Source organism: Clarias gariepinus, chromosome 20 (genome assembly GCF_024256425.1).
Source record: "Clarias gariepinus isolate MV-2021 ecotype Netherlands chromosome 20, CGAR_prim_01v2, whole genome shotgun sequence".
NCBI lineage: Eukaryota > Metazoa > Chordata > Actinopteri > Siluriformes > Clariidae > Clarias > Clarias gariepinus.
In genome coordinates this window covers 2,287,543-2,359,182 of record NC_071119.1, presented here as the reverse complement: position 1 = coordinate 2,359,182, position 71,640 = coordinate 2,287,543, and the positions used below count along the sequence as shown (strand labels likewise).

General features: G+C 40.0%; 4 protein-coding genes across 7 annotated transcripts; 2 read left to right on the top strand and 2 right to left on the bottom strand.

Annotated features, from left to right (window-relative positions):
• Nucleotides 1-11,045: 11,045 nt before the first annotated feature.
• On the bottom strand, nt 11,046-13,260 carry fgf20a (fibroblast growth factor 20a). The gene is made up of 3 exons (XM_053480205.1): nt 13,002-13,260; nt 12,322-12,425; nt 11,046-12,187 (listed from the first exon to the last, which is right to left on the bottom strand). The coding sequence occupies exons 1-3, from the start codon at nt 13,258-13,260 to the stop codon at nt 11,942-11,944; spliced, it is 609 nt and encodes a 202-aa protein (XP_053336180.1). The 3' UTR covers nt 11,046-11,941.
• Nucleotides 13,261-19,424: 6,164 nt separating this feature from the next.
• Nucleotides 19,425-49,310, top strand: micu3a (mitochondrial calcium uptake family, member 3a). Of its 3 annotated transcripts, XM_053479420.1 has the most exons (16): nt 19,425-19,649; nt 22,855-23,002; nt 24,915-24,946; nt 25,248-25,326; nt 28,586-28,633; nt 29,665-29,747; nt 29,920-29,991; nt 32,524-32,565; nt 34,016-34,114; nt 37,881-37,895; nt 39,875-39,969; nt 40,901-41,072; nt 45,207-45,315; nt 46,814-46,971; nt 47,104-47,168; nt 47,512-49,310. In XM_053479420.1, the coding sequence occupies exons 1-16, from the start codon at nt 19,425-19,427 to the stop codon at nt 47,516-47,518; spliced, it is 1,449 nt and encodes a 482-aa protein (XP_053335395.1). In that variant the 3' UTR covers nt 47,519-49,310. The 3 variants fall into 3 exon arrangements, with proteins under 3 accessions (XP_053335395.1, XP_053335397.1, XP_053335398.1); XM_053479422.1 differs by lacking the exon at nt 37,881-37,895; XM_053479423.1 differs by lacking the exons at nt 37,881-37,895; nt 47,512-49,310 and having other exon boundaries at nt 47,104-47,172.
• Nucleotides 49,311-50,872: 1,562 nt separating this feature from the next.
• On the top strand, nt 50,873-56,430 carry vps37a (VPS37A subunit of ESCRT-I). 2 transcript variants are annotated; one of them, XM_053479397.1, is made up of 13 exons: nt 50,873-51,056; nt 51,186-51,296; nt 51,786-51,860; nt 51,967-52,084; nt 52,185-52,285; nt 53,729-53,924; nt 54,063-54,133; nt 54,253-54,380; nt 54,463-54,521; nt 54,635-54,703; nt 54,799-54,942; nt 55,054-55,145; nt 55,970-56,430. In XM_053479397.1, the coding sequence occupies exons 2-12, from the start codon at nt 51,187-51,189 to the stop codon at nt 55,132-55,134; spliced, it is 1,152 nt and encodes a 383-aa protein (XP_053335372.1). In that variant the 5' UTR covers nt 50,873-51,056; nt 51,186; the 3' UTR covers nt 55,135-55,145; nt 55,970-56,430. The 2 variants fall into 2 exon arrangements, with proteins under 2 accessions (XP_053335372.1, XP_053335371.1); XM_053479396.1 differs by having other exon boundaries at nt 55,954-56,430.
• Nucleotides 56,431-57,333: 903 nt separating this feature from the next.
• On the bottom strand, nt 57,334-67,104 carry mtmr7b (myotubularin related protein 7b). The gene is made up of 14 exons (XM_053480358.1): nt 67,079-67,104; nt 65,735-65,854; nt 65,372-65,534; nt 65,022-65,179; nt 63,228-63,356; nt 62,979-63,113; nt 62,771-62,903; nt 62,506-62,615; nt 62,224-62,349; nt 61,930-61,979; nt 60,517-60,717; nt 60,279-60,413; nt 60,036-60,162; nt 57,334-58,741 (listed from the first exon to the last, which is right to left on the bottom strand). The coding sequence occupies exons 1-14, from the start codon at nt 67,100-67,102 to the stop codon at nt 58,418-58,420; spliced, it is 1,935 nt and encodes a 644-aa protein (XP_053336333.1). The 5' UTR covers nt 67,103-67,104; the 3' UTR covers nt 57,334-58,417.
• Nucleotides 67,105-71,640: the final 4,536 nt, after the last annotated feature.

Genomic DNA, 71,640 nt, shown 5'->3' with positions numbered 1-71,640 from the left:
CTCTCAATCTTTCTCTTTATACCTGTGTCATTATCGCTCTCGCCCCCGTCCTGTCTGTATGATTCATTCTCTTGCCCCAACACCACTTGAGAATTCCTTATAATCCATTTACTTTCCCTTTCTTGAGCAACCTGGATCTATAGTGGGGCAACTGCCATCCGTCCTTCTGTGGAACTCATACTCGTATTTCTCCAAAATTAAGATTATCTTACTGAAACACCTTCTATAGATAACTGCCCCCTAAATTGCCCTGCAACTGACTGGCATCCCACCCAGGGTGTATTCCCGTCTCACTTTCACAGTTCCTGGGAAAGACTCCAGATCCACCACCACCCTGACCAGGAGCAAAGTGCTTACTGAAAGTGAGTAAGCATGAGTCATCTGTACTTCATCTCCACTTCCACACCATTACATCTCCATTATTCTTACTCTCAACTCTTCCTGACATTACATCATAATATTACCATCTTCTACACCACCCTGTTATATTCCGAACCGAATCCTACACTGTGACATCATCATCAACCCTCCACCATCTCCGTCTTCACTTTCACCCCACTACAACTCACCAGCTCATCAGCTCTATCACCTCATCCAACACATCCACATCATTACATCGGTATCAGTTCTGTTAGTCTGCAGGATCTTGATATTCGGGACTGCCTTCATCACCTTCACCCGCACGCCATTACACCTTCATCATCTTCACTTCCACCACCTCCACCTTCACTTTCTCACCATTACACCTCTACCACTTCCACCTTTACTTCCACACCATTACACTCCATCACATCCACTGTCTTTAGATCCATGCCACTACACCTCGATCACGTCCAGCACCTTCACTTCCACACCATTACACCTCTATCATTCACTTCCATGCCGTTACAACTCCACCACTTTAACCGTCCTCACCACTTCCAGAACTTAGACCTATCTTACACTCTGCTTTCATTTAATACAGTTCTGTGTTTTGTTTATATTAATCCTGAGAGGCATCTCTCTCTCTCTCTCCCTCTCTCTCTCTCTCTCTCTCTCTCTCTCTCTGCATCCTGTCACTCCTTAGCTGCTCTTCTTGTCTCGTTGACCGAGCCTGCCTTTGATATCTGAGATTGCAGTCTCCTTCGCAAACAAAGCCTGTCTGTTTGTGTGTGTGTGTGTGTGTGTGTGTGTGTGTGTGTGTGTTATAGATTAGACTTCAGTCGAGGACAGAAGTTTGTCCTTAGCATGAAAATAACCTCCTGCTTAGGGAGCAAATAATCAATTAATGAAGGGCGTCGCCTCGGCGCTGTAAGTCGTTAAGGTCGTTGTTGATTTTATGTTAATTTTAACTTCAGTGTTTAAAAATAATGAGATTTAACTTTTTTAATTATGCCGTATTTTTAATACATTTGATAACACAACATGTGCTACAAGCTGTATAAAGGTTTTGAAAAAAAAATTTTTAATATAAATAATTGCTATTACAGTTTCTTTGATAAGAGCCACGCCCACTTGGGCAGTAATTTAATTGTCTGCGTAACACGGCTGAGTGTGAAAACTGAAACTAATGATGAAGTCTTTATAAAGAGATACTCAGCTGTTCGATACAAAAGAAATGTAACAACTTTTAGGTAAATAAATCAGATTATGTATTAGCATAAAAAAGGTCAAGAAAAGAATGAGCAAAATAAACATTTTTAAAAATAAATAAATAGGTAAATAAAAGTACATTAACAGCAGGAAGAACATGAGTTTGATTAAAGTAGAGAGATTTTAAAAAGTAACCAACAAACAAACTATAAATGAATGAATAAGAGAATCGACATGGAATAATATGAAAATGTTTATTAAATAAATAGAATAAATTGTACGAAATTATTATCATTATTTTTACGTAAAAGATATTTATAGATAGGGTTTTTTTTAATTAAAAGAAAGAAAGAAATGTTCAATCTTCTATTTAAAAAGTTAGAAATGACCTTTATCATAGTATTTAATGAATCCTAATTAGTTATAAAATACCTATAAAGTGTGTGTGTGTGTGTGTGTGTGTGTGTGTGTGTGTGTGTGTGTGGAAAGCACCTTTCTTTGATAGGATTTTAGGCCTGTCTTTGATCCTAAGTTGCATCTATATTAATACATGCACACACACACACACACACACACACACACACACACACACATGCAGAGCCTGAGGCCGAGTGTTTAGCGTGGTGATGTTCGCCGCACTGTTTATGTTCCGCACTGACAGACGTGTTTGTTTTTACACATCATACCTCGGGTTCGACACAACTTGTACCTGTCAGAGCAAACGTAACGTACGAGACATGTTCTCTCTCTCTCTCACACACACACACACACACAGACATGCACACACACACACACAGACATGCACACACACAAACACATTTTTGCCCCACCTGGCTGGCAATGTGTTTGGAATGCAGTGACATCATCATAAAGGGACACTGTGAGGGAAAGAGACAGGCAGTTTAGTCGAGGGAACATTATTTGGGATGAACAAAAGTGTGTGTGTGTGTGTGTGTGTGTGTGTGTGTGTGTGTGTGTGTGTGTATGTGTAAAATGCCAGACCAGACACATACACATATACAAACAAATTGGTCATACAACAACAGAAAACCCTCACACACACACACACACACACACACACTTGGTTTTCCCAGGTAGGGAATTTCCTCTCGGTTCCTGTAATGTCCCTCCGTGTGTGTGTGTGTGTGTGTGTGTGTGTGTGTGTGTGTGTGTGTGTGTGTGTGAGGTAGACAGGTAGAGTGTTTTTTTTTCATGCACCGCTTTGCTAACATACTTGGGGTGACAACAGTGATGTAACCGATCACGATGTAACCATGTCAGTTGATAACTAAGATGATGATTGTGATGTAACCATAGAAACCGATAAACAGTGCAGGGGCCATAATGTAACCATGGCAACCGATAACCCGAGCGATGGCACAGCGTACAAGTTGTATGGAGTTGCGTACATGGAGGCGGGACTGGGCAGTTAGCTAAAAGCGCTGTGCGTTGTCTTCCGCGTACGTGAACTCACAGACAATTACCATTGGCTAGTGTCTCTGTGATTGACAGGAGAGACTAGGAGAGCATGCCCCGCCCACCTTGACAGTGCAGCTAACATTGCATCTCGATTAGGGAGGACAGGTCACCTGGGATTAAGCTCAGCATTAGGACAGACCACTGAATCTCGTCCAGCCAAAAGTATGTGCACCCCATATTGGTGCACGTTTTACCTAGCGGTTGTGTCTTGACCTCGAACAGAGTAGAAAGACAGAGATTTTCTCCAGGATTCATTTTTCATCTGTTCCTGTGTGGGCCTGTTAGGACTCGTCCTCTTGTCCTCTCGTCCTCTCTCTCTCTCTTACTCTGGTATTGACTCTGTGATCTCTTTATACTTGCTCTATATTGGTATCTCTTAATACTACATGTTTGTTGTGTGTGTGTGTGATTTGTGTGATGATTGCAAGGTCAGACTGAGAGAGAGAGAGAGAAATAGAGAGAGAGAGAGAGAGAGAGAGAGCGAGCACAGTTACGCAATCAGCTCCTTCTCTCCACTCGGTGTTCATCAGCTACACACACACTGGTCACTCGAGCTGCACACTTACTGACTGTAGGCCATCTGTTACACTGTGTAAAGTAATGGCACCCCCTCTCCCCCCATCATGTGAAAAGGAACGACAGAGATGATGAGTGTGAAAAGTAGAAGAAAGGAAAAAAGAGGCCTACAAGTGACTATAGAGGAGGAGAGAAAAAGCTGATAAAAAAATGAATGAGACGAATAAAAGATGAGAAGAAAAAGAAATCTGACAAACTGAACAGAGGACAACAGATAGAGGAGAGAATGAAAGAAGACAACAGGAGGACGAGGAGAGAGAGAGAGACAAACTGATCAAACAAGAGAATAAATAAACAGAGGTGAGAAGAGAAGAGATGGAATGAGTAAGGATGAGAAAGAGAGGGAAAAAACGCAGAGGACGAGAGACCAGAGCGCGGAATGGAAGTGAAGAGAAGAGGGAAAGGGGGAGGACATTTAGAATAAACAGAGAGAGAGACAAACCAAAGAAGTGATAAGAGATGAAACAAAAGATGAGAAGAGTCAATCAAAAGGACAGAGGTGGGCGGGGCACAAAGAAAGTATGAAACGATAAAGAAGTGAGAGACGAGACAAAGGAGAAGTGAAAGAGCGATAAATGAAAAGAAGGGGAATGGATTATACAACCAGGATCAAAGAAGAGATTGAGACTGAGATGATAAAAGGAGGACGAGAAAGAAGGAGAAGGTTGAAAACAAAAAGAATCAACAAGAAAACAGAAAAAAAAGAAGAAGAAGATGAAAAGGCGAGGGATTAAAAGAGACAAACGGAGAGAGAAAAACAGATAAACGGGAGAAAAACAGATCAACAGGAAAAGAAGAGAAGGGATGGAAAGTGGGTCACTGAAGGAACAAAGGAAAAATAGACGAAGGAAACAGGATGAGAAGAGACGAGACAAGGTTAATTACGGATGGACTGTATCTCATTAATGATCTTTCATATGTGTGAGGGAGAGAAGTGGACAGGAGAGAGAGAGACGTGTATAGGGAAGTGAAGTGTACGAGGAGAGACGTGTGTGAGGGAAAGATATGTGGGGAGAGACATGCATGAGCAGGAGACGTGTAAGGGAGAGGCGTTTAAGGGAGAAGTGTGTGTGTGTGTGTGTGCGTGTGTGTGTGTGTGTGAGAGAGAGAGAGAGAGAGAGAGAAAGAGAATAGTGAGAAAGAGACATTTATGAGAGAGACATGTAAGGGAGAGACATGTGCAGGGGAGACACTCGTGAGGGAGAGACGTCGCATATCGAGCCTATACATAACATTTATCAATGAGCCACACAATGAGTGGGCGGTCCTTCAGGATTAAACTGCCAATCAAACAAACCATAAGGCGGGGCTTCATCAGTCTGTGCTGAAAGGTAACAATAACGTTGTTGGGATTAATGTACTGGACACTAGTGTTTCAAAACAGGGGGAGGACGACAAGAACAGAGGACAGGACACAAACCGGAATATTAAAAAAAATAGGACGGGGAGAGACAAGACAGAACACAAGATACCAACGAAATGTGAGGGAAGAGAAGATGGAACGACTGACAGATGAGAAAAGGGAAAGAAAAAGTAGAAACATTTTAGAAAAGAAAAGGAAAAGTGAGTGAAGGAGGCGTGGCCTATATATGTATCTGTCAGTCTGAGTTAAGGAGGCGTGGCCTATATATATGTATGTATCTGTCAGTTTGAGTGAAGGAGGCGTGGCCTATATATATGTATGTATTTGTCAGTTTGAGTGAAGGAGGCGTGGCCTATATATGTATGTATCTAACAGTTTGAGTGAAGGAGGCGTGGCCTATATATATGTATGTATTTGTCAGTTTGAGTGAAGGAGGCGTGGCCTATATATGTATGTATCTAACAGTTTGAGTGAAGGAGGCGTGGCCTGTATATGTATGTATCTGTCAGTCTGAGTGAAGGAGGTGTGGCCTAAATATGTATGTATTTGTCAGTTTGAGTGAAGGAGGCGTGGCCTATATATGTATGTATCTAACAGTTTGAGTGAAGGAGGCGTGGTCTGTATATGTATGTATCTGTCAGTCTGAGTGAAGGAGGTGTGGCCTAAATATGTATGTATCTGTCAGTCTGAGTGAAGGAGGCGTGGCCTGATTATGTATGTATTTGTCAATTTGAGTGAAGGAGGCGTGGCCTATATATGTATGTATCTGTCAGTGTGAGGGAAGGAGGTGTGGCCTAAATATGTATGTATCTGTGAGTCCGAGTGAAGGAGGCGTGGCCTAAATATGTATGTATCTGTCAGTCTGAGTAAAGGAGGCGTGGCCTGATTATGTATGTATTTGTCAATTTGAGTGAAGGAGGCGTGGCCTATATATATAAGTATTTGTCAGTTTGAGTGAAGGAGGCGTTGCCTATATATGTATGTATCTGTCAGTGTGAGGGAAGGAGGTGTGGCCTAAATATGTATGTATCTGTAAGTCCGAGTGAAGGAGGCGTGGCCTAAATATGTATGTATTTGTCAGTTTGAGTGAAGGAGGCATGGCCTATATGTATGTATCTGTCAGTCTGAGTAAAGGAGGCGTGGCCTGTATATGTATGTATCTGTCAGTCTGAGTGAAGGAGGTGTGGCCTAAATATGTATGTATCTGTCAGTCTGAGTGAAAGAGGCGTGGCCTATATATGTATGTATTTGTCAATTTGAGTAAAGGAGGCGTGGCCTATATATATATAAGTATTTGTCAGTTTGAGTGAAGGAGGCGTTGCCTATATATGTATGTATCTGTCAGTGTGAGGGAAGGAGGCGTGGCCTGAATATGTATGTATCTGTCAGTCTGAATGAAGGAGGCGTGGCCTATATATGTGTACTTGTCAGTCTGAGTGAAGGAGGCGTGGCCTATATATGTGTACTTGTCAGTCTGAGTGAAGGAGGCGTGGCCTATATATGTGTACTTGTCAGTCTGAGTGAAGGAGGCGTGGCCTATATATGTGTATCTGTCAGTCTGAGTGAGGGAGGCGTGGCCTATATATGTGCATCTGTCAGTCTGAGTGAAGGAGGCGTGGCCTATATATGTGTATCTGTCAGTCTGAGTGAAGGAGGCGTGGCCTATATATGTGTATCTGTCAGTCTAAGTGAAGGAGGCGTGGCCTATATATGTGTATCTGTCAGTCTGAGTAAAGGAGGCGTGGCCTATATATGTGTATCTGTCAGTCTGAGTGAAGGAGGCGTGGCCTATATATGCATATCTGTGTTATGTCTTCAAATTGTATCAGACCAAATCTTTGATATTGAAACACTGAGATTGTATCATCTTGAAAGAAGAATGTGTGTGTTTGTCTGTGTGTGTGTGTGTGAGTGCGTGTGTCTATGAGTGTGTGTGGCTTTGACACACTGCGGGAACACCTGTGCAGTTTCTACTCGCACCACAAAGACATGCAGGTGAAAGATCAGTCACTTCAACACCTGTCTGAAACAACAAGATCACCAGCACTGTGATGTAACACACACACACACACACACACATACACACACGCGCACACACACGCACACACACAACGCTGAGGGGGCTTTGGGGGAAAACCCCAATAAGCACCTTTATACGTGTGTTCATGCATGTGTGTGTGTGTGTGTGTGTGTGTGTGTGTGTGTCACTTAGGACAACCCCTGGCTCACCATCACAGACATTTGGAGATCACACAGACATGTGCACACGCGCGCGCACACACACACACACAGTATGAAAGATCCAATCACACCACACACAGATACACAAGACACACACACACACACACACACACCCACACCGAGTTTTAACACATGGTGTGTTATGCAATGTTCCCAGATGAAAGTGTGTGACATGTTGCCGCCCGCATGCTACGTCAGGTACGGCTTTACAATCATCATGCAGCTTCCAAAGGAAGTGTGTTTACTCGCCTTCCTCCATGCAGGTACTCCAACGCCTTTCATTCACCAACACACACGCTGAAAGCCCACATCCAGCTAATACATAAATTGAATGTGTGTGTGTGTGTGTGTGTGTGTGTGTTCACCTTAAGCACCCTTATGCCATTTAAAAGTATCAGTTCCTCCTCAGTTCTTCGCCCAAACACACTCCGGGCCAGATGTGCTGACATGCACTCAGCTCTACTTAAGCATCAACAAAGGCGATGATTCACAAAGACCGGGATGAGAAAAAAGGAAGTGAGTGACAGGACGAGAGAATCAAGATGGCCGCCAGCCAGCGTATAATTGCAGCGTGTGTCACACGGTCAGACGACATGCGACCCACTCTGATGACATCATCACTTCTACCGTCTGACTGTTCGGAACATGCTGTACATCCCGTTGATGTGGAGATGCACTCTCAGGGTTCCTTCAGCTTAGGTTCTTCTCTTTGCTTTCAGTTCCCGCAGCACTTCCACAGCAGGTTCTACTCTTTCTGGAACATCATACGGTTCATAGAGTTTTGCTCAAAAGTACAACTGAAAAACCTAAATGAAAAACCTTCCTTGTTTCTGCAATCACTGGAAACGTAGAACTTGCATGTAAAGTTTTCCTCAGAGCTCAACGTTCTTGGGATTGTAAATAAGAATGGATTTTTAAAAAATCTTTCTACTTGAGACCTTTGCTGCATATTAGAAAGAACGGTAAAAGGTTCCTCGTAAAAGAAAAAAACTGCTAGATGTTTGGATGGTTAAAACTGATAGATGGTTGTATGTAATTGTTTCAGAAAATTTTGTACTTCAAAGTCTTTTTCAGTTTGTCCATTCAGGGACATGTGAACATCTTATATAGTTGATCTTCTGTATGTTAAGGACCTCTGGAATAACTCTTTTGGAGAGAATAATTTGTCCAAGAACCATTAAACAACTCTACCTACCTAAGAGTGTAAAATATCTAAAATATTGCTCATTGGGTTCAGCTAATAATCTAAATTATAGTTATAGCCTTTCTAGCGTGGTTCTACTTGATGCCTTTAGAAAACGATCCCCTAGAACCTTGGTGTGTTCCCTCAGAAGAACTGACTGAAGAACCTTTACACTCCTTCATGGTACGCTTTGTTGTTCAGGTTCCTTGTTTGTTCCTCTGTGGGACTCATTAAATATTCTTTCATTTCATTTTCACAAAAGTGTAAATTAAGCTAAGAACCTGTGAAGAACCTGTTTTTAATCCATGTGTGTGTGTTTATAACTGGTTTGTTTTCTTCATGCATGCGTTAGTGGTTATGTGGATTGTTTATAACTTTTTAAGACTGTTTTAGTTGTAACCTTGTTTCCTGGTTATACTTGAAACCGTAACAGGGTCCCTCAGAAGGACAAACTAAAAAAGTAATTTGAATTATTTAACATGAAGTAATTTGAATTTGGATTTTTCTTCTGGAAGGAAAAAAGTAGTAAATTTTTTAACCATTTAAAAAGCTAGGAACAAGAAAATATACTGTAAACACTTAGAAGCCTTCAGAGGTTAAGATAAAGAAGAAGTTCCTAAATACCCAAGAGATTCTATACATTAGGAAGACAATAATGAGCAGATAACACATTCTCTCCTAGAGAGGAAAACATTGACAAGTGTTGGTTGTGGGATTTGTTGGCTTAAAAACATTCCCTAGCTTAAAAACATGGTTCTACTTTGGAATTCACAGAGAACCTTTAAGCCTTCCATCCAATGGACAGCCAAAGAAACCTTTTTTGAGGTTGGATCAACAAAGCTTTAGATATCAAGTTAGAACATAATGATCTTTATTCCCCTCAGCGTTTTTTTAACCTTAAACTCGGACAGATTTTATGAGCCGTCCTTTGAACAACCCGTGATATATACCTATGACAGTTATAGCTCTATAACGTCCTCCTGACACGTCAGAGAACCTCTGCCAGGCCCTGAAGCCAAAGCCTTAAAGCACTCCAGACTGCTCAATACTGGCGTACAATGGTTGACCCTGACCTCTGACCCAGCCTCTTTGCAGAGTGGGATTTGTAAAAGAGCATGTAATTGTATGTGTATAACTACATTGACAAAAGGACACACAATAAAACTCTTATTATTGGTGTGTCATCCACTCTAGAGCCTAAGGTCAGGTTCTCGATTACATCACAGCAGATAAAAAACAGTCAGTGTCCAACCGCCATCTCTCTCTCTCTCTCTTTCTCTCTCTCTATCTCTCATAGTTAATAAAAACAAATAAAACCAAGACATGGAACATTGTCCTTTTTCTCAGAAGGACGAACTACAGTATTTTAGTATTTAAATATTCAGTTTTTTTTTATTAATTTAAAGTTTTTATGGATATTTATTGAAATAAGTTACAGAAGAAGGAACTGCTATATGGTACACTTTATTATTTTCATTTGTCGTGGAAAACTTCATCAACTTTCCCTTTCATTTGAAGCTTTTTTCCTTATGAATCTATGTCAAAGAACTCTAGAGTAACCATTTTAGAACCATTTTAGAATCCATAGAATTATCCAATAAATGCTCAAGGAACCGTTCAAGAACTCCACTTTATTGCATGTTATTTCCTTATTAGAACCTTGACTATGGTTATAACCTTTTAAAGGAGATTCTTCCTGGAACCTTTTAAAAGGTACACCACCTGTTGTTTGTTTATACACTGAACCTTGGTGGATTCACTGAGAAGAACAACCTGAGGAACCTTCAAACTGCTAGATGGTTTACTTTGTCATAGGCTCTGGTAAGTTCTAACAGGTTCTTATAAACGCGGCCTGTTATATCATGTTACCGCAAAATTTACAGCGCTGACACTGGAGACTCCTTCCATATGTTACAGAAACATGTCTTCACATGAATCCAGCTTTAAATTCAGTATAAAATATTTTTACTTTTGAAATACGTACTCCAGATGGTTGTAGGTTTATGTAGGATTTTGTTGTTGTTTTTTGTTAGGATTTTTATTGTTCCGCCCCTTGTAACACCCTCATGTCCCATCTTACTGAAAAAAAAAAAATTAACCATCTTGTTTTTTTGTGTGTGTGTGTGTGTCTGTGTGTGATTTATTTAATTATTTATTTTTTTTTAAAGGCTCAATCCTAATCAGTTAAGTACACCTCGGTATAAACCCATCCTCTTTATTTAACATCTAATCAGATATTCAATAACCTTTCACCCCTGACCAATGACCTTGCAACCTTACAGAAAGAAGAAACAGAGTCGCCTGAAATCGTTTTAAGCGTCTTTAATTCCTGAATAAGCTCCAGAAACCTTCTGGAAAGATCTTGCATGTTGTGTGTTTGTGAGACATGAGAAAACAAACCAAGCAAGAGCAGAGTTTAGAGTCAAGTCTGCTCGAAAACTCCTAGGTATGAAAATACTTTCAGGATAATTCAGTCTTGAAAATAATTTCCTTTTTTAACATATTCTATAAACCTGTAAAAATATACTTTGAAAATAAATAAATATATAAAATAAATATATGTATTAAAAAAAAGACATAAATTATAGACTAAAAAATGAAATTTAATGGTAATTGTTTAGGAGCCAGTGTTTAATCAGTCCAGACAGTGATGGAAATTCCTTTAGAAGCTATTCAGTAGTAAATCATCATTGTCTCCTGATACCCAAACCATGGGACATCGTTTTCCTGATCTGAAATAGCAACGTCCATGTCTATGTCCATTTCCAAAAACCAGTGTGGTCCTTGTTTTGAAGAATGTTCTAGAAGCGGTAACATCTTCCCAGAAGAAGCTCCATGCTCATTATCCCAAACCGTCAATTTGCCCTGATTAGACCCAATTAGACTATGTTCCTGATCTCAATCTTTGGTCATGAGCCAACCAACTGTCCTTCTAGATTGGTTTTGTCCCGAATCTATTTAAGAAATTAGAGCTCTCAGGGATCTATTGATTTAACCCTAGAACAGGGTGGATTTTGGAGAAGTGCGTCCAGTTGACTTGAGGTGGCCCCAAATTTATACTCCAGAACGTAGAGTTCTCTGGAGACCTTTCCTAGACATCTTCTTGACCTCTCAATCAGCAGTGCTCATGAATGTTGGATGTACAGGTCCAACACCACTTTTGCCCCAAATGGACATGTTTCTGCTCCTCCACACAGCTATACAGTTTCCCACCTGACTATGACCTTCAGTCCTGTAGAAACAAGAGCTGTCATGGATGTCCAGAGAACAACAGGTCCATCAATTAGACCGTTATGATGATAATGACAAATCCTGGATCCCCTGGAATCTGTCCTCTCCAACCAGAGCAACCACATATATCCTCCAGCCAAAAGATAAGACATTTATGGATGTTTGGAGATTTTTAGTCCTAGCAGATTATCTGCTCGACAAAATTCCAGGAGCGTATCTCCTATGCCGGAGTAACCTTTTCTACCCCAAAATGAAGGGCTTTCTCTTTTCGCCATCTCTGAGATCCAACCCTCGTCTCAGCTTTGTCCCAGGGTGTCCTTGTAAAGATCAGGCACGCGGTCAGGGTCGACAGGTCGTGGGAGGAAGTGCGTGAAGCGCTGGTACCTCCTGGATCGAGCGCCATCTCGAGACGTGCCATCTTTGTTCAGAGCGACGAAGTAGTGCGGGCCTCGCTCGCCGTGTCGGTAGAGGTTCGACGAATAGGTGTTGTACCAGTTCTCCTCGAAGTGTTCACGGAAAACACACTCCGCCGTCAGCTTTTCCTGCAAAACATAGGAAGAGAAGTAAAAGGTTAGCCACGAGGTTACCGATCCGAAGACGGTACAGATACAAAGCCACCAGCTGGTTGATTCAGGTTTTTACATCAAAGCTTATGTTTAAAAATAAATTAACTCACCGAGCCATACAGATGCCCTTTGCTGTCCATGCCCAGGTAGAAGCCGCTGTCAACACCGCGGATGCTGACTAACCCCACGGCCAGGCTGATGAACTCCAGAATACCTGGACAAGAAAAAAAATAGAGATGCAGGGTTAATTTTAAAATGCTTTGTCACGTACAATTCAAACACATAAGCTAATGGAATAAGGGGCAATTTTTCAGTTATAAATTTGTTATATAGCATATATAGATATATATATATCTTTAAATTAGAGGTCTTTCTCTAAGTTCCTTTTCATGTCAAGTACATTTCACACAGCTTTAAAGAATAACAGGTGCGAAGACAAAGTACACTTGGTGCGCTCTTCTTTTGGTACCATCACTAAGAGGGTTCTTCCTGACAAGGAGCATTATTAAAATCACTTGAGAAATAAAATGTAATTTTACAGTCAAAAATACTGTCAATATTTTTTAAAAATAGAGTATGAAATTCAGTGAAATGAGAGATTCAGAGAATGAAAGTAAACAAAATATATAAAGTAAGTAAATAAATTTGTTTAAAAAATTAGAGAAGTAAAAAGAGAATTTTAAGCTGAAATTTTTGCTATTTGTACGAGGTTACTAATTTGAACAAAACAACTAGGAACTCTTAAGTAGTCGCTAATGACGTAAGCTTAATTAAGTTTGAAATGCCGTACCGAACGTGCTGTGGTCCTTGCGCGTGCCCTGCACGGTTCCGTCCGGTAGGATCTCCAGGTGGAAGCCGGTTCTGCAGTAGAGCTGCCGCCGCCTCAGGACGCCCCGGAGGTGCGCGAGCTCCAGCGGCGGGGAGAGCGCGCTGCGCGAGAGCCGCTCCGCCGCCGGGGCCAGCTGCGCGTGCAGGAGCAGGGAGCCGGGCGTCGCGAGCGCGGCGTGTGAGGGGGGAGCGGGAGCACCGAGCACGAGCGCGCTCATCATCACCGTTGCCGTCAGAGAGAGAGAGCGAGAGAGCGAGAGAGAGAGAGGAGTGTGTGCGGTGTAAGAGAGTCTCTGTGTCCGAGAGTAAGTGTGTGTGTGTGAGTGAGTGTGTGAGTCTGTCTCCTCCTGCTGCTGCTGCTGCTCTAATAGCACTCCTTATTCCTGACGCACGCGCCTTTAAACACCTCCCGTATGCAAATGAGCCGCGCGACTCTCTGATCTCCCGTTAGACCCGTTAACGGCTCGAGCGTTTCATCTCCCGCGCGCGCGTCTGATCATCTGACGGCTTCAGCTCGCGCTCATCACCCGTCATCCATCATCCATCATGCGTCCCATAACACACTCACTCACTCACACACACACACACACACACACACACAGAGAATCTTATTTAAAACAAAAAATAGTTATAATAAAAAAAAGTGTTGCATGAGGAAAGAGAAAACACAAACGTGCAAAACAAAGAAGGTAAGAAATATTCGACATGCACAACCACACACACACACACACACACACACACGAGATTTATATCTCACTTTAAAAAGTCATGATTAAAAAGGACTGGATGGATGAGTGAAAGGTAGAATGCAACCGTACAAAAGGAAGAAATAAAGATTTGACATGCGCGCGCGCGCACACACACACACACACACACGAGATTTATATCTTACTTAATACATTTCTTACCTAAAAAATAATAATTATAAAGTGTTGCGTTTACGAAACGAAAAAGAAAGAAAGATTTAACATGCACAAACACGAGGTCTATATCTTATAATAATAATAATAATAATAATAATAAATGTCGCACTACGAAAAAAAACAACCGTGCGAGAAAGAATTGACATGCACACACACACACACACACACACACACGATATGTATCTTTTTTATATAATGGTAAAAAAAAAAAAAAACAGTGTTGCATGAGCAAAAGAAAAAAAACAGCCGTGCAAAAGAAAGAAAAGAAGGAAAGATGTTCTTCAAGTTCCAGATGAAGCCTGACGAAAAAGCGCGCGACCTGACGAACAGGGTACAGGTGGAAGCAGACGGGAGAAGGAAGGAAGGAAGGGGAAATGGGCGGGGCCTTGAGAAAGAGAGAGAGGGAGAGAGACAGAGATTTTTTTTTTTTTTTAATCCAGTTAATGCGTTTGCTTATTTTGTTGTTGCACGTGCAGGTTGATCTCCACTCCTCCCTCTGAACTCTGTTCCTCAAAGGTTCTTTTGATCTTTCATGATTCTAATCTTTTAAAGATTATTCTTGTTTGTTAAAGGGAACTCCTCCGGGTTCCACCTTCAGAGGAATATCCTCCTGAGGAATAAGTAACCTTGGCTGTAGGTTACTGGGGTTTTGATCGGAACTTTCCAGGAACCAGGAACCCTATCTTCTCCAGGGGCTGACCCTGAACTCTGACCCCAGCTTCCTAACTTGGATTTGAGAAGAGTTACAATTTTCGTTTGGGATTAATAAAGTACTAATTACTATTATAATCATTATAATTTTTTACTTTTGGTCTTATTATTATTAAAACTTTAGGTTCTCAAAGGTTTTTCATTTTAGGGTTCTTTTAGAAATAATTCATCCTTCCACTCTGCTTCAATCTCTTAAAAGTTTTTCCTCAAAGGTTCTTCTATAGATAGTTAATAGTTTTAGCATTTCAAAGAGTTCTGTTTAAACCCCAAAAGAGAACTCCTTTGTATAGAGTTCCACATAGAACCCCTACAGTTTCTATTGATAACTAGAATCACTAGAATTAAAATAATATTTTAAAGACCACTGAACGGTCCAATGAACTTTAATGGTGCACACTTTTAAAGTAGTCCTACTACAAACATTATAATTATTTAAAAGAGAACTTTAGGGTTCCACCCAACCAACATCATAAAAAGATCTCAATTCATCAAACATCTGACAAAAAAAAAAAAAAAAAAACTCCATTAGGGTTCATTAATTGGGTTAAATCCAAGGTTCCTTTTAAGATTATTCAAAGGTTCTTTGAAGAGTTAATGGTTATTGCACTTCAAAGGTGTGATACTTTGAAGTTTATGTCAAACTCCTTTGTTATTTTGTTATAGGGTTCTCCACAGAACTCCACAAATTTCTCCAAGTGATGAAATGTAAATCAAACAAAAACAATTATTTTTCTCTTTTTGTCAAAAATATATATTTGAATTGTGTTTTATGATCCTTTGCAATAAGCTTTCTGAAGGCACTACTAAGAGAACCCACCTTTCCTTTCACAACTCTTCAAACAGCTCATGAAAGGTTCTTTGTGTTGAAAGGTTCCATTTCTGTTGGAGGGTTTCACCCTAAAAAAAACAGACTCATAGTCTAATATACGGTTCTCCATTTATATGTGAAGATATGTGTGTCTTTGAAGAACCATTCAAAGAACCCACAGGGAAACCCTTAAAGAACTAGAAATTACATGTTTTATAAATCGAAGAGCTTTTGTGTAGAGTTCATGTTGATTACCCAAATTCAAAGGTTCTATTCATTGCTGAGGATCAGAACCTTTAAAAGAAAATTAAAGAACCCTTTAGGAAGCTTAAGAAAACTTAAGAAAAAGAGAACTTTGGTGTATGTGTAACAAAGAAAAGGTGTGCAGTTTTGAAAAAATTAAACAAGGCAGATGTTCTGCACATCTGTAAATCATCCCCCCCATCATCTCACCCCCACACACCCACCTTCGCCCGTAGTGTGTGTGTGTGTGTGTGTGTGTGTGTGTCACCTGTTACGGCTCCTTTGCTCTACTTTGTCCTTTGAATGAAGAGAATCAAAGAGTCGAGAGAATCACTTCAAAGTGACTCAGTGTTGTTCTGAGTCATGAGGAGCGAAGTGGAGAGAGAGAGGAGAAAGAAAAAACTCCCTCTGACTCTCTGATCCAGGCTCAAAAAGAAGAAGAAATCCCCAACCTGAGCAGATAACAACATGTTCAGGGTTTAGATCTGAAATTCAGTTCTTACCAGCTTACACAACACTCAAGAACATGAGATCCCGACTCATAATAAACACTACATACAGTAATAAATGAATTATTAATCACTCTAACTCATCTTACTGAGATATAAGCTGTTTACATTAAATCATGTTTCATATTTGTTTTGGGATTAACAAAGATTAAAATTGTTTGCTTCATCATTTGCATTAAAGATTTCATTCTTATTATTAATTTTGCCGCAAACCAAAATCAATGCGGAACAATCAGAGAAACGAAAGAAAGAAAAAAAAAAAAAACATAAAGTGTGTGTGTGTGTGTGTGTGTGTGTGTGTGTGTGTGTGTGTGTGTGTGTGTGTGTGTGTGTGTGTGTGTGTGAATCGTCCTGCGGGGTCAAAGCGCGGTAATCTGAGGGCACGCGCCGGAGGGTTTACCCTATAATGGGAAATCAGGGGGTAAAAACATGTGGCAGAACAGATGCACCTTATGAATTATAATAACATGTTATGTACAGCCATAATGTCAGACACTAGTCATACGTGTGTGTTGGGGGGGGTATATATACTTATTGCACCTGATCGTACCTGTCATGCACCAGGCATTGGGATCACACACACACACACACACACACACACACACACAGTGCACACATGATTGCTCTGGACTTTAACAATGTCTTAAAATGCATATAATAAACTTCTTGGGGTTTTTTTGAAGAATATTTTTTATATATTCTAAATATATTTAAAAAAAACAGTGCTTGTTTGTTTTGTTCACATGTTGTGCTGTTTAAGCAAAATCATGAATGACATGTTAGTTCTTTTTCCCTAACACCATATTTTTAAGTCTTTAATTTCCTTTTACACTAAGAAAACAATATTAATGTAATCAACATCTGTAAATTAAGGGCTGATTTTGCACTTAAGTAAAATATAAAGATTAAACAAATATAAATCATGGTAAATGTTTGTATGTTGAGGTCAAACTATTAAAATTCAGTAAATTAGTTTCAGTAAAACAGACACAATATAAATATGTAAGGGCTACAAGAGGTGCAAATATTTTTGTTTATTGTACATGACAATATTTTTCATCTTTAATGTTGATACAGTGGATTGACACATTAGTTCTGCTTATTATATCATTCACACGTACATCATTGTTATTCATGACTTCATTTATACTGATGTTAACGACTGACATGTTTTTCAGACTTGAACCCAGCTTTTATGTTAGAGGATTAGAAAAGTCCAAGGCTTTTGAACATCAATAGCAATTACACACTGTGATGCTGTAGTTTTGTAAAAAGTTGATGACTATTAGTTACTTAAAATGCATTAAAACACAAAAGCTAATATCATCTGACTAGCCAAGTGCTTATTAGAACTAGCAGGTTCATCTACCATCATGAAATGATTCTTATTTTTAATTTTTATTTCATTTATTGAACCATATAATATAGATTTTACAGAAATAATAAGATATAATATTGGCAAAGGCATTTTTAATATCTCAAATGGTTCAGCTGTGGCAAATCCTTAAACTTATGGTCAAAAGTGATTAATAACTTCCTTAGTTTTACAAAATCAGCTGAGCACAGTACAAGCTTCTGTTATTTCACATTATAACACATTTCCCCTTTAAATGCATGTGCCCACTGTGCCCACTGTCTCTCTGATCTGCCCAGGCGGCGATACCACAGGTGCTTGGGCCCGATCACTGTTGTTTTGCAACCATATCTTCCTGAGTCTACTGTTGTGTACAGTTCAATTTCTATTGACTGTTTCTCTTCATTTATAGCTGATAACTATAAATTTAATCCATGTCTTCAACCAGGTAGAAGAATATATAAAGACAATGAAGTTGGGAGAAAATATTATGTCCTTATGTCTCAAGAGGATGTTAAAAGGGCTATAATTTTTTTATTTTTATTTTGGAGAAACATTAAGAAATAATATCTTATAATATCAGAATCTTTGAAATGTATTTCTAAAAATGAGCAAAATCTAGTGCTTATAAAAGTATTAGCCAAATAACGTTTACTAGCTATGTTTATTAAAAAATGATTATCAAAAAAAATTAAAAGAAAAAAATATATATTACAGTACATATTTATTTCAATTCAATTCAATTTTATTTTATTTATATAGCGCTTTTAACAATGGTCATTGTCTCAAAGCAGCTTCACAAAAATTAAAGAAATTCATTAAAAAAAATAATTAAAAAATAAAAAAATAAAAATATTAAAAATGATCAAAATAATAATAATTAAAAAAAAATAATAATAAATAAATTGTGTATGTGTGAGAAAAATGTGTCTAGATAATAATGAGATGAATGAATGAAATGTCTCTGATGAGCAAGCCAAGGGTGACAGCGACAGTAGCAAGGAAAAACTCCCTGAGTCCATTTATCTACTATGGCGTTCATATGTTTGTCACTTTAATGTGATATTTACATAGTTTTTAATAAATTTTTAATATAAAAAAATGGAGAACTTCTACAAAGGTGGCATGGTGGCTTGTAGTGGTTAGCACTGTCGCCTCGCACAGTTTTGATTGCATATCTGTGCGCATGAAGTTTGCACGTTCTCCTCATTCTTGGTGGGTTTCCAAAGACATGCAGTGTAGACTAACTGGCATTCCCACTGTGAATGAATGTGTGTCATAGAATGAGAATAAACATATTAAAGTCCCCTACATACGAACATTTGAGTTACGAACTTTTGAATATACGAGCATGCGTTTCTGAGTCTGGCGTTCACTGTCAGGTGTTCTGATCCTAAAGAACACGGTGTACTGTAATATTCTGTGCATGGACGCCTGTGTGAGCATCCTGGTACCTGCACAACGTTTTAACGGAACTCGTTTGTATGTAGGAGCCCCGGTTGGAGACCCCAGAGGTTCACAGATGGATGGATGTTTGGAATGAAGCACGAATCACGTGACACGCACGCGGTTTATCCAGCTGTTTCCGAACGCACGCGGGTCGTGTCCCAATCGGACGAGTGCGGTGTGAAAGTGTGTGAGTGTCTGTTGGAGGATGAGGGAGTGTGCAGGGTGTAGGGAGCGAGGTGGATTTCAGCTCAGACCACGCGGCGGTGTTTCATTTCACGCCGCGCTCTAATAATCAGTGAGTGAGTGAGGGAGGGAGGGAGGGAGAGATTCGGGACGGAGCGCGTGAGTGTCCGTGACACGGTTCGTAAGCACAGCGCTGCCGGTGAACATGGCGGCGTTGCGCAGGCTGGTGCTGTCGGTGCTGGGGAGCGGCAGCAGGTCGGCGGCGCGGGACGGCGTCAGGGCGCGCGTGCGGAGCGGCGGCGGCGGTGGCGGCGGCGCGGCGGCGGCGGGAGTCGGGCTCGTGGCCGGGGCGGCGGCGGGACTGTACCTCAGATACCGGGGAGCGCGCGCGGGGCTGAGCAGCAACGCGCCGGTACTGGCGGAGGATCCGGTAAGGAGGAAGAATAACCATCATCATCATCATCATCATCATAACGAGTGTATAATAAACATGATGAAGAATAATGATGATAATTGATCGCGTTAATTAATTAATTAATGGCAGTTTTCATGTGATCATGTGATTAAACCCAGTGTTCAGTTTGTGGGAGAAAAAAAAAAAACATCCTGTGAGTGTATCGACGCGGGACTGTCCTGCAGGACATATGATACACACACACACACACACACACGGTAACAGGATACAGCCCTGGCGAGCAACATCCAACACCATTACACACACACACACACACACACACACACACCACCCTGAATATTTATTTATTTTTTCTGCAACAACATCTTGTTTTTTTTTATTTTTTTTATTTCGATCCTTTTGATGTTTTATCATCTCTGTTCTCGCTCCGTCACTTCATTGTGTTTCGTTACAGAGAAATAAATCACAAGCTGGAATCATCAAACCTCAAGCTGTTAATGAATAATTAAGTAAGCGCTGACACTGGAGACTCCTTCCTCGCGAGGCAAAAGTCAATAGGCCTTTATTGTCTACATAAAGTAAGAATCCAGCAGACGTTGTGTAGGTCCTGGGATACTAACGCAGTGGTCTATACACAACTTGTTTTCACTTTTGTCTCCGGTTTGGTCGTCCCGGGATGCGCGGCGTGCGCGCGTGCACATGACGATGTATCCGAGTTCCACGATTGAGTGTGTGCGAACGCTTGTTCGAAAGATTTCTTCGAAAGTTCGTAACTCGAGTGTTCATATGTAGGGGACGTACATTACAGTGAGGACCAAGCTGCTACATACCACATAAAAATGAACAAAACCAGCTAAAACAAACCTAACTAGCTAAAACAACAAATTAACCCCATCAATGAACAAAACCAGATGAGAACTTTGCAAAAAGACGACATAAACTTGGACACTGTCACACTGTAGCGTCAACAAATACTCCATCCACATGTTTATGTTAATCATGTTTTTATTATTATTATTATTATTTGTGCTTTGAGATAATCGTTCACCACCTGACCACCAATCAGAATCCAGGATTCGGAGGAGTTCTGCACAACATGGTCTCTCGCCTGAGTTTTATTTGCAGGGTCAAACAGTAATGTTTAAACGAGCGTGCAGTGAAAAGACGAGCCAAGGACACAGCATGATAAAAACCCGCCGTGTTAGCTCTGTCGTCTAGGCACGTCGCCAAGCAGGGGAAATAAACACACGCCGGTCCGGGTTCTGATTGGTCCGCTCGTTAAGGTGCTAATGGGATACGGTTCCCATAACAACAGAGACTTGTATAGTGGACGCTAGTAATAAATGTATTTAAAAAAACATGTTGAAATGTTCAAACAGTGATGTTTCTCATGGAGTAAGAAGTCTCCAGTGTCAGAGGTAACATCTGGCAAGCTTTATACTGAAATATCTAAAGTAATCATAAACAGAGTATTTCCACCTCATCATCAGTTACAGTTATATTCCTTATCATATATATTTGACTTGTTATTGCCACCCCACTAGAGACCTTTTGGCCGCCCCTCCCCTTAGACACGCCCCTAGGTGTAAGCGCAGAGTGTTTCTCATTTCTTTTTTTTTTTAATTGCAAGCACAGCTTTTTCTTTTTGAAAACACACAAAGACGCGTAAGGAATGATTCTGGACAAACAGGTTCAGGATGCCATTTATGTTTGTAATATTTAAATGTTAAGTGTGTGTGTGTGTGTGTGTGGTTCATATACATTCCCTGCATGCTGAAAGTAAAACTAAAACACCTGAAGCAAAGTTCTACGCTCGGGGGCGTGGCCACACGTCAGTGATAAAGAGGTAGACTGAACACTGTCACATTCTCCATACAGGTTCCATGGAGAACCCTACAGTATGACTGATCACAGGCTGTTAATGCCTAATTATCACAGAACCCTTAAAGATCCGACTGCTTATAGGAATATAATAAGAACTGAGAGCTAAATATTAAACTCCTGATAGGCTTTCGGTATCGTATCATATCATATCATATCGTATCGTATTATATCGTATCGTATTATATCGTATCATGTTGTATCGTATTATATCGTATTATATCGTATTATATCGTATCATATCGTATCATATTATATCGTATCCTATCATATCATATCGTATCGTATCATATCGTATCATATTGTATCGTATCATATCGTATCATATTGTATCGTATCATATCGTATCATATCGTATCATATTATATCGTATCCTATCATATCCTATCATATCGTATCGTATCATATCGTATCGTATTGTATCGTATTATATCGTAGCATATCGTATCATATCGTATCATATCGTATCGTATTGTATGGTTTCATCTAATGTAGTAGTACTCTGTAGTGTCGTATCGTATCAAATTCATATCGTGTTGTGTAATATCACGTCATATCATATTGTTTCATCTAGTATCATATCGTATCGTATCATGACATACTTCATGGTACCACATTGTATCCTATCGGTATTGTATTGTATTGTATCATCTGTTATCATATAGTATACATATACTAAGTATGATATAGTACAGTATAGTATAGTATCAGTATAGTATTATACTAAGTATAGTATCGTATTATATCGTTCCATTTCATGCTTTATGATATTGTATCGTTTCATATTCTATAATGTCATATTGTATCGTGTCATGTGGTATTTCATGGTAACATATTTTATCGTATTGGTATTATTTTGTATCATATGTTGTCATATACAGTAGTATTATAATATATTGTATTATATCATGCTTTATAGTATCGTATCGTATTCTATAGTATCATATGGTATCATATTGCTTAGTATCATATTATTACATATCGTTACGTATTCTATCACGTTATCGTATATTATTGTGGTATATTGTATCGTCTCATTCCGTACTTCATGGTGTCATACTGTAGCATCGTATACTATAGTCCCATATTCTATTGTATCATATCATAGTTTATGGTAACGTGTTGTGTCGTATCATGTTATTACATATCATTACATATCGTTATGAACTGTAATGTATTGTATCATATCATCGTCTCAGTAGTATCGTACAGTATGTTATCATATGGTATCATGTCTTATCATACAGTATGGTACAGTATTATGTGGTATAGTACTGCATCGTATGATTCCGCCCCTGTGTCTGTGTGTGATCCACCTCTTGCCCCTCCCACTCTTTAGAACCGGCGGTTGGACTTGGAGGATGGAGACGTGTACATGTCGTCCCATGAGCACCGCTTCCGGCTTTTCAGCTCTCTGGAGTACGAGGGACAGCTTTACATGACGCCTCAGAACTTCATCGAGTCGGTGACCATGAGTGAGCCAAGGAGTGAGTACACACACACACACACACACACACACACACACACACACACAAAATCTTACAAGTCCTCATCATTTTTCTGGTGTGTGTGTGTGTGTGTGTGTGTGTGTGTGTTTGTGTGCGTGTGTGTTTAATGATTAATAGATTATCACACAATAAATCACACCTTTCACACACTGTGTAACTTATATAAAAGTGTTTACATTAATTGCTAAATTGTTTAAGGAACATATTTATATCATGGTAGGATATTACATTTGAAATATTATTGAGTTAAAAAAGAAAAAGAATTGATAGTTTATAATATTTATTTTATTTAATATTTTGCATTAAATCATCATTTCAAACATAAAAACATCCCCAAAATTAGATTTATATTCAAAATTAAATTCATAAAACATAATTATTTGTGCATTAAGATTAAATAGTAATGTTTTAAAGTAATAATAATAATAATAATAATAATAATTGTTTTTAATTAAAGTTAGTAAAAACAATATTAAACAAGTTTTTAAATTAAGATTAATTATTTTTCTTTACAAAAATAAATACATTGTAAAATGTTCAAGATTCAAGTTTATAAATTAAATTATTTAAATTATTTTGATTTGTTTATTTTAAATATTTTTTCTTTTTATCAATATATATTTTTTTATACTTAAACATGTTACAATATTATTTTATGTAAACAAAATATAGTGTTATATTTACTGAAGTAAGTGTTATTCAGAAAATGGCATCTTTCATTTGATCCCGACCCATTATCAGGTGATCAAAACTATTGGAACACGGACCTAGAGACTGAGCGCTGTGTTTTTGTTATCATGGAGACTGAACAGTGTTTCACCTCCTGAGGAGGAGACAGAAGGGAGAACTTTAGAAACTCAAGTCAAGTCAAGTAGGCTTTTATTATCGTTTCAGCCATAAACAGTCCAGTACACAGTGAAACGACGCAACGTCCCAAGGTGCAACATGCAACATCAAACAGAACTAACTCGCTAACTAAAACATAATTAGCTGACTAGCTAAGCCAAAATCAACATCATAAATTAACAAAACTATGTAAATACTGGAAATGTGTCACCTAAGAAGAGTCTAGTGATGTCAGAGGGTCACGACCAAACATTACATTACATTATCTGTTCCAACACTTTTGATCATTTAAATACTGGGTGATCCGCCCCACACTATAGGTTGCGTAATGCCAGGAAATGTGAGCTGAACGTCTGATCTGCCGTCTCATCCTTATCTCTGTGGCCTTAAATCCGAATGTCTTCACCGTAGAGCCAAAACACAACCCTAGAATGGGTTCGCTGTTCCGATACTTTTGGCCCGGCCCGTGTGTTATTCACCTCCTGTTCCTCGTCGGTGTGTTATATTTAGTCAGAGTTGCTATAGTGCAGGATGGTGTGTTTTCGTCCTGCGTGTTCCACACCTGAGGCAGGTATTCCAGCACTTTAGTGAGAGTGCCGGATCGGGTGTGTCACCGAGTGCCTGCTCAGTTACATCGCACACACACACACACACTCACACACTCACCAGACAGAGCAGTGTGAGTCTGTTAGAGTTCTAGAGCTCAGTACTGCACACAGAACCTCACACTCAGGTACCCGAGCCTCACGCTGTCTCACTGACTGCAGCGGAAACGTAGACGTGTCTATATGTGGCTCCTGGTGTCACGTTTTATATTAATGTGTCAAACAGCTGCACACACACTCACACACACTAACACACACACCCACACACACACACACACACACACACACTTACACTAAAACATACACTAACACACATTATTTATTTATTTTTTGCTTTGTTTTTATAAAATACAGTGTGTGTGTGTGTGTGTGTGTGTGTGGGTGAAACAGACAGAATAAATAAATATAAGGTAAATTATTCATTCTCTCTCTCTCTGTAGTTAAGAAGTCCTGGCGGTGCCTCAGTAAACAGGTGCAGTATTAAAACACTTCCTGTTTTCCATTCACGCGTCACATGTCCACTAGCGCTAGTTATTATTCTAAACTACATTAAAACCTTAGCAGTAAGATGATAACACACACACACACACACACACACCAAGCATGTACACAGTGTACTTTAGCACGAGTGCAAACCTTTAGCTAGTTAATATGCTAACAATGATGCAATAATCAGTTAGCGCACTTAGCATGTCAAGTAAGCTATAATCCTCTAGCGCAGCTACTGCTCATTATTATTAAAGTGTTGTTAATAATAATTCTTCTGGTGACAGGAAGTGGAGAAGATCCTCTCGGAGACGCCACCGGTGTGGAAGGGAAGCTCCACCCTTTTCCGAAATCTGAAAGAGAGAGGTGCGTCACCGTTTTCATATTTTCTGAGCGAAACAGGAGACTTGTGGGCGGGTCTAGTCTCATCCAGGATTACTCGGCTAACTCAGATAATGTCAGTTGTTTCTGTTAATCACGTTATAATTCTAAATTGATTTATTGTTAAATCAAGCCATGACGTTTACTACTAACGTTAGCAAAAACATTAGCTGAACATGTAGACACCTAGATGGCTAATGTTATCTTTGGAAAGGCAAATTCTTTTGCGAGCTGGCCAGGTCAACTAGCTAGTCAGCTTGATAACTCAGCTAACGTTAGGGGAAGTTTTTTATGAGCCCTCTCAAAAGTTTTAGCACCCTTTACACTGTGCTAATGCTTTGTAAGGTCTCTCATGTCGCACCTTTTGCATGCACGCTTGACTAATTTGCCTAGAAGCAACCCTGTTGTTAACATCTCCGCCAGTGCTAGTCACCAAGACTCTGAACGTAGCATAGGGTGTGTTTGCATATCCTGAATTACGGAAATTTGATTATCAAATTTCAGCTACAGAAATCTGAGTTTCAGAAGGTCAGTAGTGTCTCTTTAGGCATGACTACTAGTCGTTTTAATCCATGGTACGAGTTATGGTTTAGCCTAAAATACTAAAATAGTAGCTAATGGTTAGGATTGGACATGCTAGTCATGCGAAGATGTATCATTACCTTCGTCAGAGTGTTTCCCTAGAATATTCTAAAGATTAAAAAAAAACTCACAGGAAACGGAACAAAGCCCTTATGCATGCTAAGCTAACTTCACTCCAGAATTAGCTCAGCTCTTTCTTACTAAAGCTGAATCTCTCTCTCTCTCTCTCTAACTCTTTTATTCTTTTTCTCCTGCTACCGTTCATTTTTCCAGAAGCTTGGCAGCGTTCCTGAATCCCTGAATGAAACACACAAAAGGAACGCGACTAAAATAAATAAACATGGGGAAGATCACTGACACAAGGGCTGCAATTAAAGTATTCGCGGATAGCAGCCTGGCTAATTCCCTGCGGTGATAATTACACACTCGCTTCACACAGGCTAACCTCAGCGGGACGGCTAATAATAAACCGCACCGCTCCTTTCTCATTTCCTTTTATTATTATCGTTTTAACTGCGCCGCCGTTTTAAGTTGTGCCATCTACTTGACTCCTTCGATGCCGTGTTACAGGGACAATGCCCAGAACCTGGTTCAAATCTGATGAAGTAATTGCTTTGAGTTTTGAGTGTGTGTGTATGTGTGTACGTGTGTGTGTGTTTGTTGGTGTGAACATCTCCAGGGGCTGGTTTCCAAAGAAGTAAGGAGCCCAGGTGATCACTGGGAATACAGCTGAAACTGAGGGAGGGTAACTGTTTCAGGAAAGGGGTGGAGAGATGGGAAAATTTGACCCCATGCTAAAGGACGTGCAATTTATCAGGCGGTTCCTAATGGGGTTCCCTGACATCCTTGAGATCCTTGGTGCAGAGATGCTGGAACCCTTATCGCAATGTTGTGAATTATCCCAAACTTCACACATGCCCCATTTCACTTCCTGTTAAAGATTGGTTAGGATTGCTCTGATTGACAGTAACCATAGTAACGCCGTCCCTCTCAACTAGCAAACATATCCATATTTCTTTGCTTTTGCTTTCTTCAGCCAGTCTTCAACTTTGTATTATCTCGAGGTTTATCTGGGGTTATGATAATTACGATTATGCTTTAAATTCACATATGCATCAAAAAAAGCTGTCTGGTTAACTTCATATGTCAGCAACTTTAGCTAAATACATAGCTTAAACTTAATAGCTAACATTATCTTCAGAAAAGGGTTTTTTTTCTTACAAGCCGCTAGCCAGCTCAACTAGCTAGTTCAGCTACTATGTTTTACTAATTTTTCCTGACATTAGCTTGTTTGACATGGATTTCCAACTGCATATTTATTTGAGGTATTTCAGTAATGTGAAAATAGAACTTGTTACCAGGATCTCAAAAGTTTTAGCACCCTTTATTTTTTTATTTACTACTGCTCTGTAGCATCTCTCCTGTAGCATCTTTTGCATTCACGCTGTGCTAATTTACCTAAGCAACCAACCCTATTCGACTAGTCGGTGTGGTAGCATGTCCAGATTTCCTGGGCTTACATCTGATTAACAATGTGGCTGGAAAATTAACAGCTATTGATTGCAGTTATGTGTAGGTGCCAGATTTGGCAGGAGGGTGGGGTTTGATTTTATCGCAGTGCTTATTTGTTTTGGAAAAAAGTACGAAAGGTTACTGTGGGGTTAGGATTAAGTACTGAGACAGCAGGACACATGCAATACTTACTTGTTCTGTGTAGCGATTATCCTGTACTGTACATCAGCCTTTTTTAGGGGACTTGGGGCACATCCTGGGAACGGGGTACCAGTCCATCACAGGGCACAAGCACGCCAACAAAATTAGCCTAATCTGCTTGAACCATTGTTTTTTTCCTTTCCTCATTCTTGTAAAACTTCAAAAAACCAAGGTCAACAACCATTTGGAATATAATTATCTACAACCAGCAGATCTAGCACAAATATCATTCCATATTTCGATTTATTCCTTTCCCTCCTATTCGACAATTTTTTGGGATCTGGTTTGAAAAATGAAATTTGATCAGAAGGTATCCTTGCTTGGTTCATGTACTTTTCCGACATGTAGACCATCTGATAACATCAAACAATAAAGGACAAATAATCTCAGCATCAGTTCTACAGCTTGAGGACAGCTAGAAGCCTGATGTTTTACCAGTACTCATGTTTGTCTGTTTGTGTGCGAGAAGACCAAGTAGGTATCACCCCCCTTGCTCTGGTAAGCGGCCTCGTGTTGGGTTCCTCTCCTGAGGCACAAAAGAGGGCTGGCCTGAAACAGTGTTCAGTCAGCTAGAACTATCTGTAGCTCTGCTACCAATACATGTTGAGAATGCTTTCAGTGGCTGTGTAGGTGGTAAGGTATCACTGTGTTCTACCCTCAGCACCAAAACATCCTTGAGAGCTTCCATCACATATCCTCTGTCTCACAAATCAGAGAATAAACGCTTGAGTGACTCTGGCAGTTCCTCCTGGAGTCTCTGGCCTGAAAAGGACCTGATGCTTTCCGACAGAATCTTTAGATTTTATTTGTTAAACTGGCAAAGTGTAAAACTGGCAAACTTTCATGATGGAGAGAGAGGAATGAGAAAAGAAACAAAAACAAAAAAAGATGAAGGATGGGGGATGAGACTTATTTTTGTGTATTTGTGTTTTTTGATTTTATTATGCAGGCATCATCGCTTACACAGAGTATCTCTTCCTGCTTTGCATCCTGACCAGTAAGTATCAAAATTTACACCAAATTTGCTCATTCTTTGTTCATTCATCGATTCCTTTAAAGTTTGTTTACCTTTCTTGGTTTATTCATTTATGTATTATTTCGGTTTGCACCTTGTAGTGTTCCTATATCAGTGTATGGGCAGGGTTTATGAGGGGTTTGTTAGCTTCATTAAAGACTAAATCCTAACCCATGTTATGGTTTAAGATCTGGCAGACCAACGCTTTCAAACTGAGCAAGACCCCTCGACAAGCCAATTTTGTTGATGTGAACAGCTCCAAATCCTCCACAGCATGCTGCCGCTATGTGTGCCTAACCATCTGATCCATCAGGTTCCAGATTTCAACAGCTTTTTGTTGTCTAAGTGCTCCAAATTTTGTGTTCTGAAATAACTCAGGCATTACAAAGTCGTTGAGTAGTAGCGTCGCATCATTAAAGCGTGTGTCTTCACCTTTTCCCGCTGCGCTGAAGCACTTCACTCGGCAAGTCCTCAAGAACACAGCGACCCTGCCTCGACATACCGTTCCCACGGCAACGTAACACCAAGGATAGACATGTGGTCCTCAACGAGGTCAAAAACACACCTGGAGAAGGTGACGAAAGGTGCTGTTTGTTACGAAAGGAGAGCTGGATCTCTCAAAGAGTCTGACTTTGAACTGAAGAGACTTCAAAGTTTTAATTAGTGTCAAGCTTGAGACAGGGGCTTCAGTGTTCATTTCTTCATCACGCTCGTTTCTTGGTTATTACGTGGACGTTGACATTCACGGTCTAAGGGTTCACATTTGTGGTAAATAAAGCAAGCAGATGTGAGAAGAAGTTTGGAAGACTATATATTACATCACACCTAAAGATAATCTTGATAACCTATACCTGAACCCCCCTTCCCCCCACTTACTGTCCTGGGACAATGCAGTCATGCGAGAAGTCTTCCTGACTAATGCGTTATCCGAATGACATCATATATAGTAACATACTTGATCGCATTATGAAAGCTGAATCTGTGTATATATGACTCACGTGTATTTTCTGCAGAGCCTCATGCTGGCTTTAAAATAGCCTTTAACATGTTTGACGCCGACGGCAACCAGATGGTGGACAAACAAGAGTTTCTGGTGGTGAGATAATCTGACTTATCTCTGTTTATCACAACCTTTTACTGGAACTAACACTGCTATTATTATTATTAGCTCCAAACACTTACTTGATGGATTTCCAAGATCCTTGTACCTATAGTTTAGCACATCTTCTTAGACAGCATCTATGCTCACACGATATTCTGTCCTACAGCTGCAGGAAATTTTCCGGAAGAAGAACGAGAAGAAGGGTCGCAAGGGAGATGCAGAGAAGTCAGCTCAGCTGGTAAGAGTCCGGACATGAGGTTTGGATAACGGTTTTGCATTAAGGATGAAAACTAACCCAACGCAAATCACTAACATGGTGAATAAATGCAGTGTGACAGAAAAAAAAACAAGGTCAACTGTGTGATTGGGGCAGAGCTGAATCTTCAGGAGATGAGGAAACTCTTGGGTTGAGTGATTTGGGAAGTTTTGGCTTTGGTATCTTTTTCCTTCCTCCTCTAGGATTGGAAAATGCATGGGGTTTAGTTATGAACACGATGGGACGTTGAAGTTAAATGAAATGACATTAGCATGGAGATTTGGAGATTAGGTGGTGGGATCAAGAAAAGAGATAATGAGATTGGTGTTGGAGCCAGTGATTGATGATTTGGACTCAAGAATATGGATTCTGTCAAGAAAAGAGTGCAGGAGATGTTTTGAATCAAGATTTCAGTAAAATGGTGTTGGGTCAACTGATTGGTCTTGGCAGCTTTAGGTTCTCTGGCTTGCTCTTGAGCTCAGGTTGGATGGACTGGCATCGTACTCATGTTCTGTTCCCACCAGGAATAGGTTTTGAATAAACCCTTATTCTGACCAGCTTAAACTGGTTAATTTGGCTCAGTTAATAAATATTAAATACATACAAAACAGCATTAGGAGAAGGACTATGGTTTTGGAGATGGGTGATGGAACTGGAAAAGACTGTTAGGTGAAGAGATACAGAAACTGTTATTGATGGGTTGACTGCTGTCCATAATTGAGATCTGGTTCAGACAGACAGACAGACAGACACTTTATTCCTTCACAAGATCCAGCAGTCCACAAATAGTTACATCTAGAAAAAAAGAAAAATAAGGTAAAAACAAGCCTATAAACAAACAAACAAAAAAAAAGGTAAAAGCTGTGCATATTATTGTGCAAAGTCAGTGGATTTGTGCATAATGTGCAAAAAGTTTGTGTTTAATGAGACCGTTATGCTATGACCTGACTAACCCACACACACACACACACACATATTTCCACGTGTGAGGTTAAACAGTCTCATGGCATGACCTCCTCAGTCTGTCAGTGGAGCAGGGCATTGACAGCAGCCTGTTTCTGAAGCTTCTCCTCTGTCTGGTGATTGTGTTGTGCAGTGGATGTGATGGATTGTCCATGACTGACAGGAGCGTGTTCAGTGCCTGGCACTCTGCCACAGATATTGGTCTTTCTAGCTCTGTACCCACCACTGAGCCTGCCTTCCTCACCAGCTTTTCCAGATGTGTGGCGTCCTTCTTCTTAATGCACACTGTTGCATAGAAGAGTGCACTCGCCACCACAGCCTGGCAGATGTTAAAAGATGCCAATCTTCTGAGGAAGTACAAGAAGATCTGTCCTTTCTTGTACAGAGCATCTGTGTTAGCAGTCCAGTCCAGTTTGTCGTACGGCTGCATCCCCACGTATTTGTATGTTCTCACAAGCTCCACACAGTCACTATTGATAGTGACAGGTTCTGGTTGAGGCCTGTGTCTCCTGAAGTCCACCACCATCTCCCAGGTCTTAGTGGTGTGAAGGTGCAGGTTGTTCAGGTAACACCATGCAGCAAAGTCCTGGATCAGTTTTCTGTACTTCCTTCTCCTTTCCATTCCTGATAGAGCCCACGATCGCAGCAAACTTTTGTACATGGCAGAAGTTGTACTGGAAGTCTGCCATGTACAGGGTGAACGGGACTGGAGAAAGGACAGTCCCTTGCGGCGCTCCTGTTCTGCTGATAATCAGAATAATAATTTGGAGATTGGCCAGTTGGTACATTGGGTAGCGCTGTCTTCTCACAACTTCTTACTAGGGTTGCCAGTTTTCACCCGAGCTTGGTTTATTGTCCATGTGGGTTTATTCCAGGTTCTCCGGGTTCATCCATATCCCAGGAACATGCCAGTATATAATAAAGAGGAAAAAACGCCGCTCCTGGGTAAGAAAATATGTGTGTCAGATGTTTGTTTTTTGCTTCCTATATGGGAGATGCTCGTTGATCTGATGATCAAAGTGAGGCAAAGATTGTTTGTTGTTTATCAGGGACAGGAAACACAATGTCTACCTGAGGGTGATGATGGTTTGTGGCTACATAAGTGTGATCTAATCAGCAGCTTACATCATGTTCATCAGGTAGAGGATCTCTTTAATATTTGATGGACAGATGACATCATGGATGCACAAAGGGAAATAAATTTATGGATTCAGCATCTCTGATACACACACACAGAGACACTTTTCTGCTTAAATGCTCTTTAAGCTGTTATAAAATCCCAAATGACTGGTTTTTTTGTATGTATTATGTGTGTATAAGGTATCGCCATGGCAACCATGATGACTGAATTTAGTTTTAAATACCCGAGTCCCAGTTCTGTAGACGTCTCCTCAGTGTGAACCTTATAGTGAAGAAGAAAGCAAATGTAAATGTTCTGTGATTTTTAACCACGTCTCCTGTTCTAACGTGTGTGTGTGTGTGTGTGTGTGTGTGTTCATCCTCTTTCTACCTCCCTCCCCTTCCTCCTCCGCCTCTTCGAACGCCACATAGAGCATGCAGCTCTATGGATATCATGTCGCCCCAGGCACAAGCGTATGTATCTCCACCACCACCACCACCACCTTGTGCCCTCTGACCTTTGACCTTATGTGTTAGATGTGAAAGGAAGGTGGGAAAACGGGACAAGCGCGCTGCAACAATCGACAGTTCTCGAGCAAAGCAGGGAGGTTTGACCTTCAAGGGTCAAACGATTTGTTTTTCGTTTTTTTTAAGTAACTGTTTGGACCCTGATTTAGGGGAAATTTAATTCCGATTGATCTTTTTTTTCCCGTAAAAAGTCCACTGCAAACTTCATCAGAGGCGCTTCGACTGACTGGAGCAGAAACACACTGAGAGCAAAATGTGTTTTCTATTGAGCCGCTGCTGAAGTGTTTTAAAGCGTTTAGACCACCTATGTGACCCGTAATCATACACACACCCTCTCTCTCTCACACACACACACACACACACACACACACACACAGACGACTGTAGAGTCTTAGAGAGCTAAGATGTGATGGATAAAAAAGATGAAAGAAAGAAAGAAAAACAAACAGCAATGTTACAGAATGGCATTTTTATAGTAAGACCTATTATTATTTAAAAAAAAAAGGAAAATATAATATACTGATCATGACCATAAAACAAATTAATTTCAAATAGCACCAAAAAAGTAAATAATCTAATATAATAAAAAAAATATTAAAATGTTTGAAAGTAGTAAAAAGAAAACAAAACATCGAAAAGTTTCAGAATAAGAAACAAAACAAAACAGCAACAATGAATATTCAAAAATATCCAAAAAGTTTCAAATTAACATATAAAGATTTTAAATCTATGAAAAACAAAAGTTTCAAAATATATCAAACGAAATAAATGCAAAATAGCGAAGAATAACTAATAAGGTTTAAAATAGAATACAAATTTCAAACTGGCAAAAACTAATAAATAAGCATAAAAAGGTTCAAAATTAAAGAAGTTTCAAAATAGCTAAAAATTCTAAATAGCAAAGAAAAAGTTTTAAATGACAAAAAAACTACAAAGTAAAATGTTTCAAAGTAGCAAACAATAAATTCTATATAGTCCAATAAAATTATTTTTTTTATTCTTATATAACTGATATATTTTTAAATTATTTATTGCTTATTAAATAAGAAAAAATAAAAATAAACCTATGTTTAAAAAAAAATCCTCAGACCTCTTAGACCTGTTTATTCTGGTTTATTTACATATTCCACATTGCGACTCTCCATTTCCATGTTGTTTTTAACCAGAAGACACTAAAACCTCATAAACACTAACATTTAAGATCCGTCAAAACCAGAAGAGTATATTATTTATAAAGACTTTGTCCCCCATGCAGTAACACCACTAACTGAACCTGTGGAATGACTCTCATGTAACCTGGCGCACCGTAGCCCTAGCGACCCCGCTTCTTTTCACATCCTGCACCCATTTCTCTTGCTAGCGGTCGCTAACCCACTAACGGCCGACCCTCCCTCAGGTGTCGAAAAAAGAGAGCCGAGAGGAGCGTGTGGCGCGGAGCTACTGGGACGTGTTGAGACGAAGCGCCAGCCAAGCGCTCTTTTCTGACCTGGCAGAGGTACAGCTTCAGCCCTCACGCCCTCATCCCTCGCTTTTTTCATTCATCATCCACACCACGAGCACATCCCTCTCCACCGGGGTCCGGGGTCCTGCTCTGACACACCTGATTGAACTCCTCGAACCCTTCACTGAGACTAATCAAGTGTATTAGAGCGGCCTGCTCCTGAATAACTACGGCATGCGGAGTATTTTAGCATTATTGCGTTAATTGTGAACATGGAAGGATCTAGAAGCTCTTTCACCGTTTATTTTTATTTGATAACAGCGAGTGATGGATGCACTCGCAAACTACACACACATTTGTGACGCTGTTTAGTGCCATCGCGGCTAAAGACAAACCACAACAAAGTTCTGCGAGAGAGATTTGATTAAATTGCACTAAATGCACAAAACTTTATTAATTATATTTTAATATGAGCTCTACTTTAAGACGTGTCTAAAATCCACCAGTAGGGGGCACCAAACCAAACCAAGAATGTCTATGGAAGTGGCGAGGGTAACGCCTGTACGAATCACAATCGCAGGTGATACACTACAGTCTACTGATTTTTTTCCCAACCAGTTGGCTACTTTTCACGTTTTCTAACAAAATTGCAACTTTGTCGCATTTTCCAACAAAATGGCTAATCTGTCACACTTTTGAACTAGTTTTTGAACAAAATGGCTACTTTGTCACGTTTTTAAACTATTTGGCTACTTTGTCACGTTTTTGGCTACTTTGTCACGTTTTTAGAACAAAATGGATAAAATCAAAATGAATCACAATTATTCTCACGTTTTTGAACAAAATGGCTACTTTGTCACGTTTTTAAACTATTTGGCTACTTTGTCACGTTTTTGGCTACTTTGTCACGTTTTTAGAACAAAATGGATAAAATCAAAATGAATCACAATTATTCTCACGTTTTTGAACAAAATGGCTACTTTGTCACGTTTTTAAACTATTTGGCTACTTTGTCACGTTTTTAAACTATTTGGCTAATTTGTCACGTTTTTAAAGTATTTGGCTACTTTGTCACGTTTTTGGCTACTTTGTCACGTTTTTAGAACAAAATGGATAAAATCAAAATGAATCACAATTATTCTCACGTTTTTGAACAAAATGGCTACTTTGTCACGTTTTTAAACTATTTGGCTACTTTGTCACGTTTTTAAACTATTTGGCTAATTTGTCACGTTTTTAAAGTATTTGGCTACTTTGTCACGTTTTTGGCTACTTTGTCACGTTTTTAGAACAAAATGGATAAAATCAAAATGAATCACAATTATTCTCACGTTTTTGAACAAAATGGCTACTTTGTCATGTTTTTAAACTATTTGTCTACTTTGTCATGTTTTCTTATAAAATTGCAACTTTGTCGCATTTTCCAACAAAATGGCTAATCTGTCACACTTTCGAACCAGTTTTTTTTAAACTATTTGGCTACTTTGTCATGTTTTTGAACCAAACTGTTGCTTGTCACTTGTCACTTGCCAAATTCCAAATTCCTAGTCATGTTTCGTCCTTTAATAAAATGGCTAAAACCTCGACAGATCACATCCGACACTCTACAGTGTTCCTTTGTAGCAAGAGGTTTGCCGTTTAGTAAGGTTAGGTGTATTAAAAGTAGATTAAAAGTAGTTTTATCTTTTAAATGACTATAGGAATTTAGCAACATAACCACATCACAAGTCGAGGAACTTCATAACTAACACAAAACAGGCGCACACACACTCAGCTACAACAGACCCAGCACAGAGCAGTAGTATGCTGGATCATGGACCGTACCGCGTCCTGTTATACAGACGTACAGCTAATAAGTTGTTTTCTGTTCCGTGCGTCAGTACGGAGGTTCCGTGCCTTTCCACGGGTTGTAACATAATGTTCTAATATCAGACCGCAGCAGACGCCTGGGAAGCGATGATGCGTTTATTCGTCTGTGTTGAGCCGCTTTAATGACGAGGAAACTGCAGCCTAATGACACCGCTGAGTCGTACATCTGCCCTTTATTTACTCAGTCGCTTACTCATAATGAGTGTGTGTGTTTGTGCGTGTGTGTGTGTGAAAGAGACAGTAATTCGAGATCCCCCTCTTCCAGATGACACACTTCCACAGGATTGTTTGTATTATTGCCTGCACGCTCTCAGATGAACACTTAGATTGCGTGTATGTATTTATGTATGTGTGTGTGTGTGTGTGTGTGTGTGTTTGTAAGTGTCTGATGAGTATGTGTCTGAGACACTGCATGCAAGTGTGTGTGTGTGTGTGTGTGTGTGTGTGTGTGTGTGTGGAAGTGTGTATTAGTCATCCTGCTAATCACTGTTTTTCACCTGCAAGATCAAAGGCTAAAAGGCCCTCAAGTGATAACTCCGCCCACAGGAGGTGTGGCCGTCTACGGTATAACCCAGCCATGACTTTGTAGTAGCGGTTACCAGAAACTGTGATGTAAGGCTCCTTATGTCAGTCTTCTAGGAAATAGAGAAATGAAAAGAAAGTAATTATTGACAATAATTATTTAATTTTTGATAATAATAATAATAATAATAATAAGTAAATGTAAACGTTTTCACTTGTACTCTGAACCCTATCGTAAGTCAAATAAGCTACGGCGCTAAATTCTCGCTACACAAAAAATCCGCATGGATATTTTTATTTTTCAACGAAAGGGTGGCTTGTTTATGTTTTTATTTATACTTCATCATGTTTTCAACCCAAATGGCTAATTTTGAAACAAATTCCAACTTTGTAACATTTTTTAATAAAATGGCTACTTTGTCAAATATTTAACCAAAATGTCTATTTTGTCACGTTTTCAACCCAAATGGCTACTTCGTCCCGTTCTACAGCATGAACACTGGTAAACCCCACTTCCCAAAATAAAAAGGTAAAACGGCTGGAATGTTGAGGTACTATAGGTCATACCAAAGAAGGCTGGCAGCAACGTTTTTGTCAGCCTGAGAAATTATTTCTCTTATTTATATTATCATTTTTCTCCATGAGAGAGTGCTGGTATTACAATCGTATGAATCGCACTAGGATGAGGATGGAGTAGGATGGCGTCAGATCCTACACAGGACAGTTACTAATCTGGCAGGGGCGATTTTGCCAGACAAAACACGATCTCACTATCACCTGTAGCCCGTTTACGCACAAGGTGATGTTTTAATGATCACAGGTCTATCATTAGAGGAACAAACATCATCAAACACAAGGATCATCTTTATTGAGATCATCTCGTACCATATGGCGGGTAACAGTCTTAAGATGAATCACACAGGTGAAGGCCTGGTTTAGACGTCCATCACTCGTAGTTCAGTGAAACACTAAATAAGCAGATGTCTGATAACAAGCACCTCATGGCAGATTTTGGGTTATTTTGTATTTAGTAATTCACAGAACCATTTCTTCAAGGTTCTGCCCCATCAACCAGAAGGTGGTAAGTTCAACTCCCAGGACCTTCATCCTTTTACGGTAGAAAGTGAGGGGTCGGCATCACATTTACATCTTTTAGGAGAGGGATGTATAATAAATGGATATTAATAATAGATTATATTAGATAGGAAGTCTTTGTTGTTCTGTACTGTAATGTTTTGGGGATTTCACCTGAGCTGAGACTTGGGCCATACCATTTTGACAGTACCTGTCTGATGTGTAGCACGTTTCCATGATTTACACTCCATCTCACCTCAAACACCATATGTTCCTGTCTGATTCCTCTGCCTGAGTCCACCATCCTTTCTCTTTTTGTAACTTCTTCTCTACTAAACGTTTCTCCTCGGGATAGGATTATAATCTGGAGGTATTGCAGAGGCATGGACCCGAAGCTCTGCTCTCGTTTGGCTTGAATGCACTGAAAAAGCTCTTGAACAAGGGGCGTGGTCAACAACGTTTAGCATGATGGGCTTCTCCTATGTCTCAGGGGTGTGGCATGTACGGAATAATATGGAAATCAAGCCCGAAATCTTAAATTTAGAAACCTTATAGGTTCTTCAGGCCTTCTGGGCAACCCTTCAAAGCTGTATGTAGAACTTTACAGCAGAAGATTCCTTAAAGAACGCTAGAAACCTTTATTAATCCAATGAGCCCTAAAAGAACGTATTGTATCAAGCGTGAAGGCCAAATTTGGTTGAAAGTTACCAAAAAAAAGACCAAAAATTTGGAGTAACTTAAGGGTTCTTTAAAGGTTCTTCGCTTTAGGAAGAAAAGGGTTCTGCTTGGAACCCTTTCAGAGACGAACACATTTCTCTGTAGGGTTCAGCTCTTCTGGAGGGACAACTGAAGACCTGTTAAGGGTTCCAAATCTTTTAAGAGTGCACCAGAAAAAATTCTAATCAGTCAATTTTTTTCAGCTGCATATATATATATTTTTTATACCTACTGTACAGTGTAACACCTTTTTCTACGCTATTTTAATAATTGCTTCAAAACAAGGGCCCGTATTTACAAAGCTTCTTAAGGCTTAAAGTTGCTCCTAGTGATGAAGTTCTATGAAAGTTCCTAGAATTATGGCATTTTAGGGATTAAATCTTAGTAAAGATAAAAATAATAAAATCAGTATGGTAAATAAATGTAAGAACTTAACTGCTGTGTGGAAATTGGTTGCTTCAAACGTAGACACATTTTTAACATTTGGCTGTTTTACTTAACTTTAAGATATTTAGTCAATAACAGAAACTTTGCATAAAGTAGCCTGTAGTCATGCTTATACAATTTCACTGTCTGTTCTATTATCACATATTATATTGTCACAAAGAGCGAATTTCAAGACCTTCACAGAGGTCAGAGGTTATTTTTTATCAACCAATCACAGTCCTCGAATTGCTACATCATCCCTAGCAACGAGGGTCGACCACACCTTCTCACCAAGATAAAGATTTTTGTATTTTCCTTACTCAGAGTGGCTCTGAGAAGTTTCCTAAATCACTTTTAGTCTAGGACGCCCAGCTAGGACATTTTAAGCTAAGATAGGAGCTCTCTCAGAGAATTCTAAGAAGCTTTGTGAACACAGGGCCAGATGAATAGACTTAAAAATATATCTTTAAGGAAAATTTCTGTTTGTCTATGTTTTCTGTGTCCCTTGTGTCACTTTTTCTTGGTACCAAACCAGAAGCTATTTGGTGTTGGTGCCATGATCCGGGTTTTTTTGTCGTGGAAAAGTTTGTAAAGGTTTATACCAAGATTAGACACCAAGTTTGGGGAACAGCCAATGATGTTGATTGGCGTGTGAGTCTAGTCTAGTCAGGACATGGCGGATGACTCATTTTCCAGTTTCAAAACTTGTGAACATTGAGTAAAAGAGAGAGAAAGAGGAGAATTTTTTTTTTTTCCGCAACAGGAAAAAGGTGGACGCTATTCGCCTATTCACACATCGGCATTTATGTGTGAATGCAGCCTGTCTCTGAAATGCATGGCCTGTGGTGTCTTCATGCATCTTCTCGTCTTGTCTCAGTCTGCCATTGTGTCTGTCTCCGTCTCTGTCTCCGTCTCCAACTACCAGAGTGCATATTGTACATGAATGCTAATGTTCATGCTTCTGTGGCTCTTGTATTTGTCGTCCCCTGATCTTTATGCCTGATGTCTTCTTCTGAATGGCATAAAGATGTCCGCATCTGTGCAAGCGCTGCTCCCACTCTGGTGAAGCTTAATGTACTGAACGAACCAGATCCCCGACCAGCACCCTGGACTGCTCTGCATCCTTGATATATCCAGTCATATGATTTTCTCACTCACTGCTTTATCTTCTTTTCTGCCCCGCCCCCTTTGGCTCGCTCTGACCAGCGCACGGACGACAGCATGACCATCGACACCACGTTGCTTGTACACTTCTTCGGGAAGAAAGGGAAGGCGGAGTTAACATTCGATGACTTCTACAGGTATTTGACCCTGATGATGCACTGATGATGCACTGATGATGATGATGATGATGATGCCTTAAACCGCTATTGTCTTCTTGCAATTTGTAATGTTCCTAAATTTTGAAAATTACTTTTTGCATTCACACAAAATGGTCTGAAATTAATCAATTTAAATAAAATGCTGTTACATTAAATATTTTACTTTGCAAATATTCAAAAAATAAAACATTCACGAATTCATAAATAAAACCTAAATTCCAAACTTCACCAAGTCACCTCGCACATTCGCATAATTAACGAAATTGCTTTCGCGCTCTCCAATCGACCTCTCGCATGTGTACAAAATGATCTCGCATTCACTAATTTACCTCGTATTTGCATGAATGTGCTTTCACATTCATAATTTTATTTATATGCTGATTTACTGTACAGCGCTCTCACATTTATAAAACTTGCTTATGAGATTTCTACAAGATGTGTTTAGGTTTACAAAGCCTCACCGCTCACATTTACATAAAATGCTCTCAGATTCACTTATTTGCGCAACAGGACATACAGTAAATGTCTTTTCACATTCATCAAAGATGCTCTCGTACGGCTTAATTTGCTGTTTACCTGTGGAAGAGAAAAATGGGTTCAGGATAATGATTTAATATCCAATGTTTTGCCTTTCTCGTTCGTCTACAGTGCTTGAGGTTGATTACTAACAATCGTTGAAAAAATACAAACACGTTATCTCCAAAACTTACCAATGAGAGCAGGGCTTATTTATATACTGAACGTTCACTTATGGGTGACTATAACATCATCGGGATTGAAAAACTAATGACTATAGATCACAGATTGAAATCCAATACCCAGAAACCTGAGTCCATCTACACTTTATTATTTTCCTCTTTCAGTTGAGGTTTGCATTTGTTTCTGTCCCTTTTCTTTTGCACCCTCTCAGGTTTATGGATAACCTCCAGACCGAGGTGCTGGAGATCGAGTTTCTGACCTACTCCAAAGGCATGACCACCATCAGCGAGGAGGATTTCGCTCGCATCCTCCTGCGATACACCAACGTGGAGGACATCCGCAGCTACCTGGAGAACGTGCGCCAGTCCATCCCTGATGAAAAGGTGCCTCTGCTTTTTTATTTCTCATTGTATGTAAGCAAACCCTCCTAAGTTTTCCTGATCATCCCGCGCCTCAACATTCTTACACACGTCACACCTGAACGCTTCGCCGCTCCATCAGCAGTGAGTGTGTGTGTGTGTGTGTGTGTGTGTGTGTGTGTGTGTGTGACACCAGCTTGTAAGCCGCAGTGTAATCTTACATCTCTTCCTGTCACCTCTGCCCCTTAAACTCCACTCCTCCCCTTTGTTCTTGTGAGTGATTGACAGGCTGCTGCCCCAATAGTATCATGTTAAGCGCGGTTAGGCGCCCTCGCTAGTGAAAAGAGCGGCTTCTTCTCAGGGAGGTGGATGTTTTGGTGCAAACCGAACATGTTCACATGAGGCCTTTTGTTTCTCATGAAAGCGCCGTAGTGCGAAATGCGATAACACTGATAAACAGAAGGAAGTAATCACACAGGCTAGATCTACTTTTTTTCCTCAATTTCAATAAAATGCTCTCACACGCAATATTTTACTTCGCAAATGAGAATGAGAACCCATTTCCTCAGCTAAGGATTGTAATAATGAATAACATAAAAAATGTTAATAACAGCATTATGTAATCAGTTTCATACCCAAATACCCTGCGTTTCTCAAACAATATTTTTCTCATGGGAATCTTTGGTTTCCCTTCAAGAGTTAAAAAGGTTGGTTGGTGGTTTGAAATCTTCTTCCTGTCATAACATCTTACCAACTGGTTAGTTTTCAACAATTGGACCATCTGTTCTTATATTAATTAATAATGCGTTGGCATTTGGTTGTGTACCTGTATATCGTAAGCATGTATTTTCTCAGTCATTAATTCAGTCACAAATTAAGGATTGAAAGGTTGAGGCAGTGAGCAGGTTTCTCTGGCTCTGCTTTAAAATGGCTTCCTTTGTATCTTTCTGATAGAACATTTTCAGTAACTAAGGGTAATTACGTCTCTTCATGTGCACCTCAGTTATACTGTATGGGGTGCCGCAAGGTCTCGTTCTAGGTCCTATTTTATTTTCTCTTTATTTGCTTCCATTTGAGTCCCTAAAAAAAACAAGGAGTTGAAGAAGTTTCTTATCATTGTTATGCAGACGATTTACAGTTATACGCATCTTTTAATCGTCAAAACATGGCAGGCACCGACTGTGGATGAACATGTCTAACTCGCTCTTGTTTTTATCAGCTCAGAAGCATTGGCTAATTCAGAACTATGGCATCTCTGGCTGGGTTAAGATGATTATTCATGCTTTTATTTAATCAAATGCAGATTACTGTAACTTGCTCTTCACTTGGCTTGTCTTCAAATGGTCGAAAATGCGTAACCTATCGACAAAGAGGGAGCATGCAACACCTGTTTCAATTTCTTTACACTGGCTCCCTATTAGGTTTAGAATTGAATTTAACATTTTAGCAATTACATACAGCACTTTGCACGCTCATGCTCCCTTGTACATCAAAGATCTACTGCGGCCGTATGTTTTGAGTAGATCTCTGAGATCCGCGGATCAGAGTTTACTGAGTTTTCTTTGTTCCAGACTGAAAAACAGAGGGGTTTGTGCTTTTGAAGTTGCTGCTCCCACACTTTGGAATGCTTCTTCAAAAAAAAAGCATCTTAAGACCCATCTTTTTGGACTTTAATTGTAATAAGTTTTATGTGATTTTATGGGACTTCTTTAAATGTCACTGTCATTTATTTATTTATCTATTTATGTAGTCTTCTCCTAAGTTTTAGAAGTATTCTATGATTGTTTTTCATTTTCATGTTCAATCTTTTTTTAGTATAAAACACTTTGTGAATTTGTATTTACAAACGTGCTATATAAATAAAGACTTAATTTTACTATACTTTAACAGTAACATGTTATACTCACTAGTTCCTTAGCCTTAATTTTCTGCCAGATAACATTTTTAGCTCATTGTTAGCATTTTTAGCTCAACTGTCGCTTAATGCTTTAAATTATGATCCAGAATTGGACTAAACTACTAATATAAACTGATTAGGCATAAGCACAGAAAAACAGTTAGCAATATTAGCCACATCTACATGCTTCCAGATACCGTTTCACATGTCGCTATTATGAACTAAGAGGCTATATGCTACTGCTAACATGCTACTGTAACTCTCTACAGTACTGTTTTCTAGTCTAATATTAAACTCTAGACAAGGACATTTATCCACATAATCCCAAATGCTAGCATCATACCAGCCTTAGATCTGAGTTAGTTGGCTCTTTCAGAAACATCCTTTTACAAAAAGAAATGTAATATTGTAGGACATTAGTTATCCTTATAAGACTGCAACAAAGACACCCACACATTAACCTGTGGCTAAAAATCTTTTATGATATAGTTGTTTCCTTACAATTACCTTTAGAAATAAATCTAGTTTGCTCATGCTGTTAAAACTTTTCTAATGGCTGTGACAATAACCTACAACTACTACGAATGCTAACATTTATCTCAGATGTGTTGGCTTTTTAAGAAGAAAAGACTCTGTGGCTATGATAAGGCTAATGATTTCGCTATCTAGCTAGGATGTGGCTGTTAAGACTTACAAAGGCAAAGTGAGGAGAAAATGCGACTAAACTGTTGGGAGTATAAACATTTGTCGTTAACAGATTTAACGACAAAAATGTTACGTTAACAATATTACAACGCTGGATAAATTTGGGTAAATTTAAATTTTGGGGTTTTGCATCTACGTGCATCTAAGTAGATGAAAAAACTTTTTTTTTTTTTTTACATTATAATAACAAGATAATAAACCTAACAGACATAAGTTTATTATTTATTTTGATGTATATGTAACATTATTTCTGTTTATTGTTATCACTTCCTAGCCAGGCCCTGTACACCTGAGTTTCAGACCAGCTAACTAGTTCCTCAGTAAAGTTTAGTTACTTTTATCAGTGTTAGCATTGATTTGTATCTTAATTTGTAAAGATTCCAAAACAAACTTAAGATTGTAGTTATTTTTTATTATCTTATATATATATATATATAAACTCAACTTTTAAACCTTAATTTATTGTATTTCTGCCTCAGATGGCTGTTTGAAAGTGTTGTGATGGCAAAAACTAGTCAAAAACGTCGGGAACATTAACCTTTACCTTCGATAAAATTGGAGCACATGAAGAGTAACATGGTAATTTAGTTACATTTAGCACCAGCTGCTAACTTCTGTGGCTTTTGAAGATTTGATAAACATTTACACCGCATCACCTTTGATTGATGAACCCCTAGCGATTAGACCGGCGTGTTACGCGGGAGCATTGTAGCACTTCTTTTAAATCAATTTGGCATCAGTGTGTATTGACTTTGAAGCAAAACAAAAGGTCTTATGGATAACAGTGTTCCTCAGCACAATGCCGCTGATGCTATTGTGCGTTTGGTGTGTCCTATCTTGGAGACGTATCCTTATCAGATGATGGATGGTTTCAGCTCGTTTTTCACAAGCAGCCAAGCCTGTCCTGTCAAAGTGCATCGTCCCTTATTTCATCACGTTATTCACTTTTACAGCTGTTTTATCTCTGTGAATAATTTTAACTATGACATCGTGCTGAAGGATTGCTTTAAACCTTACAAACCTTTGTGCTTCGAGATATTGCATGAAGTTGAAACATCACAAAAAAAACTGAGATTAGGTCGTATCTGATTGGCTAGTCTTTGACGACCCGTTGACATCCAGTGACCACCATATTTGACTCACATAAATGTTTAGCATGAAGTTGTTGTATTGTATGCAAAGTTAGATTTTTAATATGTAGAAAGTTTGACATTTGTCTTAGCTGATACATTAGCCCAATTACGTATGTGATAAAAGCCAATGTGTCAGTTTACCAGCTAACTCATCATGTTTGCTAGTCTAAAGGAAAAGCGCTAACATGTTTCCTTAACATTAGCGGACTAGCCAATGCTAGCCTAACCAATTTTGTTGTGTGCAACATTAATAAATCAACATAAGGCTAGCTATTGTATTCTGTAATTTAAATAGAAATGTAAATACAGAATGTATAATTCAGAAACATCCTAGCATATGCTTACGTAATAAAAAAAAAATAAAACAAATGCATTTTAACCCGGTTTTTAATTTGATAATGTTCTTTTTGTTTCTCTTCACAGGGCATTACGTTTGAAGAGTTCAGGTCTTTCTTTCAGTTCCTGAACAACCTTGAAGACTTCGCTATTGCTATGCAGATGTACAACTTCGCCAGTCGTTCTATCGGACAAGGTTTGGTTTTACAGATGTCTACTTTCAGTTGATTAAAGAACACTGTTGCTAGGCAACTGGACAGATGCTAGCAAGTCTAAACTGTTTAATGTTTTATGAACTATAAACAAGACAGATTTGTATGTATGTAAACATTCTCCTCAGAGACTCGATATAACTTACTAAACACTGTAATTCTATTTTGTAGCCACCGTTTTACAGATTTAAGTTGTTTAAATCACACGGACACTGTTGCTGGGTAACAGTTGACTATTACTTGACTTAGGATTTATACACTCAGCAAAAAAAGAAACGTCCTCTGACTTTCAACTGTTTTTACTTTCAGTAAACTTAATGTGTAAATATTTGTATGAACACTAAAAGAGTCAACACCATAAGACATAAACTAAAAATGTTTCCCAATGTGTCCCTGAATGAAGGGAGGCTCAAAATCAAAAGTACCAGTCAGTATCTGGTGGCCACCAGCTGCTTGAAGTACTGCAGTGCATCTCCTCCTCATGGACTGCCTATTGCGGACAGTCTGAGCACTGATGGAGGGATTGTGTGTTCCTGGTGTGACTCGGCCAGTTGTCGTGGCCATCCTGTACCTGTCACGCAGGTGTGATATTCGGATGTACCCATCCTGTGCGGGTGTTGTTACACGTGGTCTTCCACCGCGAGGATGATCAGCTGTCCTTCCTGTCTCCCTGTAGCGCCGTCTTAGGCGTCTCACGGTGCGGACATGGTGATTTATCGCCCTAGCCACATCAGCGGTCCTCATGCCTCCCTGCAGCATGCCTTTTTTTGCTGAGTATTTATATATAGTAGTTTAGCTTATAAGTGAATAGTAATGTGCCTTTATTGTGAACAATGAAAAGGAGTAGCACTAAGAAATTACTTTAATTATAATCTTGCCTGTAAGACCTTTTACAGTATAAAGCCACATAACTATGCCAAGAAGAGTTGAGTTGAATTGATTGATTGCTTAAAAAAGACTCTTTATGTCTAAAAAGAATAATGATTAAACTAGCTAGATAGCAAAGAGCTCTTATGTCAGACTTTTATAAAACAAATTTAAAAAGGCATGTAAGAATACCATCATTGACCTGAGATTTGGTGTTTACTTACTGAAAAAAGATTGTTTATAGCAACATTAGGTATAGCGCAGTGGGTTGGTAGTTAGCGCCATCGCCTTGCACCTCCAGGGCCCGGGTTTGATTACCACCTCCGGGTTCTCCGGTTTCCTCCCACAGTCCAAAGACTAATTGATGTTCCCAAATTGACCGTAGTGTGTAAATGCTTGCGTGAGTGTTAAGGTCCGAGCACGGTTGTAAAAATGTGAATAAATACAATGATCACCATTGGCCTCCAGGGTCCTGGTTGGACTGCAGAGGTTCCTAGATGGATGGATGGAGTTACCTAGAATATGGCTATTGAAGCTGTAAACCTGTGATTAATTATTTAATATTTTTGCATATATATGTGTGTGTGTGTGTGTGTGTGTGTGTGTGTGTGTTAGATGAGTTTGGGAGGGCAGTGTACGTAGCCACAGGGCTTCAACTGACTCGTCACTTAGTGAACACCATCTTTAAGATCTTCGACGTGGACCACGACGACCAGCTGAGCTACAAAGAGTTCATCGGGATCATGAAGGACAGGCTGCACCGGGGAGCCAGGGTGAGAGAGACAGAAAGAGAGACTGATTCATTATTCCAGCTGTACTGCCATCTAGTGGTGGCTGTCGGTAGCGATACCAGATCCACACCATGTCACTGAGCTAGCGTTAAATTGTTCTGTCTGTGTTTGCAGGATTATAAGGATGTGGAAAAGTTCACTTCCTTCAAGTCATGTCTGAAGAAGGAGCTGGCTGGAAGATAAGTACACACATCCACAGGACCTAGTTCTCCTGAATGAGAGTGAATGTAATGAGACAGATAGCTCCCATGCACCTAATATAAAAGTGGATTAAATATTCATTAAATGCGCTTTAAAAGACTCTGTAAAGAGTCTCTAAAGCAACATCTTAACTTGTATTTAACCTTTACTGTGGTTAAAGCGAACAGATAGACTGTACGACGTTTAGACAGTAGGGTTTCTATGTAAACTGTGACTAACGTAGCTAATGCGTACATGCTAATAAAGAATGTCTCTCTCTGAAAGTGTCTTTCTCTCATAATAACGTCTCTCTTTATCTCTCTTGCTGTCTCTCTCGTGCACCAGGTAAACAGTGTGAGATCAATCCAGAATTTGTTTAAAGGAAGGAGCCTTCATCGATACCATCATCACCATCATGACCAGATGTCTTCCATAGAGCGTCTGTTGAGACGGTTCTGCACTGCATGTTCTGCATGACTTTCCTCCATTCTCTCAGCTCTTCCAACACCGGAATTTTACCTAATATGAGAATGATGTAATAAATTAAATAATTAAATGATTATAATAATAATTATTATTATATATGCACTTCTGAAACTGTACAACACTATACACACTGTGAAGCGATGGCTGTTTAAATGCACACAGTTCATGAGTCTGCTGCCTTTTGATGATTTCTGATTTATTTTTATCACTATATGGCGATCACGACACTGCTTCATCATAGTTTTCTTTCCTGAAAGAAAGATCCGAGGTTTATACACACGTTAATTATGCTAATTCTTCCTACTTATTTATTCGGATTTATTTTAGATTGTTCGTTAACTCGGACAAGTGAAACCAAAGCTAGCAAACTAGCTTAAACATAGTTGTACGTAGCTAACGTACTTGATCCTGATAGGTCAGGTGGCGTAGTATTGTTTCGATATGAAGAACCTCACGTTTAGAGAGACAGGTAAATAATAATCAATAAAATGTGCAGTTATTTGACTATCACAGAAGGGGTCTTTTTAAAACTTTTCTCCATAACATGAGAAATTGTTGAACGGTAATGATTGTCATCACGGTAATGACATGCCGATTCAATTTTTCGGATTTTGTTACAATTCTAAACAAACTTGGCAAATAATTGTTTGCTGCCTGCCAATGTGCGAATTCTTTAAAGTGCACCACCTGCAGGATTATAGAGAAACTGCAACATTTTAGTCACCACAAATGCAAACACAGATGAATAAAAAAAAAAAATGCATATTTTGGAGTCAGCGTGGAGATACACAACTTGTACTAAATGTTTTGTTTTACGAATTGTGATATTGATTTTTCCCCCCTAATTTGAGTTTTTTTGGGTCCTTAAAAGGTAAAAGGGAGGTTGGTGACGGTATGACTGTTTACAGCTGCTATAACATACTCTGTACGTATTCCCATGATATTAAACATATATATAACTGGCTATAACTGGATAACTGGTATGAAATGTTCTTTAATACATAAAAAAAATTATAGTAAAAAGAGGAATAAAAAACATTGGGGGTTGTGCTGTTATGTTCTAAGAAAATAGTTTTGCTCTTTAACGCATCACTGTTACGCTAATACACAGTATAAATATAGAGTATGGTGAACCTGAAGTGCCTGATTAGAGTGATTAAAGATTGTATTGTTTTATATAAAGGCTAACATCAGAGCGTCTTTATTAAATTTGATTAAAGTCTGCAATTTTGCCCGAGTTTATGAGACTGTTAGAAACACGACCGAGAACTGCACGCGACACTGTGATCTGTGTGTGGACGATCTGAATAATCATACAGCCTGTTTAACTGAAGTATAAAATTAATGTCATGAAATGCCTGAATTATAATATGAGAATATTTATTTATAATTATTTATAATATATACTGTTGTGTCGCATTCTTTATATTTTAATACTAATAACCAGTTGTTGTACTTGGAACTTGAAATTCTGCCCTTTTTTTTTTTTTATTATTATTCCTGGTATGTGAAGCTTCTCATTGTCACCCGGTAGCCTGGATGGAACTATATTATAAATTCATTATCAAATATTTGTTGTTATTGTTTGTTTTTTTGAATGTATTTTTCTCCTGTAGTTTCTGCATCAGAGAATTTTAATAAAGCATGTATCCTACTGTACGAGCAGTAACGTTTAATAGATGCTAAAGTGTTTCGCGGACAAGCTAACTAACTCAGGTTTAATGTTTAGCTACTGTTGGAAAGCAGAAGCTAGCTTAAATACTGTATTTCCTCAGTTGAAGCTAGCTAGCTAAGTTTAACCCTGAGTATATCCAGTGATGTGTTTAGGTGTTGTGGTTTCTTGCTAAGTTACAGCAACAAGTTTTATGGTTTTGTTTTAATTAACTTTAAGACACGCTGGAGAAAGAAGTACAGTTTACAGCTGCCCTGACATACAGTAAGCGCTAACATGAATTAGCTTGTTTCATAAATAATAAGTGTGACTATAAAAAAGGTAGATGTCATTCTTAAATTAAAATAAAAGCACTTTTCTTTAAACTAAAACATTTCGGGAGAGGAGAATAGTGAACTTCAGGGTGGCGGCTCTACCTCAGTTTCATCACACAATCGTTGATTATTTTGCTCACAGCATAACACAAACTTAAAATCTATTAAAATTGTACTGTAGACACTATTTCTATCACATAAACACTTGTGCAGCTCATAACTACAGAATAAAACTCAATCATCTTTTATATCGCTTTATCCCGTATTCAGGGTCGCGGGGCCTGGAGCCTATCCCAGGAGGCTTAGGGCATGAGGCAGGGTACACCCTGGACAAGGTGCCAATTCATCGCAGGGAGCACACACACACGCACACACTAGGGGCAATTTGGGAACGCCAATTAGCCTAACCTGCATGTCTTTAGACATGTGGGAGGAAACCCACCAAACATGGGGAGAACATGCAAACTCCATGCACACAGAGACAGGAATCGAACCCGGACCCTGGAGGTGCAAGGTGACAGTGCTAACCACTATATGTGGGGAAAAAAGTTTTTAAAAAATAAATATTAAATTGTTGGCTCAGTGGTAGGTTTTTTACTTGCCATGTTCAGTTCCCTTTCAATACCCAAACTCCAGCCATTGGATCCAGTGCTGGATCGAAGCCCAGGTAAAATGGCAGGTTTGTGTCAGGAAGGGCATCTGGCCAGAGAACTCCTGTGTGTGGATCAGAGGTCTGCTGTGAGGCCCTTGAGAGCAGCATGCTGTATATTGGTGTTGAGTTCCCGGTGTCAAAGAGAAAAGTATAATGTTTTTGACTTTAGATTGGATTATAACATTATAAAAGGTCTCGGGTTCTCATCCCCCAACTGCTCAGATGTATAATGAGATAAAAGTGTAAGTTGCTTTGGATAAAAGCATGTGCTGCTTTGATTTGTATTCTGATTCTGTAAGTATCACAATTATATAAATATCCCATTTGGATATTACAATTTGTTTCAGATTTTTTTTTAAACCTAACAAATAATTTTATAGGGCCTGTTAATGTGTGAGTAACTTTAAAGTGCACCCCCTGCAGGATGATAGGGGAACATACACAGTTTAAGGACGGTGTTCTTCAGCTCGAGGCGGTTTAACCGTCCATTTGCTGTGTCAGGATTGATGGATCGCTGAACGAGCCAATCTCAGCGCAGGAGGCGGGGCCTGTCCCGCCTGCCTGCCAGTGACGCAAAACTCACGCGTCACCGCTTGTTTGTCTTCCGTCCTGCTTTGACGTGTTTAGCTCCGTCCCGACTGGCGTTATTAGCAGTTCTTACCGGCGCAGGGAGCGTTATAACCAGCGGTTCCGACCCGAACATGTCCGAGGGGCGGCTGAGGAGGAGTTAATGGTCATAGTGAGGGTTTTCAGCGGGTGTCAGGTCGGTTGTCGGTCGGCTATGAGACAGCGTTTGTTTGCTAACGCGCTAGCAGGGTTGTGTGAGAGTCGGGTGTGATCTGAGAGTGTGTGTGTGTGTGTGTGTGTGTGTGTGTGTGTGTGTGTGTTTCAGGATGAACTGGATTTTCCCGCTGTCTAAGGGCTCGGGAGCGATTCCGCCTCTCAACAGTCTGCAGAAACAGAAGCAGCGGCAGATCGAGTCGCTTAAAGCCGCGCATCCGACGTGAGTGTCCGAGAGCTGCTAGCTAACAGGCTAGCTTAGCGCGTGAAGCCCCTACATCCGGGTACCTCAGTCAGATTAAAGTCTTACACAGTGTTACTGCTGTACTGTTTGATCTGCCCTCACTCATCCGGGGCTTTTTATCTTCTTATCATCATCAGGGCCAAATCTGTTCTCATAAGTTTTAATTTTTATATATAAGTACATATTTGTGTCATTCTCAAAACTTTTGGCCCCCCAGCTGTACATCATGTTTAGTCAGAAGTTCAGACTCAGTTGTCAGTGTTTCTCATGTGTTTCTTTGTTATTCCAAAAAAAAAAAAAAAAACACCAGAATTTGTTATTTTAAAAAAAAAAAGAATCGTTTGAAGATTTTCCTTTTAATTGAATAACAATGTAAGGGCTGAGAAATGGTGAAGGGAAGGGTTTCTAGAGCAGACGTGTGTGTGTGTGTGTGTGACGTCATGACCCACATCGGTGTTGTTCCACCAGCATCGCCGAAATCCAGAAAGATGTGGAGTACCGGATTCCTTTCACCGTCAACAACTCGACCATCAGCGTCAACATGTGAGTGTGACCGTTTACACGTAAACACACAGCGCGATTCCTTTCAGGGTCAGGGTGCCAATAGTTGTGTAAAAAAAAAAATACAAATGTGTCTTTTTTTTTACAGATTGCTTCCACCACAGTTCCCTCAGGAGAAGCCGGTCGTCACTGTGTATCCTCCCGTCGGTCATCACGTAGTGGACGGGAACAACGGCACCGTGGTCACCAGCCCCCTCATCGCCAACGTACGCATCAACACACACACACACTGTGTTAACCTGTTTACAAACGAGCATCACTCTCATCTTTTCCTTTCATCTCATACTTGTTTTTTCTCTGCTCCAGTTCGGGATGCATTCGGACCTCGGGAAGGTGATCCAGAGCTTGCTGGATGAGTTCTGGAAGAGTCCGCCGGTCCTGATGTCGGGCGCGCCCGCCTTCCCTTTGTGAGCGCACGCCTCCTCCTCCATTTATTTATTTTTGTTTGTTTGTTTGTTTTTCTTTTACTTGCACACAACTCTAATATAGTTAAGAGAAAAATCAGGTTTTTTTTCATGAACTTCTATAGTGACATCACAAAATTAATAAGTCTTGATGATAAGAATAAGAACCAATCATTTAGTAGTAGATGATTTTGATGATGTCATGGCCTGAAACATGTAGCGACAGGAACTGCCAAATTATGGTTGCTACGGTAACAGGATCCCAGCAGGTTTGTACTGATAATGTTTAAACACAAAATCACACATTGTTTTTTTTTATTCACTATGTTACTGTATTTACTTAATTTATTCTTTCTTTATATATATATATATATATATATATATATACAGTAAGTCCCTGACATACAGATGTGTTTTCACCTCGCGTACTATAGCACAGCTGTGTAGTTGCTGTAGATACAGTATAATCAGAGTGCACATGAAAAGCGTCACACCGCCTTATTGTGTAGCAGATCAAGGGCAGAAAGTAAGACATATCAAAGCTACAGTTCATACACACACACACACGTCAAGTTGTTTAGGACAGATTGTTTTAGCACAAGGTCCAAGTAAGAATCCAAAACAGAGCAAAATCTAAATAAAAACACAATGACGTCATTGACGTTATTGTGACCTGTTCAGTCCCCGAGGCGCCGGCGAGACACTCATCGGGGGCGTCTCCTGTGTGCTGGACGAGACCGGTCCTCCTGCAGAAGTTATAATAAGACCGCTGTGACTTTGTTCTCACCCAGTGTATAAATTACACTCACACACACTCCATCTTTCCACATCACTCTGTTCTCTTTGTTATTTCCACATTATTGCCCGTCGCTCCCACACATTCCTGGCTTTTTACTGCACTCGCAGAGGGATGTATACGCTCACACACACACATGACACAGTACGCCAGATCATGTGATATAACTTCCCTGATCGAACATGAGCAGACGGGTGTCGGTATCTTCATGTTTGTATGTAAGGGCTTAGTGTGTTTATTTATTTAATTATTATATATTTTTTCTTTTATTTCTTATTTATATATTAATTTTTTCTTTGTTAATTATTTTTTTCTCTAATTTTATTGTATTTATTTTACTTATTTACTTATATTAAAATTATTTCATTCTTTATTTCTATAATTTTTCCTTATTTCTATATTTACTTTTCATTTATTTATTTATACTTTTATTTTATAATTTTAATTGCATTTTATTTATATATTTGTTTTCATTTATGTATTTTTAGTTTATTTTACATCTAATTTGATGTTTTATTTGTATTAATTTAATCACGTTTTTTATTCGATTTTTTTTAAATGTATATTATTCTATTCAGTTATATGTTTATGTATTGTAGTAGTTTATTTTATATTTTAGTAATTAATTTGTCTCTGTCCTCTCTCCCCAGCATGTACAAACCTCCGTACCCCGCGCAGAATTTTCATTTCGTCCCCGCCTTCCCGAGCCAGGACCCCCAGCGGCCCGTCGTCCCCGCCCCTCTCCCACCGCCCCCGGGGTCGGAGTTACAGCAGGCGCCGTGCCGCGCCCCGGCCTACGGGCTGATCACGGACCTCCCGCTGCCCGTCCCCATGGCCGACTCTCAGGTAGCTGCGAGGCTTCCGCTGTTTATCAAGCCCCGCCCCCTTTCTCTCTCATCCACTCTCATACACACTCGCTAACCTTTAGCTACAGCACCACGCACACTGGTTTATGTGGTTTCATGTGCCTGATGTCTTTTACAGACTGGACTGAACGGACACATGTACAAGATGCCTGAAATCCCAGACACATTTCCAGAACTTTCTGAGATGAGGTAACGGAGACGGAGGACTAAAACGAGACGTTTATACACTTTACTTCACCAAACAGTTTGTTACGACGTCCTTCAGACAGCAAGGCCCAATAAATAAGTGTGTGTGTGTGTTTACGCAGTGTGTCTCAGCTGAAGGACATGAGCGATAGTGAGGACGTGCTGCTGGAGTATTTCGTATGTCTCCCTCAGCTCAAGCAGGTCTCCAGCGATAAAGAGGACCTGGTGAACACCATCGTCACTGTGGCCAGTGAGTCCTTACACACTCAGGAACGCCCCCGTGTGGGTGGGTGTGTGTGTGTGTAATTGTTCTAATTGTTGTGTTTGTACAGAAAAGAATCTGCAGCTGGAGCCTCAGCTGGATGGGAAGAGACAGGAGATGCTGTACAAAGTGAGACACACACACACACACACATGTGTGTCACTATGCTGTCTTATGATCTTGTCAAGTGGCATAAACATGTGCCCTACTGTGTGTGTGTGTGTGTGTGTGTGTGTGTGCAGTATGAGCAGCTGACCCAGATGAAGTCAACGTTCCAGACAAAAATGCAGAGACAGCATGAGCTCAGTGAGGTAAACTGTAACCGCTGTAACACACACACTCTCTGTTCATCTTTTTTCTCTTTCTCCCTCCATCACTCTGTGTTTATCTCTCTGTCCTTGTTCAGAGCTGCAGCCTGAGTACCCTGCAGGCAAGGTTAAAGGTCGCGGCCCACCAGGCCGAGGAGGAGTCTGAGGAAACGGCAGAGAACTTTCTGGAAGGAAAGATGGAGATCGATGACTTTCTCACCAGCTTCATGGAGAAGAGGACGGTACGCTCGTGTTACACATGCTTTAATGGTTTATTGTCTGTAAGCTCCGCCCACCGTTTGACCTATAATCGTCGCGTCTCTGACTCCGCGCTCTGTTGCTTCTTCCTGCAGCTTTGCCACAGCAGAAGAGCTAAAGAAGAAAAACTGCAGCAGACCATCGCGGTGCACGGACCGTTCCCTTCTGCACACTAGGCTCACTACTGGTGCGTCTCACTACACACTCCACGTCCACTAAACACTCCATGCCACCGCACCGTCCACGCCCACCGCACCCTCCATGCTCACCACACACTCCACATTCCCCCGCTCACTCCACGTCCCACTACACCCTCCATGGTTACTCTACACTCTACGTCCCACTATTGGTGCGTCTCACTACACGCTCCACTCCTCATGACACACTCCACACCCCACCGCACACTTCACGGTTACTCAAAACTCTACGTCCCACTACTGGTGCGACCCACTACACACTCCATGCTCATACTGACTCACTACACACTCCAGACGCATAAACACTTCAGACACACTCCGGACACGCCCACTCCACACTCCGGACACGCCCACTACAAATCTCATCATTCCTACAAAGTTTGTTATGATGGGTGCAGTTTACTGGGTGGTTAGATGTTTGGGTAGTTATGTTGGTTTAATGGTTTACTGGGTGGTTAGATGTTTGGGTAGTTATGTTGGTTTAATGGTTTACTGGGTGGTTAGATGTTGAGAATGTAGTTACAGTATGTTGGTTAGATTTACTTGGGGTAGTTATGTTGGTTAAGTGGTTTGCTGAGAGGGTAATTATGTTGGTTTAATGGATTGGTTAGTTGATGAGGTGGTAGTTATGAGGGGTTGGATAGATGGTTTGCTTAGTGGTGGTTATGTTGGTTAAGTTATTTGCTGAGTGGTTAGATGTTGACGTGGTAGTTTATGTCGGTTATATATTCCTAACAAATCTCAAATATTTGTTAATACTTGTCATTTTGCAATTTTAAAATAAACCCTATTCTCCAGTTTTTTTTGTTCCCAGGTTTCGGCACTACGGCAGAACGCTCAGCCTCACGACAAAGACCAAGCAACGCAGATCCAAAGTTCTCCTGCTCCCGACCGGGCCTCAGCCGAGGGGCAGAGCGTGACGGGCGCGAGCTGATGCCGAATTTCCTGATTAACGAAACGCAAGCGACAGTGTTGTACGAGCGCTTGGTGTCCTGGATGGGCTTCAGCGAGGTTGTAGCAGGCTGTAATTCAGAGTATTAGGCAGTGGGGTTCGAGGTCTCATTAGCACACACTTTGAATAGTGACGAGGGGTTTCTTTGGGTTTGGACCGCACTTGCACTTGATGGAGAATCTGAAATTTGCTGATGCTGCCAGATACACCAGAAAAAAAACATTACTGTATTTAATAATGTTGATAATAGGCTTTATTATAATCAGACATTGTATTATAAGTTTATTTAATTTGATAGGCTAATAAAATATTTCCAATAATCACTCTGTCGGAAGTGTGTGCGAGTTTTTGTGAGAAACTTTGACAAAAGAAAACCTGGAGGGGTGAATGTTTAGATCTGATCTTATGCTTGCGTAGAGGAAATCTACAGTCACAGGCTGCGTCCCAAACCGTCTTCAGATAATAAGTGTGAACCGATCGTACACGTGTGTCGTCCTGATTCTGTGTATATGGTGAAGTATTGAAACCCTGCACTACAAGTCCATGAGCTCTCGTTTTGGTACTGAGACACGTTTACACTGCATGAGTCCTTGCAGGAACATGGAACCTGTGGTTCCATGGAAGATTTCAGAAACCCTGTGGAATTGCAGCAAATCCAGAAAATTCTCAACCTGTCTGGTTACCACAACGGTTCCACTCCGTGTCCATCGGAAGGTCGTGTCACTAACAAGCATCCAAATAGTCCACCATAATCCACCATTTCTAATGGTGTCTCTCCTTTCAAGTCTCCCACATAAGACTTATCCTCAGATTGTCAATCTTAAAGGGCACCTATTAAAAAAATTATGTTTTGATGTTCAGTTGTGACCTCATATAGGATGTTCACTGGAGGGGGCGTGGCTCACCATGATCGCATTTACATACATAGACACTGAAACTGAGTGTTTGATAAAGGAGTGTTATAAATAAAAGTTTGAGGAGTAATAATATACGTTATATGATGAGTATTTCTATTATATTTAGTTATATATCGTTCTATGCTGGAGCATTACCACACACATGCACACTTCTGTTAAAAATGATAGTCAAATACGGGACCTTTAAATCTCTGGAATAATAGTGGAATGCTGTAGCTCTGTCACATCTAATGTGTAGCTGCAAACACAAGAAGAAAACAGAACTATACAAGGTGTATATATTAATTTATTCTAATGTGGTACATCTGGGTTAAAACTTCACACAGTACTGCCCTGTGGTGTGTGTACACACACACACACACAGTTTGAGGATAACGTGGGTGGGGTGGGTTGATTCAGTGTTCCTTGGTAGTGAGGTGTAAATGTTTCGGGTATGTACTGTACATAGTATAGTTCGATATTAATGAGATATAAAATGCAGAAGATGATCAGATCATTAAACAGTTACCCAGTTTAACCCAGTCTAACCAGTTCCCTTCTGTACACGTCACAAAGTCAGGGGTTACAACAGCTTTGAGTTAACCGTGTTGTCAATTAAGGTGTAACTACCTTTATTTCAGCAGGGGAGAGAATTTCTGAGGTAAAAAAAGTTTTTACACGCGCTAACATGCTAACTTTATTGATCAGTGGCCAAATATTAAAACATACTCTTAAAATACTGTAAAAGAAAAACGTTTTGTGTTTGTTTGTTTGTTTTTCTCCCAAACATCCAAAATGTGTTTGCTCCTTAGATTAGCGCTGAAGCTAACACATGTTGCTGAGGTAAACTCTTTTTAAAAAAAGTGACTCAGGTTGTCCAACATGGCGGCTCTTCCAAAGTTAAACACTGTGGTATTTACTTCATCTTTATACAGATTTCTTTTGCCTTAAATGTGGATTAAGACGTTATTCCACCTCAGGAAATTTCGCCTCGTAGCAAAACCCAGAAGACGCTAATCTTAGCCGATCCGTATCGGTTTGCGTTACGAGAACTAGCTTAATGATTTCCATCAGGAACGTGAAATGTTTATGGAATTAAATAAGCGTTACAGAGCACCAGGAACACAGTCAGGCCCAAGGGGAACCAGTGGACATCTCTAAAGGCTTCCAGTTAGTGTCTTCAGCAGCATGGGCCGCTGGGAAAGTCTGTTGTTTTGATGGTTAGTCTGGTCTAAAACGCGTGACACGTTAAGTGTTTGTGCTCGTTAAATGTTTATAGTCATAAAAGCGTTTCATTTTAAAAACAACGTAAATAAATTAACGGCTCAGAATAGATATGCTTATAAATAAATACCCCTCGTAGTCAACAGGAATCCTAAAGCTATACAGTTATCCCGTTAATTTGTTTTTTTAGTCAGACGCTCGCGTAAGCCGCCTCGTCCAGACGGGGTTCTTTCGCGTCGTCGCACGAGCTGGAGGCGTGGCTGCTGAGGTCGGCGACGCCCGACTCCAGGTCGCTGCAGACAGAAAGGTCGTCAGCGTCGCCGGCCTTGCACGTCGTAGACGATTTCAGCGGAAGTGTCAAGGAGGGGGTGTGGTTTTCTTCGGGGTTCACGCAGGAAAAGTAATCCTGAGGATCGCCGACGTCATTTTCCTTCAGCAGCGTCCGGTACGAATGTTCAGTCGCTCCGTTGTTCTTTACTTTTCTCATCTTGCTCTGGAGGAGCTGAGCGAGTCTCTACAGCAGGAGAGAGAATAGGAGGGAGAGAGTCAGAAAAGCAGCTAACATTTATTTCCCCGTCTGGTTTGTATTAACGCGTTCTGATTTTCTTTTTTTTCTTTTTTTACATGTGTAGAAGGAGTCTCCAGTGCCAGCGATGTGTAACAGTGATAGGGAAAGTTTTCACATTTTTATTGGAGTTTGTGCTTTTTCATGGTTTTCTCTGTAATATATAACATAAAAATCTAAATTTTTATTGTTTTAATTAAGCTTAATTGCATTAACGTAAAAAAAAAAGACTTCGGTAAAAAAACTAATTATTATAGCTTTTATTTTTTTTAATAGTTTTAGATGTTATTTTATAAATATTCACAATTTTTGACAAAATGTTCTTGTTTAAGATAAAGAAGAAGAAAAAAACACTTGAAGGTGTGTTAATAAGAGGTGGGCAAAGTATACAAATGAGTAAAGCAGAGATTCCTGTGGGCAAATGTTACTCAAGTAAAAGTAGACGTCCTCTATTTACATGTGTACTTGAGGAAAAGTGGAGTATATATGGATATTATTAACCTCCTGCTTCAAATACAAATAGAGCTGTACCTCGGCTTAAGGTGAAAATTTGTATTGTGAAACGCATCGTCCCATAGGAAATAATGTAAATGCAGATAATCCGTTCCAATCACCCAAAAAATAGCACTAATTTCTAACACTATAATCATATTTTTCTGCCTATAAAAACAATCAAAACATTTGAAAAAAACATGTTAAAGAGGTAAAATATAAAATAAATAGACATTAAACTTCATTTAACCATTAATTTATGATTCTTCTTGTCACCGACTGCTTTAAAAACCAAACTGAAAGCGTCTTCCTTTTCTTTTGGCTACCGTCCTCGATAACATACTTGGGACTCATGATCCTACGTCTTCACTAAAGTTATTCTTAAGGCAAAAGTTCGTAAGGAAGGGGATTCGTATGCCGCGGTTCTGCTCTACTTCACTAACACAATGCCATGCTTTACAACTGTAGTGAAGTAAAAGTAAAGATAATTGCTGTACTACTGTATGTAGTTGAGTAAACATAAAAAGTAACGTCTATATTAGAACAATTCTGGTACTGATACGTGAAATATGTACTTAAGTACAGTAACGGAGTACACGTGCCATTTCCTCCCAGCTCTTGTTTTAATATAGGAAAACAAGCTTACACTTACTCCACTTGTATGTATTACTGTGTGTATCGACTGTACATTAAAGAAAAAAGTGTTTCAGCGAGTATGTATGCCTTGTCCTTCGTCGGTCTCCCGCGGTACCTCCTGGTGCGTGGTAAGCTCCTCCTCCAGCTGCTGCGACTCCTCCTTCACGGCGGTCAGCCAATCCGACGGTGACTGATGCGAGGTCCTGCCCCTTTCTGCAGAACTGTACATGCCTTTCCAGAACCTTCCAGAGTCACACACACAACATAAATGCTTCATTTCAAACTAGCTAAGCAGTAGGGTAGCGATATGCTGCGTTATTATGTTATCTAGGCTATGAAAGGCTACGTTAATGCTCACTTGAAGCAGTAGGGCGTGGTCAGGGGTCTCAGCACGCCTTGAGTCTGACTGTGGTCTGATCTGTACAGAGGGTTTATGAACTCGGATCTTTTTTCCCAAAGACATGGCCACACCGAGTGAGTCCGCTCCCGTAACCTACACACACACACACACACACACACTCGGGTCATTATTTCAGCTTAAGTACAATGATATATAAATATATGTATATAATCTTTCCACATCTACCCCCTCTGACCTCAGGTCGCGGCGCTCTCTCTGGCTGTTGCCGATGAAGTTGCCGTACTGGCAGGAGTGCACGTGTGTGTGCAGCTGCAGGAGGAAGCGCTCGCTAAACTCGAAGGCGCAGGGGAACTGCTCCATCAGCTGCCAAACACACTCCAGGAACTGGTCCAGCACAGGGGACACCTCTTTAGGGTCTCCGTCCAGGTGAGCGTACCTGTGGGGTTAAGGAGGAGGTTGTTTATGTCAGGGTTGCCATGGCAACAAACAAAGGTAGGTTTTATTTCACTTTTTAGTTTATTATTATTTAATGCATTTTTTTAGGGCGGATCTTCCTCAGATTTTCTCCCTAATTTAGTCGTGTCCAATTCCTCGCTGTCACTAGGGGGCTCCCACATTAAGCTACAGTACTACTACCACTCAGTCGGGAGGGCCGAAGACTATCACGTGTTTGGGGGCGGCGTAACACACTCTGAGGACAGCGCTACCCGCTCCTTCCGCTTGCGCTAGCTCACAGACGCCCCTGATTGGCTGTAGAGCCGTGATTAATGTGTGAGCACGAAGTACCTCTCATCCCTCCCTTCTGAGAGAGCTCGGCCAATCAGCTCTCTCTCGATTTACGAGAGGTTACAGCATCACTCGGGAATCGAACTCGCGATTTAAAAAGGTTCTACTTCCTGTCCTCTGCACAGTGCTTAGTCCAAAGTAAGGACTATTTTGAGATTTTTACATGTACATGTTTCAGTGCCTTAAACCGACAAGTGTTTCCACATTTCTTCATACAGAAGTTTATTTACTAAATATTTTCAAAAACAGATCTTTTGACATTTACATTTAAATGGCAAGATCTCTAGATAAACAGATATTTAGATTTACAGATGAATGTTTGTTACATATTCGGTTATTTACACGTCAGTTGGGCAGATGTTTGTATATACTGTACAGATGTTCATCTTTTTAGACAGACATATCTTGGGACGTGAAAATGTTAGATGTAGAAGTTTTTAAATTATAAACAGTTACACATTTCCATTTCAGTTGTGCAGATATTTAGATGTTTAGATGTTTTAATGTACAGCTGTTTATATGTACACACTTAAATGTCCAAAGTTTTTGTAAAGCTGTGTCAATGTTTGGCTATTTTGAATGTACAGATGTTTTGAATATACTGATGTTGCTGTAAATATGTTTTGAATGTACAGATGTTTGGCTGTGCAAATTTTTGGATGCACAGATTTTTCGATGTAAAAATGTTTCAATGTACAGATGTTGCTGTACAGATGTTTTGAACGTACAGATGTTTGGCTGTAAAGATGTTTTAAATGTATAGATGTTCAATGTACAGATGTTTGGCTGTGCAGATGTTTTGACTGTACAGATGTTTGACTGTACAGATGTTTGGCCGTGCAGATGTTTTGAATGTACAGACCTGTGTGAGAACTTGTGTCCGAACGATACCCAGTCTTTCTCGATCAGCACCTGCAGAAACAGACGTCTGTGTGTAAATATTTCTGCATTAAGACACAGAGAGCGTGTGCGCTAATTCAAATATATGAACACACACAGTGGGAGGGGCTAGAAGGAACAGAAACAAAGAGGGCGGGGCTTCGTGTTTATTCACGACAGATGTTTAATATCTGAGAACAAAACCACCTCAGTGTGTGTTATTGTGTGTGTGTGTGTGTGTGTGTGTGTGTTATTGTGTGTGTGTGTGTGTGATTACCATAAAGCCTTTAATGGTTCTGTAGTAGGGGTCCAGGAGCACGCTGGCCACTGAGCAGGCCTGAGCTGTCCGATCCCATCCGTCAGAGCAGTGAACCAACACACTCACTCCTTCCTCTGCTACAGCCTGAACACACACACACACACACACACACACACACAAAATAATGAGAGAGTGGATTAAATTACATTCTGGTTACCTTTACAGCAGATTTAGTGTTTGGTGCAACTAGTCCACACCCAGTCCTAATCTTCCGCTTTACCAGTTTGTTACTGGTGTTACCTTGGCGATGAAGACTCCGGCATCCAGCACGGCTTTGATGTGTTTCAGCCAACCGGAATTCTCCAGACCCCACAGGAAGGCCCCCATCGAAGGAGCCCTGAGGTCCCCGACTGCAACACAGCGCAATTTATTTTCTATTACAGCAGCTCGTTTCTAACACGTTATCATTTCCATAGCAACCGTTTATCCATATTAGCCTTGAAGGTCGACGTGATGATTTTATGATGTCACGGTGCGGTAATGATGTCACCACACACACACACACCTTCGATGAGCTTCTGCTGGCTGCTCCTCATCACGTGGATGTTCTCGATGCCGATAAACTGCAGCCTGATGTTGGTGTAGTGGTCCTCGTTCTCATAGCCTTTTCCCGCCGCTCGATTGGCCATCGCATTCAGCTACACACACACACAACTTACATATTGTACCTATTTTAGGTAAATACAGTATCTGTGATGCGTGCTGACCCTCACCTTCGGCCGTGTGTCCACCACGTACATGTACTCGCTGGCGGGGTTGGACTTCATGATGGCCTGCAGCATCTGTTCATCCTCCGGAGAACGAGTGCTGAAACCGGAGAGAGGCTGACTGCTGCGACACACCGCGGCCTGTAGGGGGGTGGGGGGGTTAGAGACAGTAGGGTGTAAAGTCACTGATTTGTGCCCTTTAAGGTTCACTACGAAAAACAGCATGGAGTGAACGAGTGGAGTAAAAACATTTACACTGGTGTCCCTGTGAAAATAGGAGAGAACAGGGAGTCGGCCGCGGCTTCTAAATTTGGCGCTGCCGACGATCACAGTGGGAGACGCTGACTTCGGGACGAATAGCTCCGAGGGGTAGGTGTCACACACCTGTCACACACACACACACACACACACAGAAGAAGAAGTAAATCAAAGTGGATCATTAAGGATATACAATAACATTACTCAGTAGTCAGTACTCAATAGCCAGTGTTTAGCAGTCTGTACTCAGTAGTCAGTTCTCGACAGTCGGTAATCAGTAGTCAGTGCTCAGTAGTCAGTAATCAGTAGTCAATAGTCAGTGCTCGGTAGTCAGTGCTTGGTAGTGATTGGTAGTCAGTGATTAGTAGCCAGTAGTCAGTGCTCGGTAGTCAATAATCAGTGATCAGTAGTCAGTACTCAGTAATCAGTGCTCGTTAGTCAGTGCTCGGTAGTCAGTAATCAGTGCTCAGTAGTCAGTACTCAGTAGTCAGTAGTTACTACTTAGTATTCAGTAGTCAATGCTCAGTATTCAGTAGTCAGTGCTCAGTATTCAGTAGTCAGGGCTCAGTATTCAGTAGTTAGTGGTCAGTATTCAGTAGTCAGTGCTCAGTATTCAGTAGTTATTGGTCAGTAGTCAGTAGTTAGTGGTCAGTATTCAGTAGTCAGTGCTCAGTAGTCAGTGCTCAGTATTCAGTAGTCAGTGATTAGTAGTCAGTAGTCAGTGCTCGGTAGTCAGTACTCAGTAGTCAATAATCAGTGATCAGCGCTCAGTAGTCAGTACTCAGTAATCAGTGCTCAGTAGTCAGTGCTCGGTAGTCAGTAATCAGTAGTCAGTAGTTATTGGTCAGTATTCAGTAGTTATTGGTCAGTATTCAGTGCTCAGTATTCAGTAGTTACTGGTCAGTAGTCAGTAGTTGGTGGTCAGTATTCAGTAGTCAGTGCTCAGTATTCAGTAGTCAGTGCTTAGTATTCAGTAGTTATTGGTCAGTAGTCAGTAGTTAGTGGTCAGTATTCAGTAGTTATTGGTCAGTAGTCAGTAGTTAGTGGTCAGTATTCAGTAGTCAGTGCCCCTTCAGTAGTCAGTGCTCAGTATTCAGTAGTTATTGGTCAGTAGTCAGTAGTTAGTGCTCAGTATTCAGTAGTCAGTGATTAGTAGTTAGTGATTAGTAGCCAGTAGTCAGTGCTCGGTAGTCAGTACTCAGTAGTCAATAATCAGTGATCAGTGCTCAGTAGTCAGTAGTCAGTAATCAGTGCTCGATAGTCAGTGCTCGGTAGTCAGTAATCAGTGCTCAGTAGTCAGTATTCAGTAGTTACATCTTAGTATTCAGTAGTCAGTGCTCAGTATTCAGTAGTCAGTGCTCAGTATTCAGTAGTCAGTGGCCAGTATTCAGTAGTCAGTGCTCAGTATTCAGTAGTCAGTGCTCAGTATTCAGTAGTTATTGGTCAGTAGTCAGTAGTTAGTTGTCACTATTCAGTAGTCAGTGCTCAGTATTCAGTAGTTGTTGGTTAGTAGTCAGTGCTTAGTATTTAGTAGTCAGTGCTCAATATTCAGTAGTCAGAGCTCAGTATTCAGTAGTTAGTGGTCAGTATTTAGTAGTTAGTGGTCAGTAGTCAGTAGTTAGTGGTCAGTAGTCAGTAGTTAGTGGTCAGTATTCAGTAGTCAGTGCTCAGTATTCAGTGCTCAGTATTCAATAGTTATTGGTCAGTAGTCAGTAGTCAGTGCTCAGTATTCAGTAGTCAGTGCTCAGTATTCAGTAGTTAGTGGTCAGTAGTCAGTAGTTCTGCACTCACTCTGTACTCGTGGTTGGCCGGAGTGCTGTACCAGAGGTTGCTGGGAATTCCCATCCGGCTAAAGTCGGCACGCAGATCCAGGAAGCTCCAGGCCTTCTCTCTCTCCTCTTTACCCACGCTGGGCAAGTACGAGAAGCAGAAGAGCTCAACATAACGCTCTGAGAGAGAGAGAGAAAGAGAGAGAAAGAGAGAGAGAAAGAGAGAGAGAGAAACTCATGTTGTGTCATGTGATTAGAGTTGTGATTTGCTGCTCGGTTTCAGCTTAGGCTGTGGACTTTTTTGATCCAATTGCCTGTAATAGTCGAGAAGTGTGTTCCTTTTATGTGCCTGGTGTGTGTGTGTGTCTTTACCTGGACGGGACAGGTATGTGAGTGACTCCTGAACGTCCACACACTCTCTCTCTAACGGCAACAGGAACTGAAACACCTGGAAGTTCTTACAGCACAGGACGAGGGGAGTTCCTGTGGGCGTGGCTGGGGCGCGATCAACACTGCTGATCAGACTATGCAGGAGCTAACACACACACACACACACACACACACACACACTGCTCAGTCATGTACATCCTCATACACAGCACAGTGGTGATCAGAAATGTACAAGAAGTTGCGTGACCACGAGGAGTCCCAACATCCTGTCGCTTGTGCAATGAGTTCTGTTCTGACAAAGTCACATGACACAAAAGAGGATGTTGTGCGGCTTTTATTTCCTACCCACGTCTCTTTGCGTGAGTCTGAGTTCTCCACGAAGATGCTGTGTGTGGAGGACAGGTACAGCGTTCCCACAGTGGACTTCCGGGGCGTCAGTCTGTCAATCAAACGCACGTTCTCCACCTGCAGGGCGCGGGAAAACAAAGAGAGCTCGGTTTCATACCACACACACACACACACACACACACACACACAGTCCTGACCGATTCAACTCATTAAATATATTAACCAAAAAAAAACTGATTTAAATATTAATTAATTGGCGATAAAATAAAATTAAAAAAGCATAGCAGAAATATGAATAAATAATATTATTGAAAATAATTAGTAAAAAATGCTTATATTTTTATATAAAACAAAAAGATACAAATAAAGCATGCATAAAAAATATGGAATTAAACATTTAGTAAGCATAATTATACTACTAATAATAATATTAATAATGGTAATAAAATGTTATCTCATCTAAATATTTAAGTTATAAAAATTTTTTATTAAATTTGAACAATTATCAAAACAATTTCAAGCAAAAAATAAAAATAAATAAACCTACAATTTTAAATGAATGTCTATAAATAAGAAAAAAATATTTTTTAAATAATAATTATAATAATAAATGTCATCTAAAATAATGTTTTATGTAAAAAATACAAATTATAAAAAACAAAAATATAGTTAAGATCTAAATATAAATCCATAAAATCTCAAGTAAAAAAGCTCAAATTTAAAAAGAATGTAAATATAAGTCTAATATCAGTCTATAAGTCTATAAATATGGTAAAAAAAAATTATAATCATCATAATAAAACAATAATAAATAATCATCATAATAAAACAATATCACTTTAAATATTTCATTCACAACATTTATGTAAAAAATCTAAATTATTTTAAAAAAATAAATAAATAAATTACTAACAAATAAATGAAAAAAAAAACTAAAAATCTATTCCAGGGGAAAGTATATAATTAAATTACACTAATTAATTAAAATAAAATATAAATAATACTAAATATTAAAATGTAGTAATACTTTGTTATAATACTTTATACAGTTTTTCACTTTAGGGAATAATAAAATAAAATGTCTATCTAAATGATTATCAGCTGAAAGAGAATGATGAACAAAAAACAATCAAATAAACAAACACACTATTGGAAAACAATAAGTATGTAAATAAATAAAACAGACAGGTCACGTGCTCCTCTCCTAAAAAGAGGACAAGGGAGGGGAGGGGGGGGGAGATGGGAGTGGGGGGGGTCGGGGGGGGGTGTTAGTTATGTTTCCAGATGGCGCATCATTCACACACACACACACACGCGCGCGCGCGCTGTTCCGAGGCTAACCTTCGGTGTCCTGACGTGCTCCATCCTCCTCCTCCTCCTCACTGCGGCGGCGCTTTAATCCCGCAGATCAAAGAGGCGCGCGCGCTCCGTGTCCCACTCCCCATACGCGCGCGCTGTCTCCTTGTCCTGCGCGCGGAACCGGTGCACTGTGTGTGTGTGTGTGTGTGTGTGTGTATAATTATATGTATCTATGTGAATATAGATGTATGTAAATGATAGCGATAGACAGACAGATGTCCCTCTCGCTCCTCCGCCTCCCCTCTCGGTTCCGTGTGACGGTAATTTCGCAGGCACGCGCACTACGGCGACGCGGTTTGTTCTTCCAGGTTGCCAGATTGACGTCTGTTCCGCTTTTTTAACGGCAGCGCCGCATCCGTGCAACAATCACACCTTTATTTATTACTCTACTGTTTCACAAAGTCAGCTCTCCACACACACACACACACACACACACACACACTGGCAGATTTCCAGCGAAGTGCTCCGTTTCCATGGAAACAGATGAAGCGTGCAGAAGGAAAGTGCAGTTTATTTTTGTCAGAAAAAAAACTTTGACTGGGAGAGAGAGAGAGAGAATATAATCTGGAGTAAACTCCACTTGTCGTTTGGACTCCGAATATTACAGCAATCAAACACACATGATTAACTGATTTATCAATGAGTAAATTAGGAAATGTGGAAATAAGCCCGATCAGGCAACCTGACGAGACCGCTACCGCGCATGCGCATCTCCAGGGTAAACGACGTTAAAGTGCGCGTGGCAGCCCTGTGACCTTTTATAGTGGAGTCGATGACTACTGAATTATTACTGACCCTCACTACAACACATACTACTACCAGCAACATTATTATTATTATTATTATTATTATTATTATCAGTAGTAGTAAAATAGCATCACAATTGCACGCTTTTAACTGATGTTAAACGAAAATTAACTGATGTTTTATATATTATTTATTGTATTTGTTGTTTATTTAATTAACCATTATTATTCATGTTATTTTATTTAATCATATATAAGATCAGTACAGTATGGTCCTGTCGTGTGGATGCAGTTACCTTGCCTTTTCCCTTGTAGGATCCTTACTTGAACACAAGGGGGGCAGTGTGGGGTGAGAAATTATAAAGCACATTACTGTACATATGCTCTAGGTTTTGACCAAAGTGATTTGTGTAGTCAAACACTCATTCACTGTATGTGGGACCCTGAGCCATGACCGAAATGATTCACTTAACAACACTGGGAAGACCCTGAGTCATGGCTGAAATGATTCACTGAACAACACTGGTAAGACCCTAAGTCATAACCGAAATGATTCACTGGACAACACTGGTAAGACCCTAAGTCATAACCGAAATGATTCACTGGACAACACTGGTAAGACCCTAAGTAATAACCGAAATCATTCACTGGACAACACTGGTAAGACCCTAAGTCATAACCGAAATGATTCACTTAACAACACTGGGAAGACCCTGAGTCATAACCGAAATGATTCACTGGACAACACTGGTAAGACCCTAAGTCATAACCGAAATGATTCACTGGAAAACACTGGTAAGACCCTAAGTAATAACCGAAATGATTCACTGGACAACACTGGTAAGACCCTAAGTCATAACCGAAATGATTCACTTAACAACACTGGTAAGACCCTGAGTCATGACCGAAATGATTCACTGAACAACACTTGTAAGACCCTGAGTCATGACCGAAATGATTCACTTAACAACACTAGGAAGACCCTGAGCCATGGCTGAAATGATTCACTAAACAACACTGGTAAGACCCTGAGTCATAACCGAAATGATTCACTGGACAACACTGGTAAGACCCCGAGCCATGACCGAAATGATTCACTGAACAACACTGGTAAGACCCTGAGTCATGACTGAAATGATTCACGGAACAACACTGGTAAGACCCTGAGCCATGACTGAAATTATTCACTGAACAACACTGGTAAGACCCTGAGTCATGACTGAAATGATTCACTGAACAACACTGGTAAGACCCTGAGTCATGACTGAAATGATTCACTGACCAACACTGGTAAGACCCTGAGTCATAACCGAAATGATTCACTGAACTACACTGGTAAGACCCTGAGTCATGACTGAAATTATTCACTGAACAACACTGGTAAGACCCTGAGTCATGGCTGAAATTATTTAATAAACAACACTGGTAAGACCCTGAGCCATGACCGAAATGATTTACTGAACAACACTGGTAAAACTCTGAGCCATGGCTGAAATGATTCACTGAACAACACTTGTAAAACCCTGAGTCATAACCGAAATGATTCACTGAACAACACTGGTAAGACCCTAAATCATGCTGGAAATGATTCACCAAACAACACTGGTAAGACCCTGAGTCATCGCTGAAATGATTCACTGAACAACACTGGTAAGACCCTGAGTCATGACAGAAATGATTCACTGAACCTTGATTTGCTGAGCAACAAAAAAGCTGATCTACGTAATGAATAAAATGATTAATTAAGTCAAACGTTTGTTCACTCAACAACAATTGATGGACTCTCAATGATTACCAGAATGATTTGATGAACAACACTGGTTGGACTCGCAGTGATTACCAAACTTATGAACGACGAATTACAGTCATGACTAAACTTTTTTTTCAATTGGGTCAAATTCTGATTCACTGAACAATACAGGAGGAACCCTGGGTCATGACCAAAATGATTCACTGAATCTAACAATGATTTACTGAATAATACGAGCGGGACCCTAAGTCATAACCAAAATTATTCATTGAGTCAAACAATGATTTACAGAAAAAAAACACAGGAGGAACCTAGATTCATGACTAAAACGATTCTTTGAGTCAAACCCTGATTCACTGAACAACACTGGATAGACTCTCAGTGGTGACCATCATGATTCGCTCATGTCATGACATGATTTGCTGAACGACAGAAGAACGAATCCAAGTCTTGACTAAAATGATTCAGTGAGTCAAACACTGAGGCTCATGAGCAGCAATACTGATTCACGAGACACGTTGTGTGTGAACACAGACAGCAACACTTCTGCTAGGAAATAGATTAAAATGTCATACATTTGTGAGTGAGACTGTGACAGGGCAGCGTGTGTGTGTGTGTGTTGCGTGTGTTAATTATACACACTGATATTAGAACACAGCTGCAGGTTTCCTGTGATAACAAAACCAACACACACTTATCTGTAATACTGCAGAAATCCTGCGATATAATGCAGCAATACTACAGTAAATATTAAACAGCTACTGCAGTTAATATAGTAGTTGTACTGCAAATAGAATATACGGTATACGGAATTTAAATAAAGCTGAAGAATTACTCACAGTATTTCTATAATCTAAATGTGTGACGTAGTGTAAACAAACCCAATTCCAAAATAGTTGGGACGCTGTACAAATTGTAAATAAAAACAAAATGAAACGATGTGAAAGTTTCACATTTCAGTATTTTATTCAGAATAGAGTATAGATGACATATCAAATGTTTAAACTGAGAAGATGTATCATTTTAAGGGAAAAATAAGTTGATTTTAAATTTCAATGCATCAACACATTTCAAAAAAGGTTGGGACAAGGCCATGTTTACCCCTGTGTGGGATCCCCTCTTCTTTATATCAGTCTGTAAACGTCCGGGGACTGAGGAGACAAGGTGCTCAAGCTTAGGAATAAGAACGTTGTCCCATTCTTGTCTAATACAGGCTTCTAGTTGTTCAACTGTCTTAGGTTTTTTTTGTTGCATCTTCCTCTTTATGATGCGCTGAATGTTTTTTTTGGGTGAACAATCTGGACTGCAGCCTGGCTATTTCAGTACCCGGATCCTTCTCCTACGCAGCCATGATGTTGTAATCGATGCAGTATGTGTTCTGGCATTGTCATGTTGGAAAATGCAAGGTCTTCCCTGAAAGAGACGGCGTCTGGATGGGAGCATATGTTGTTCTAGAACTTGGATACACCTTTCAGCATGGATGGTGCCCTTCCAGATGTGTAAGCTGCCCATGCCACATACACTCATGTAACCCCATACCATTAGAGATGCAGGCTTCTGAACTGAGCACTGATAACAACTTGGGTTGTCCTTGTCCTCTTTAGTCCAGATGACATGGCGTCCCAATTTCCCAAAAAGAACTTCACATTTTGATTCGTCTGACCACAGAACAGTTTTCTACTTTGCCACAGTCCATTTTAAATGAGCCTTGGCCCTACCTTTACACCTGAGCTTCAGGATCATGTTTAGATTTGGCTTTTTTTTTTACCTCTAGAGTTTTAGCCGGCAGCGGCGAATGGCACGGTGGATTGTGTTCACCGACAATGTTTTCTGGAAGTCTTCCTGAGCCCATGGTGTGATTTCCATTACAGTAGCGTTCCTGAATGTGATGCAGTGCCGTCTAAGGGCTCGAAGATCACGGGCATCCAGTATGGTCTTCTGGCCTTGACCCTTACACACAGAGATTGTTCCAGATTCCCTGAATCTTTGGATGATATGATGCACTGTAGATGATGATAACTTCAAAATCTTTGCAATTTTTCTCTGAG

Bases quoted from the DNA above. Each gene is read 5' to 3' on its own strand.
- fgf20a (XM_053480205.1), bottom strand. From the start codon at position 13,260: ATGATGAGCGCGCTCGTGCTCGGTGCTCCCGCTCCCCCCTCACACGCC. The intron at 12,426-13,001 runs GTACGGCATTTC...TTTCTTGTCCAG, and splicing joins CAAGGACCACAGCACGTTCG to GTATTCTGGAGTTCATCAGC. The intron at 12,188-12,321 runs GTGAGTTAATTT...TATGTTTTGCAG, and splicing joins AAGGGCATCTGTATGGCTCG to GAAAAGCTGACGGCGGAGTG.
- micu3a (XM_053479420.1), top strand. From the start codon at position 19,425: ATGGCGGCGTTGCGCAGGCTGGTGCTGTCGGTGCTGGGGAGCGGCAGC. The intron at 23,003-24,914 runs GTGAGTACACAC...CTCTCTCTGTAG, and splicing joins GACCATGAGTGAGCCAAGGA to TTAAGAAGTCCTGGCGGTGC. The intron at 45,316-46,813 runs GTTTGGTTTTAC...TGTGTGTGTTAG, and splicing joins CAGTCGTTCTATCGGACAAG to ATGAGTTTGGGAGGGCAGTG.
- vps37a (XM_053479397.1), top strand. From the start codon at position 51,187: ATGAACTGGATTTTCCCGCTGTCTAAGGGCTCGGGAGCGATTCCGCCT. The intron at 54,381-54,462 runs GTGAGTCCTTAC...GTGTTTGTACAG, and splicing joins CACCATCGTCACTGTGGCCA to AAAAGAATCTGCAGCTGGAG. The intron at 54,943-55,053 runs GTACGCTCGTGT...TTCTTCCTGCAG, and splicing joins GCTTCATGGAGAAGAGGACG to CTTTGCCACAGCAGAAGAGC.
- mtmr7b (XM_053480358.1), bottom strand. From the start codon at position 67,102: ATGGAGCACGTCAGGACACCGAAG. The intron at 63,357-65,021 runs GTGAGTGCAGAA...TGTGTGTGACAG, and splicing joins CGGCCAACCACGAGTACAGA to GTGTGTGACACCTACCCCTC. The intron at 63,114-63,227 runs GTAAATGTTTTT...ACCCCCCTACAG, and splicing joins ATTTTCACAGGGACACCAGT to GCCGCGGTGTGTCGCAGCAG.